The sequence below is a fragment of the Leptodactylus fuscus genome, chromosome 10 (assembly GCF_031893055.1).
Source record: "Leptodactylus fuscus isolate aLepFus1 chromosome 10, aLepFus1.hap2, whole genome shotgun sequence".
Classification (NCBI taxonomy): Eukaryota; Metazoa; Chordata; class Amphibia; order Anura; family Leptodactylidae; genus Leptodactylus; species Leptodactylus fuscus.
Window position 1 is genome coordinate 11282212 of NC_134274.1, and position 72089 is coordinate 11354300.

At 45.4% G+C, this 72089-nt stretch overlaps 2 protein-coding genes across 3 annotated transcripts; one reads left to right on the top strand and one right to left on the bottom strand.

Moving 5' to 3' along the window:
* The first annotated feature begins 22031 nt into the window (after positions 1-22031).
* Positions 22032-38755, top strand: CNNM1 (cyclin and CBS domain divalent metal cation transport mediator 1). Of its 2 annotated transcripts, XM_075288020.1 has the most exons (12): positions 22032-23462; positions 26047-26190; positions 26496-26636; positions 26872-27041; positions 27129-27228; positions 27425-27472; positions 31086-31148; positions 35264-35427; positions 35886-36069; positions 36532-36639; positions 37213-37329; positions 38348-38755. In XM_075288020.1, exons 1-12 carry the CDS (start codon positions 22076-22078, stop codon positions 38422-38424), a joined length of 2703 nt encoding a protein of 900 aa, XP_075144121.1. In that variant the 5' UTR covers positions 22032-22075; the 3' UTR covers positions 38425-38755. The 2 variants fall into 2 exon arrangements, with proteins under 2 accessions (XP_075144121.1, XP_075144122.1); XM_075288021.1 differs by lacking the exon at positions 31086-31148.
* A 6350-nt stretch (positions 38756-45105) lies between these two features.
* Positions 45106-52571, bottom strand: GOT1 (glutamic-oxaloacetic transaminase 1). The gene is made up of 9 exons (XM_075258035.1): positions 52378-52571; positions 50830-51011; positions 50284-50407; positions 48374-48486; positions 47858-47962; positions 47099-47249; positions 46542-46707; positions 46308-46450; positions 45106-45931 (listed from the first exon to the last, which is right to left on the bottom strand). The coding sequence occupies exons 1-9, from the start codon at positions 52490-52492 to the stop codon at positions 45792-45794; spliced, it is 1239 nt and encodes a 412-aa protein (XP_075114136.1). The 5' UTR covers positions 52493-52571; the 3' UTR covers positions 45106-45791.
* Between the last annotated feature and the right edge of the window lie 19518 nt (positions 52572-72089).

The following is a 72089-nucleotide window of genomic DNA, read 5'->3' on the forward strand; positions in this document are numbered from 1 at the left end:
CGGATAAGGACTCTATCACGCACTCCATCATACCCAACATTTCTACTCTCAAAAACTGCATTTTCTTTTGGCAGAAAAAAAAAAGATAATTTAGTAGGTGCCGTCCTCGGGATCTGCCAGACTGCTCTTAAAACTGATACGAGCTGAAACGGATAAAGACAGAGAAAATGGAGGCGATCCGGTCAGAGAGTCAAAACCAGAGAAGACTAGTACAAGATACAAAATGTGTTTATTGTTTTTCAGTAGGTTGGTAGAAAAGTCAGAGGTCAATGTTTATTGGCTAATGACGTGTAGTACGTACAAAGTGTCAAATCTTACTTGTGATACACATGATAGCTCTCCTCCAATAGGAAGAAAAAGTTCTCTTTAGTGCCCCCTATAGGCTGCTACAATGTAAGTCTTAATGGGGTATTTCCATCTTATAAAGTGATAGCCTATGTCAAGGATATGCCGCCACTTTATAATCCATGAAGGTCCTACCTCTGGGCCTGACAACAGATCCTGTAGACTTATGGTTTTTTGGTTGAATTTCTTGGCACATTGGGTGGCAGAAAACGATGGGGATGAAGTGCCAAACCATTGATGCATCCATTTTAATCCTTGTTTTTCACTGTATAAAGTATAAAGAATATACCTATTAATTTACATATAATGAAGACCCAGAGGCCGTGTTCACATCTGCATTCGGGCCATTCCGTTCCTGTATCTGCTTGAGTCCTGCAGGCAGCGCTTTTCTCTCCATATTTTTGATGTAGAAACCACATGGACCCCATTCTAGTCTATGGGTTCCGCCAGTTTCCTAAGGTAACCGCAGTTTTTTGCAGATCGGTTTCCATTTGGGAAGGTCCTCAAGCGGAAACCCGAATGCAGATGTGAACCAGGCCTGAGGACTATAAGGAAATGTATAGAGATCAATAAGCCATACAAAATAACAGGAACTTGGCTGAAAGGGGTTTTCAGGGAGAAACAAACTCCAAGTAGTTCTGCCTCTGCCCGCACCATTTTGAGAGATCCATTTTGATGTTGCTTTGAGGTCTATAGACTCCATTAAGTTCTTGGCTGATGCAAATGGTTTTATTTTAGCCTAAAGTAAAAAGTTTTGGCAATATAAAGTCGAAGTAAGGCGCAGCCACAGACCTGTCAGGATATCAAACTAAACCTGAACTCCAGAAATAATGACATTTTATGGCCGATAATCGGGAAATGATTTGCTATAGAAATCTCGTTGACGGCCGTACCTGTAATTTTCCATCGAAGAACAAATGGCCAAATATCCTGAATGAGAATTATTATGTTCTTTTGGAATAGCAACCTATTTGTACTGGCGTGTGTGCAGACTTGAAATGCCCAAATGCCTGGCAGGACGAGTACATTTGTATAGAGATTTAGTACGGTCATTAAAAGTAAGCTCGCTCTGTTATACGACATGCCGGGTTGGTTCTGAAAGAGATTACCGCTGCCATAGCAGTCTATAAAAGCACCAACTGAGACTCCGCAAACAGACCTTTTATTGTATGTCAGGTTCTACCAATAATAGTGGAAAAATATTGGAACACATTTATCAATGGAGTTCCAAAAATAGAAGTGACCTACATGAAGTACAACCTGCTTTGTATTTGCTGGCTGCCGTGCGGAGGACCTGACCCCTCTCCTGGAGTGTCTTATATTAGATCTACCAGATTCCTGATTTATTCCGTAGAAATAATTTGACACCTGGGTGTTACTATTATGAGGTTCACTTCACAAAATTACATTGTACTGAATTGGTGCTAACTAGGTATAAGCAATCTGTTCATCATGAGCTGGGATTATTACAAATTTTTCCAAAATTTTGGGCTCTAGTCCATATGCTGGCGACAATACATGTAAACAGGTGAAGAAATCCATTCCACCAGAGTCACTTAGTCCAATAAAAAGCAAGTTTGAGGTTTTTGTAGTAGCCCACAATGCGGCCATCTGACTCCTGAGAAGTAGCCAGCCTTCATATTACAATGCCACGATACCAAATAAATTCTTTGATTTATATTACTATCTAAGGAATCTCTTTGCTCTTCATCCATAACCTGTAACTCATACAAGGAGTGACATTCCCAGTCAGTTTCCTAAGTCATGGCCCCAGGAGCAGTCACTGATTCATTGGTCAGGAACAGCGCCAAGGATCGCCAGCAGGACAGTGGTCAGGACATGACTAAGGTTGAGCCAATCATGAGATTTCAGGATCGATTTTAAAATCCAATTTCCGATCATTTTCCAGCCAATCCCGATCGTAAAATTTGCTCAATTGCCGATCGTGATCCGATCTTTCCCGATCCTGATGGCTCAACCCTATTACTGATATATACATGAATAGGGTTGAGTCGATCTGAGATAACCTCTGACCTCAATCCTGCCAGAACAGATTGGGATCGGAATTCCGATCGTGATCATGAAATTGACTTATTGATCTTTTACGATCCCAATCGCTCAACCCTAGACATGACCTGCCAGAGGACCAGACGGGAGCATAGTCAGGTATTTGAGTCAAATGTCAGAGTCAAGACTAGAACAGGTACCATACCAATAATACAAGGGCAGGAGAAATATCCAGGAGCAAGGTCAGGGTCCGCCAGGTGTCAAGATCCGAATCACAACACAGAAAGGCCCCGTTCCCAGGGAGTAACGCACTGCTCATTTAGACAACACATGTCATAGCGAGGGACTTTAAAACAGCTCCCATTGACTTCAATGGGTGCCAGCTTATGCGCGCTATACATTGAAATCAATGGAAGGCTTTATAACCCATTGATTTCAATGTGTAGCGCGCATAAGCTGGCACCCATTGGAGTCAATGTGTTCTATTTTGAAGCGCCTCGCTCTGACACGTGTTTACGTGTCTAAATGAGCAGCGCGTTACTCCATGGGAATGGAGCCAAACAAGAGAAAGACAAAAGCAATACCTTACCAGGAGTCATTTTAAATAAGTGTACCTGCCACACATGGTTGTGGATCAGCAAGCAAGAGAGTCATGTCCAGAACACTGGAACCGCAGCTTGGAAGAAAGAGGCCATGGTTTTTGGGATGGTATTCAGCATTGTAGCAACTTGACATGGACAGCTTAAGACCCTAGCATAGGACTGAGGATAGGTCGGTGGATCCAAGGATCCGAGGAACCCGGTATAAGGGATCTCTGGAAGACGAACAATAAAAATAGATTAGTTGTAGGGTTCCCCATTTGGGTAAATTAGTCCATTATCGGTCCATATCTTGTATACAATAATAATCCCTACAACAAGAAACTGAGCTTAAAAGAACGTAGAAAACTAAACACGTCCTATTTTTGTTGGAACACAATATAATGTAGCGCTATTTTGGAGTTAATGCATCTGGAGCCGAGTCGAAGGTTTACACCGATGTCAGGACTTTGTAAAGCTCTGTTAAAAAGTCTCCTGTCAAGCTTAGTAATCAAACACTTATGTTTTATCTATGTTCTGTTCATCGGAATGGATAAGGCTGTAGTGTAAAGATCACAGAACTCGCTAGCCAAGAAAGAAAACAGAATATATTCCATGTGCTATTGGGGAGTGAGTGAACTCCAGAATATGACCCATGTGTGAAAATATAAAGCATCCGAGATGCATCTGCGAAATATTACAAGAGTTTAAAAAACATTATTAAAAGATCTGTTCATTAGTGAAAAGTATGTTGAACTCTAAGACAGAGCAGAAAGACCGAGGTGGTTTCCCGAAAGGCAGAAGGAAAAAAAGTGAAAGACATTAGTTAAGTAGAGAGCCGGTCATTGGTAACATTCTCCGCACCGTAATCCCAGCCAGAAAGAAAAGAACTTCTAAGTGCTGGCAAACAAATACAAGCGAGATTTAACTCCAGTACAAGCGTGGAAAAAGAGGTCAACGTGGCACGCTGGAAGCAAAGGATTCAATGTTCTTTTTCTCTATAATGTGGGGCAGGATTTTATCTTCGGTTTCACCTCTCCCCCCTGTGAAGGGGGCGCTATAGTCAGCACAGATCATTTCCATTTTGTGGTTTGGGGAAAATGGCGTAAATAAAAAAAAAATGGCACAAATTTGCAGGACCTTTTGTGTGGGCATAGTCACATGACTAAGGTTCTTACCAACTATAGTATTTATCCTTTACCCTGTATATACAGTGTATTTTGTATACCGAAGGGTCTGCTCTGATCACTGAGGGCGGGTTCACACCTGCGCCCGGTCACCGCTTTCAGGTTTCCGTCTTCTGCTCGAGAAACTGGACAGGAGACGGAAACTGGTAGTCAGTTTTCAAACCCATGGGTTTGCAAAGGGTCCGCCCATGAGCGTCTTCTGGTCTCCGCAGCAAAACCATTTTTTTTTTAACCAGACACAAAGTCAGACATGCAGAACTTTGTGTCCGGTAAAAAAAAAAAATTGTTTCGCTGCGGAGACCAGAAAATGCTCACGGGCGGACACTGGCCGCCGGGTTTCTGTCTCCTTTCCAGACTCTTGGGCAGAAGACTGAAACCTGAAAGCGGAGACCGGGCGCAGATGTGAACCCACCCTCACTTAGTTTTGGGTCTGATTATTATAGAGTACAATTGATATTATGCTATGTCAGGGATAGGCAACCTTTGGCACACCAGCTGTTGTAAAACTACAACTCCCAGCATGCATACTTGCTCTGTCGTTCATGGAACTCCAATAGAAGTGAATGGAGCATGTTGGGAGTTGTAGTTTCACAGAAACTGGAGTGCTGAAGGTTGCTGAGCCCTGTCCTATGTCATTTCCGTAGCTGTTTCGGCTATATTTATACTACATTTGCTGCATGCACTGAGGAAGATCCTGTTATATACATCAAACACACCCATAGGGCTTATTTACATGACTGTGCACTTGGTCATGAAAAAGTACACCCAAGTTTTTGTATATTTGTATTTCCGTGTTCTTCAATAAAGATTTTCAAAATTAAAAAAAAAAAAAAAAAGTACACCCAAGGTCAACCCATTTTCAAGGATCTCTTAGATATCTTATATACTGAGGAATCTGTGAAACGGCCTGGAAAATGGAATATTCCACTTTTTCCTGGATTGGTCAGTTATAACAATAGTTGTTATGTGAGTAGATTCTATATTTATATTTGGACCTGGCGGAGGAGGTCATCTATAGAGGTTAGGAGCTCCAATTCATAAAGGTTTCCTTTTACACGTATTAAAAAATGATCTTTTGAATATTTATCAAATTTATTTACCTGTTATTGGACGACCTGGTGTTCAAAGTGTAAAAGAATCGAACTTCTGAGCAAATTAGCACCATATTAGCATTCTCAATGTAAAGATCTTCTGTTTAGCGAACAGCGACACATACAAATAGCTTCTATGTTGCTTCTCAGGACTGGACTAGAACCTGTGAAGTAGCTTTGTATTATGGCAGGTTCTCATTAAAGAGAGGTCATTTTAGATTTATTGGCTCTGCAGCAGCTCGATTTAGGCACCAACGTTTTCCGGTGGCCATGTTGTTCCCTCTTGTCAGTTTTTAAGGACAGCTAAATAGAGATGAGCGAACACTAAAATGTTCGAGGTTCGAAATTCGATTCGAACAGCCGCTCACTGTTCGAGTGTTCGAATGGGTTTCGAACCCCATTATAGTCTATGGGGAACATAAACTCGTTAAGGGGGAAACCCAAATTCGTGTCTGGAGGGTCACCAAGTCCACTATGACACCCCAGGAAATGATACCAACACCCTGGAATGACACTGGGACAGCAGGGGAAGCATGTCTGGGGGCATAAAAGTCACTTTATTTCATGGAAATCCCTGTCAGTTTGCGATTTTCGCAAGCTAACTTTTCCCCATAGAAATGCATTGGCCAGTGCTGATTGGCCAGAGTACGGAACTCGACCAATCAGCGCTGGCTCTGCTGGAGGAGGCGGAGTCTAAGATAGCTCCACACCAGTCTCCATTCAGGTCCGACCTTAGACTCCGCCTCCTCCGGCAGAGCCAGCGCTGATTGGCCGAAGGCTGGCCAATGCATTCCTATGCGAATGCAGACTTAGCAGTGCTGAGTCAGTTTTGCTCAACTACACATCTGATGCACACTCGGCACTGCTACATCAGATGTAGCAATCTGATGTAGCAGAGCCGAGGGTGCACTAGAACCCCTGTGCAAACTCAGTTCACGCTAATAGAATGCATTGGCCAGCGCTGATTGGCCAATGCATTCTATTAGCCCGATGAAGTAGAGCTGAATGTGTGTGCTAAGCACACACATTCAGCACTGCTTCATCAAGCCAATACAATGCATTAGCCAGTGCTGATTGGCCAGAGTACGGAATTCGGCCAATCAGCGCTGGCTCTGCTGGAGGAGGCGGAGTCTAAGGTCGGACCTGAATGGAGACTGGTGTGGAGCGATCTTAGACTCCGCCTCCTCCAGCAGAGCCAGCGCTGATTGGCCGAATTCCGTACTCTGGCCAATCAGCACTGGCTAATGCATTGTATTGGCGTGATGAAGCAGTGCTGAATGTGTGTGCTTAGCACACACATTCAGCTCTACTTCATCGGGCTAATAGAATGCATTGGCCAGCGCTGATTGGCCGAATTCCGTACTCTGGCCAATCAGTGCTGGCCAATGCATTCTATTAGCTTGATGAAGCAGAGTGTGCACAAGGGTTCAAGCGCACCCTCGGCTCTGATGTAGCAGAGCCGAGGCTGCACAAGGGTTCAAGCGCACCCTCGGCTCTGATGTAGGAGAGCCGAGGGTGCACTTGAACCCTTGTGCAGCCTCGGCTCTGCTACATCAGAGCCGAGGGTGCGCTTGAACCCTTGTGCACACTCTGCTTCATCAAGCTAATAGAATGCATTGGCCAGCGCTGATTGGCCAATGTATTCTATTAGCCTGATGAAGTAGAGCTGAATGTGTGTGCTAAGCACACACATTCAGCTCTACTTCATCGGGCTAATAGAATGCATTGGCCAGCGCTGATTGGCCAGAGTACGGAACTCGACCAATCAGCGCTGGCTCTGCTGGAGGAGGCGGAGTCTAAGATCGCTCCACACCAGTCTCCATTCAGGTCCGACCTTAGACTCCGCCTCCTCCAGCAGAGCCAGCGCTGATTGGCCGAATTCCGTACTCTGGCCAATCAGCACTGGCTAATGCATTGTATTGGCGTGATGAAGCAGTGCTGAATGTGTGTGCTTAGCACACACATTCAGCTCTACTTCATCGGGCTAATAGAATGCATTGGCCAATCAGCGCTGGCCAATGCATTCTATTAGCGTGAACTGAGTTTGCACAGGGGTTCTAGTGCACCCTCGGCTCTGCTACATCAGATTGCTACATCTGATGTAGCAGTGCCGAGTGTGCATCAGATGTGTAGTTGAGCAAAACTGACTCAGCACTGCTAAGTCTCTGCATTCGCATAGGAATGCATTGGCCAGCCTTCGGCCAATCAGCGCTGGCTCTGCCGGAGGAGGCGGAGTCTAAGGTCGGACCTGAATGGAGACTGGTGTGGAGCGATCTTAGACTCCGCCTCCTCCAGCAGAGCCAGCGGTGATTGGTCGAGTTCCGTACTCTGGCCAATCAGCGCTGGCCAATGCATTCTATTAGCCCGATGAAGTAGAGCTGAATGTGTGTGCTTAGCACACACATTCAGCTCTACTTCATCAGGCTAATAGAATACATTGGCCAATCAGCGCTGGCCAATGCATTCTATTAGCTTGATGAAGCAGAGTGTGCACAAGGGTTCAAGCGCACCCTCGGCTCTGATGTAGCAGAGCTGAGGGTGCACAAGGGTTCAAGTGCACCCTCGGCTCTCCTACATCAGAGCCGAGGGTGCGCTTGAACCCTTGTGCAGCCTCGGCTCTGCTACATCAGAGCCGAGGGTGCGCTTGAACCCTTGTGCACACTCTGCTTCATCAAGCTAATAGAATGCATTGGCCAGCGCTGATTGGCCAGAGTACGGAATTCGGCCAATCAGCGCTGGCCAATGCATCCCTATGGGAAAAAGTTTATCTCACAAAAATCACAATTACACACCCGATAGAGCCCCAAAAAGTTATTTTTAATAACATTCCCCCCTAAATAAAGGTTATCCCTAGCTATCCCTGCCTGTACAGCTATCCCTGTCTCATAGTCACAAAGTTCACATTCTCATATGACCCGGATTTGAAATCCACTATTCGTCTAAAATGGAGGTCACCTGATTTCGGCAGCCAATGACTTTTTCCAATTTTTTTCAATGCCCCCGGTGTCGTAGTTCCTGTCCCACCTCCCCTGCGCTGTTATTGGTGCAAAAAAGGCGCCAGGGAAGGTGGGAGGGGAATCGAATTTTGGCGCACTTTACCACGTGGTGTTCGATTCGATTCGAACATGGCGAACACCCTGATATCCGATCGAACATGTGTTCGATAGAACACTGTTCGCTCATCTCTACAGCTAAAGCAATTCTCCATTGTGTGGCCCCTACAAAGAGAATCCCGGGTTTCTAAGTCCCAGACTATGCAAAGGTGCAAAGACTAAAACCAAAGCACTCTCCAATATAAACCAGATTATTCAGATCTGACATATACAGATCTTGCTGCTGCTTTCCAAATTTTTGTTAGAAACCAAATAATTGCTGAATTTGTCATGAAAATCAACATGTCCCATGAATGTCCTGACATGGGAGTAGTTAGGAGGGGAGGTTGGCAATAATCCTCTTTTCCTTGGCCTGAGTATTTAGATATATGGTTAGAGCAGTGAACTGCAACATAACCCGGGGTATAGGACAGCTTAGATACAATGGTAAGTACACAGATAAAGAGACAAGTTATATGATCATTTTCAATATCTTGTCTCAGACACAGAGTGAATTTACTAAATCTATCTGACATTTACACTGAGTTCACACTAGCGCTGCATTTCCATTGTTCAGGTATGTGGGGACTCCAAACAATGAAGATGTGGATCACTAACATGACGGTGACACGCGGAGGACTCCATTAACTATAATGAGGTCTGCAGGGTTTAAACTGAAACCAGTGGAAGAAAAAATCCTTCATCCAAGGACTTACTACTCCAACAATATTCACTGGAATCTGCAGCAGAGTTTGCAATGGAGACACAAATGTGAACGTAGTCATAGAAAGCAATTTTAGGAAGACAAAGATGCAGCAAAGCTAATGCAGAGGCTGTTACTGTATGGAGAATCTGGTGCAACTTTAGATTTATTGGATGACCTACTGTGTGGCAAAAGATTGGAAATTTTTTGGTACATCTTGGCACATTTTAGGCCCCCTTTCCACTAAGCCACACCCATTTACCATGAAGCTATACCATCTTAATGCACATAAATGTGGTGCAAGCTTCTTTTCATTTCCTATTCATCATACCCCTAGCCAAAGGGTTCCCATAGTACGTGCATCTCCTCTCCCGCAGCTACGACTCAACAGGATTTTCAATCACCGTCAGGATAACCGTGAGTGGGCTCTTGTGTGACTACTGTTGTCTAGGGCCATGACTGTGCTGTAAAGCAGAGCACTAAATGCTGTTAACAGAGCAAGATGGCCGCCCCCATAATCGTAAGGAAAATAGAATTTTTAAAAATCTACAAAATCTTCACTATTTGGTTTGATACATTAGAATGGTGACACATTCCTTAAAAAAAAACAGCATGAAAAAAAACTTGAAGTTCATGGATTTGTTTTATTTAAGCATGAAAATGGTGTGCGCCTATAGGGGCCCTTATTGGGCTTTTATAGGACGTTCTCCATCTTGACTTTTTACGGCTTCCTACTGTCAGGTACGCCGTACACCATCCCATACAGAGTAACTTGGAGTGACACGCATCCTCGGCACGTCTGTGAATTCTCATCTAACCAGTAACATGTCAATAAAAGGATGTATTCTGCAGTCAGCCATACCGGCCATGCTTTTTACTGGGGCATTTGCAGGGATTCATGTTATGAGGATGTTTTCATAATAAACAGAATTTTATTTTTTCTTAACAAGAAAAAAAGTTATGGAAACTTAAGCAGAGAAAAGCTGGTTTGACATCTAAACACAGATGTCTTTAAACGAAGTAAAAGGCAATGACAACACAACACACATTATGCTAATTAGAACAAGACGTAAATCGGGTCGGTTTTCAATTAAGCAGCGCCTTTCATTGGGAGCCAGCGTTGGACTTTTACTGTGTCAAAAGTAAAGACATTATCGTAGACGGTACATGAAACGGGCGAAATTACCAGACTTGTTCTGCTCCTATAATTGAATAATTATTTATCAGCTATTATACTAAATCTGTCGTCCTCTACCCTAACAGTATGTTCCTCCTCATTTCGGAATGATGTCCCATACAGTGATACATTGCTATAGCTATAAAGGGAATAGATCAGCTATATTGTTACACTAGTTACAAGCAGATACTGATCTATATTCTACGTACTAATCTAGTTTTAGTCTCTATTTGGAGATTTTTTATATTTATCTGTCTTCTCTGAAGTTAGGTTCACACTAGTGGTTGGGTTTCTATCCTTTGGGTCCGCTGGGAGACCTGAAAGATGGAAACAGCAAGAACCCGCAGACCCCATAGACTATAAATATAATATACAGTGCAGAGATGTGAGGGAATAATAATGAGACAGAGCTATATTACCAGGATTGGTTTTCATGATATATACAAGTCCTACAAAGTATCAGGTCATTGTACACGTGATCCTATGAAGATGTCTGCTCTCAGATTTTGCAGACAGAGCTACACCTATATGGCAGATACTTCCTATGGCCCACATAACACCTAATGGATTATCAAACGTTCAATAATCAGTGGAGTATATCGGATTAATAGATAAAACTCATTAAAGTCCAGAATAGATACTTAAGACAAAATATGCTACTATTACATTAAGAGATTACTTAAAGGGGTTGTCCAGGTTAGAAAACCCTTGTTCACACACCATATTAGGGGATTGTAAGATAATAAAGAGAGGTGCTCTGTTTTGGATCCTGATCCCTTGGCCAGGAGTGAAGAGAGGTTACAAATAGTATCTCTAGCTCTGAAGAGCCCGACCTGCCCTACGTCCACAATTACCCACAAATAAGAGGAGATTTCTGCAGGATTATGCCATTTGTATTCCATCCAGGGAGAGTGCACATGGAGACCACCCCCAAACAGAATACAACCACAATCGCTGTGCTGTAAAAGCACACAGACCCCTAGACTAAAATGGGGTCCGTGCGCTTGCTTGCACTGCCTGCACGAATCAGACAAGTGGGCAGTACGCAGCAAGCACACGGACCCCATTATAGTCTAGGGGTCTGTGTGCTTTTACAGCACAGCGCTTGCAATTGTGGTTTTATTCCGTTTGGGGACTCTCCCCGGACAGAACACAAACCCCTTACATGTTCTGATCTGCTGTTAGGCTAAAGCCCCACATTGCAAAAACTTAGCATTTTTGCTATAAGTTAAATAAGGGAAGAAAATCTGCTAAAAAACTGAGCAAAATCGAAATGAAAAATGGTGTGGACAGAAATACATCACTTTTTTTTACTAACATTTTAAGCTGAGTTTCCCTACATTGGGTTTTAGTGTTAAGGCCGGGGTCCCACATGGCGTAAGTGGAAAACATTGTGGTGTTTTACAGTCAGAGCAAAGTGAATGAGATTCTAGCAAATCCCGTGCCCACTTTGCAGTAAAAACCACGCTGCATACAAGCCGTGATTTCCAAAACTGGCACAGATTTGGAAATCACAGCATGTCAATTATACCTACAGAATCGGCAGCGGTTTCCCCATAGGAATAATTGAAACAGAAAGTCTGTCTCTGTCTAAAACGCTGCAGGAAGAATCGCAATGTGTTGGCGCCATGGTTTTTCTCGCAGATGCTTTATTGCTGCAGGACACCACGTGGGGCCTTAGCCTAAAGGAGCTTTCTTGTCCCCAGGTGGTCTTCATAGGAATGACCTATCCACAGGACAGTAGGTGATCAGTGGGGCTCCGACTGTAAACTGGCACAATTTTGGTGCTGAATGTTGTGTCTTAAGTCACGCTCCGGCTCTCCCTTTCCCATTAAACAGGTAAAAAAGTTGACAGTGAAAAAAGTGTCTAAAACACTTAATAAAGGTGTCTGATGTCCTGGAGCAAATTTTGACCAGCAAGTTTCACCCTATGAGTGTGTATAAAGCCTATAGTTAGTATATTCCAGTAATAATAATAGTGATGTATAATAAGTATACAGGCAACAGGAAGAAAATAGAAGAAACCATTGTCTACACTTACCGACTTCAAAAAGGTTTATCAAAGCCCTGACAACGCTCAATGTCTGAAGTGGGGTTTGGTTTCAGTCCTGTATACGACATTGAAATAAACCAGACTTGTATTCCCATCTTCCATGGGCTGGTTTTATACAATCGCCTTCTACGTGACATTAAGTAGTAATATATTCTACAACCCCTAGGACTGCAGTATTAGCACCTGATTTAGTTTTCTTACTTTTATTCTTACACCTAATTTCCACAGCAGAGATCTGCGCTGACACGTGGCTAATAATAAGCCCCTATACATGTTATCGGCGTGCTCTGTAAGCCTCCCATTGATGTCTGCATGGGATGTCTCATACTTACATTACGTCTGCTTTACATCAGTGATCACGCCAATCAAAAGATCTGCTGGAGATCACTGTAGCCCCATATAATTATAGTAGACACTCCAGATGACGTCTCATGGCAAAAATAATGTTTTAGGAATACAGTAGATATTTAATGGAGCTGACAGAATATTTACAATTAAATAATGTACAGAAACTTCCAGAAAAGCTGGGCATTATGGGCGCTGAAAGTAAAAAAGTATTACAGAAGGACCTAGAAAGGATGTCAATCACTCCAGAGGAGCTGACACTTGTGAGCCACATGGGCAATCTATAGACTGCAATGGACTGTGTGTAATACTCCAGTGCTCTAGTGGTGGGGCTGCAGGAAATACAAACACATCCCATTAATATATTTCATATCCATCTACCTATCTCATGTCTATCTCTCTATATCATATCTATCTTATCCAAAGGGTATGAGGTGTGACAACAACACAACCAGAAACCCTGGTTTGGCAATAACCAAAAGCAAGAAAGGTTGCAGCGATGGTTGTAGCCAAGATAAACTTGTGTATAACCAATGAAGTGCTGCAACCTGTCTTACATTTAGTTATCTATTTATCAATCTATCCATATATTACATATATCTCTATCTATGGCATATCTTTCTATCTCCAATCTATCATCTAACTATGGTATCTATCTATCAATCCCCCCCCCCCCATCTCTCTATCTAACCTATATCCATTACAAAAATTAAAAAACAGATTACAAATCATCCTTTTTCCCCAATTAAAAACACAAATATAAGCACACTGGGTATCCTGGCTTCTTAAAATGCCTGAACTACAAACATATAAAAGTATTTTTCCCATCCAGTGGACACCAGAGTAAAAAATAATTTTTAACAATTGCCGAACTGCAGCTTTATTACAGTTTTGTTACATCAGATATTCCCTAGAATGGTGTAAATAAAAACTACAACTGACCCTGTGAACTACTGACATGACACAGCCCCAAATATAAAACGTTACGTGTCAGAATATGGTAATCCCAAGAAACTGTTTATTTTTCTAAGTTTTGGATTTTACTTGAAGTGTTATAACAACAACAACAAAATCTCTAAATCTAGTAATAGCACCATCCCGCAGGTAACAAGTCATTGTGGCTGCACAATGAACAATAAATGCATAAATAAATAATAAATGCACATAAAATCAAAACCCATAAGAAAATGGCACAGATGCAATCTTGTTTTCTAAATCAATTTTTTTTGTGCGGTCTATTACCTGCTACCGCTATGACGAGTCTGTCCTGCATTAACCCCTTCCCCTCGCAGACATTTAGATTTTTGGTTTTTACTCCCCATCTTCCAAAACCCATAACATTTTCATTTTTCCCCATTCACAGAGCCATATGCCGGCTTCATTTTTGCGGGACAAATTGTACTTTGTAATGGCACCACTAATATTCCGTACAATGTAGTGAGAAGCTGGAAAAGAAATTCAGAATGAGGTGGAATTAGACAGTCTGCCTTTGTGCAACTTTCTTAGACTGTTTTTGTGGAGTTCCCTGTGCAGCCACAATGACGTCCCCTGTATTCTGTGGGTCACTACAACTACGGCAATACCACATTTATCATTTTTTAAGCGTTTTAACCCCTTTAAAAAAAAATCCAAAACTTTGAAAAAAATTCTTGGCGTCGACATATTCTGACACCTGTAAAAAAAAAATTTATACTTCCATGGTTTTTTTTTTTTTTTACAAAACCAGATGTACTTTTTATTTATGTCTATGGTTTTGATCACTTTTTACCCAAATTTGTAAGGGAAGTGAAACAGCAAAAAAAAAAACTACAGTTCAGGTCTTTATATTTTTTTTTTCGGACCACAGCGTTCACTGGTAATTTGAAAATCTAGTGTTTAATTTTTTAATGTTTTTAATGTCTTTTTATTGTTATTTTTAGACACCCAAGCAATATAATGACTAATATAAGGTAACTGCAATGCCAATGCTCTGTAGAATTGCTGTCCTTGCGTTACACGCGGCCTGTACTAGGATACATCGCATGATAAACCTGGGAGCCTTCAACATGTCATGTCTTTGGATCGCCAACCCTTGGGGGCTGGAAGACCAACCCGAAATACGGCCCCTGTCAGCTTTGACCAAGGCTTTGAGGGAGGGAGGGCAATGCCTGCAAACATTGTGGACACTGTTCATGGGCATTGCCACCGGGTCTCCTAAGTAGCCGTCATATTTCAATACCTGTACAGTGGATGTCTGCAATGGGTTAAACATGCTCTCATACGACTTGGTGAATGAAGAAATAAAAAAGTTACGGCTTTTGGAAGGCAAAGAGTAAAAGAATGAAAAATGGCGCAGCAGGAAAGGGGGTTACAGTAGTAAAACCGAAAACTACGGTACATGAAGTTAGTATCGTAATAACTAATAAAGACACGGAAATTACATAAAATGTAGAAAACAAAGCTCCCTTTTACAAATAATCCAATAATAAAAGTAAAGTTAATCAATAAGTTATATTGGATCAATGAAAAATACAATATACGAAGCAAAAACATGAGCGCTTCATAAAGCTACATTGATGGAAAAAATTAAATATTTTGATTTTATTGCAAAAAAACAATTTGTATGAAAATGGGATTAAATTTGATTTCCCAGCAGTGAGACTGCTCAGGTCTGTCCACTGTACATAGGGGCCCCGACAGCAGTATATCAGGGGTGTAGAAGCGCTTTGGTGCTGGCAGACTCCCCTAACATTTGGGGTTATTGTCTATATTACACGAAGAGCATCAACAATTGGGACAACTGGTAAAAGGAAATGAAAGCTAGTAAAGAGACCGATCAGGCCGGGAGGAACAATCCATTCCATGACATCAGCAGCACACGATGGACCCCACTGACTACAAGATGATAAAGCTGAGATCATTGGTCCGGGACTGTTGTCTGAATCCCAAAGACTCCTAAGGGAACGTCCACTACAGATGTGAACACGGCCTTACTATAATCTCTAGTTTGGGAATTATATCTGTGAATATCTTGTAGAAGTCTGCCATCTAGTGGTGAAAAGTAGTACTACAAATAACCAGGAGACTAGAACCAAGAACCTCACTTAGGAGGCAGACAACACATTTTGGTAAGAAACTGCAATTTATTTAGGAGATTTAGGCCATTTTTAACCACTTCCCCCTTCCCCTCATTACTTTTTCTGTTGGCATAGCTTTAGGAGGGTTTGCCTTTTGTAGGATGGTTTGTATTTTTCAATGGCAACACTTGGAGGAAAATAAATTCACTATTACCGTATTTTACGGACTATAAGGCGCACTGGACTATAAGCCGCATTGCCCATGAGCGCCTTATAGTCCGTCTCGGTTCATATATAAGGCGCACCGGACTATAAGCCGCAGTCCGGTGCGCATTATATCTTATTGAAAGCGGCGGCAGGCAGACTTTGCCAGCGGCCGCTTAACCCCCGCGTGCCAGCCGCTTCTATTGGAAGCGCTCGGCAGGCGAGGAGGGGCTCTATCAGCAAAATCATGCTGATAGAGCCCAACCGTAAACGTTAGGTTAAACTACCCCCCCCCCCCCCCCCCCCGTTTTAAAATAAAAGCCTGAAACAGAATGTCAAACTTACCGAGCGGTGTAGGGTGGGCGGGCATTCAGGCCTCCTCTTCCTCCGATGTTCCGTCCTCCTCCGGCGCTCGCAAGCTGATAATGGCCAGGGCACATGCGCAGTAGAAGCATTATGATATTGCGCATGCGCCCCGGCCATTATCAGCGAGCGCCGGAGGAGAAGGACGGAACATCGGAGGCAGAGGAGGCCTGAATGCCCGCCCGCCCTGCACCGCTGGGTAAGTTTCACGTTCTGTTTCAGGCTGGCGTGACAGCAGGGCTGCCAGACACTTCCTATTCATTTCTATGGGAGCCGACATGCGAGCGCTCCCCATAGAAATGAATGGACTGCTTTTTTCCATTCATTTCTATAGGGAGCGCTCGCATGCCGGCTCCCATAGAAATGAATAGGAAGTGTCCGGCAGCCCTGCTGTAACGCCGGCGTGTACGACTGTGATACACGCCGGCGTTCCGTAGTGTGAATGTATGTATGGAAGTGGCACGCAGTCTTTGCCGCCGCTTCCATCCATATATAAGCCGCACCGGACTATAAGCCGCACTTACGATTTCTGAGGAAATCGTAGGTTTTTGTGTGCGGCTTATAGTCTGGAAAATACGGTATTTTTGGAGAGAGGTTTATTAGAACAAAAACATTAAAGGGGCTCTATCAGCAAAATCATGCTGATAGAGCCCCCACATATGTGTGAATAGCCTTTAAAAAGGCTATTCAGGCACCGTAAATGTTATATTAAACTACAGCTCTGGGACTGGTAAAATAAAAAAAAAAAGTTATGGGGTCTGCAAGGTGGGGAGTCAAAAATGAAAATCAGAAGGGGTTAAAGGGACGTGCGGCTATAGACACTTATCCCAGATTGTGCAGAGGTAAAAGGTTTAGTTTTAGGTGTCCATGTGATGTCCTCTCTGTAACCTTAGTGGCAGTGCAGGAGCTCCCAGGTCTGGTAATATCTCTGTGTGACTGTTCTGTTCCTGCTTCTTAGGCCGGCCACCTAATCCTCTACTTACTATTTCTTGTCTTACAATTCAGGAACAATGTACCAACACTAAGGAACTGTTCCCAATAATCATAGCTTTATAAAGGGTTTTCTGTATTCTTACCTGCAGTAGTGGAGCTGCACTGGGGTGTGTCTGCCCTGATCTTATATAAGGCAAGTCTGCAGCAACTCCAGGGATTTATAGAGAAAACTGCAGAGGATTATGGGAAATGTCTAGAGGTATAAAAGGATCCCATTAGACAGCTGGGTGTTGATGGCGGTCACATGGTGAATAGTTGGTGAGACTACAGCAGCCTGAAGTGTGAGGTTTTTATTGTATACACTATGGAGATTTTCTAAAGAATTATTTATTTTGTCAAATAAAATTGGATTTTCTAAAATAAACTTTGGATTCTTTTTATCAAGCAAGGTCTGATTGTTTTATGAAAAATCCCATATCTCCCACATATCCACAGGACAGGAGATAATGCCCAATTTCCAGGTCCCCCCCACTCATTGTGTGGACAGGAGACTGAAAGTTCACACAGAATTTGGTCAGAAAACTGACTCCCGTTCCTCCTCCTAAATATAGGACTGTATGGTGAGGCATTTTTTGGAGGAGGAATGTGAGTCAGTTTCCTGACCAAAAAACTTTGTGTGAACACAGCCTGCTAGTTCACATGGGGGCAAAGAGGCTGATTTTGACAGCGGATTTTGCTTCAAAATCAGCCCCTTGCAATGGAGCCCTATGTGAACAGCTAGCTTTTTTTTTCTGCTAACTTTTTTTTCGGCTAGCAGAAAAAAGAAGCGACATGACCTTGCTTCAGGTGTTTTCTGCCTGAAGAAAGCAATAGAATTGAATGGGAGGCGAAAACAGCTAGCATTTTCTTCCACGCGTTTTTTTTTTTGCCAAAATAAGCGACACTTTTTTTTGCAAAAAAATGCACGGGAAAAAATGCTAGCTGTTTTTTCAGCCCATTCACTTTATGGGAGGTGAAAACAGCCTGGCTTTTTTTGGAAGCTGTTTTTACAAAAAAAAAAGCTCTAAAAAATTTACATGGAGGCTGATTTTGACAACTGATTTCGCTTCAAAATCAGCCCCTTAAGGGCTCGTTCACACGTGGGCAAAGGGGAGGTTTTTGACAGCGGATTTCGCGTCAAAAACCACCCCTTTACAATGGTGGTCTATGTAGACCGCCAGGCTTCTTTTTTCCGCTTGCGGCGGGCTGCTGCTAGCGGAGAAAAGAAGCGACATGTCCTTTCTTCAGGCGGAAGCCGCGCAGGGTTGAGCCGCGCAGCTTCCGCCCCCGGCAGCTCCCTCCTATGTCGGCTCATTCATTTGAGCCGGCTATGGAGGGGAAAGCCGCGATGGTCGCGGCAGGCAGGTTTTGACCAGAGAGAGACGCTAAAATGGCGCCTAGAGGCAAAAAGGGGTGGGTTTTGGCCATGCCCAGTGGGCTGGCTAGTTAAAAAAATGGGCTGGTTAAAAAAAAAACCTTCAAAAAATCAGTAACTAAAACAGTGTAAAAAAAAAGCGTCAAAAACAGCGTCCAATGCAAAAAACAGCACAAACAAAAAAGCAACACTGAATTTTCAGTGCCAAAATAAGTGAGGCTTTTTTTTTTTTTCCGGTGCCAAAATAAGCCACACGTTATTTACGTGTGAACTAACCCAAGGTAGGTTCACACAGAGATTTTTGGTCAGGATTTTGAGGCCTCAAAATCCTGACCAAAACGACAGCTCAAGTCAATGGGAGATGCTCAGGTTTTTTTTACTGGGAGCCAGTACTTCTGGCTCATGGAAAAAAGAAGCGAGGTGCTCATTCTTCAGGCCAAGTCGCCTAGCGATTCAGCCTGAAGACACTCCCTCTTCTGGACTCGGCCCATTCATTGAGCCTAATCCGGAGGAGGGTGAGTGGCTGGAGGCTGGTGCCGTGCACTGGCTTTGAGTTCTGCGACACGCTTTATGGATCGGGGTCTGAGGCCGCCTCAGGTTCCAATCCAGAAAACTCAGTGTGAACTAAGCCTAAGGCCTCCTTGTGAATGGATCATCAGTGCACTTATGTGACCGGCGCTCCATTCACTGCTATGGGGCTCCCAGGGCTATAATTTCCAACAGTGGATAGAAGTGAATGGATCGCCGCTCACATAAGTGCACTGATGATCAAGGAAGCCTTAGGAGGACTCAGTCCCCTATTCTCCCGATCCCTGGAGGACTCAGTCCCCTATTCTCCCCATCCCTGGAGGACTCAGTCCCCTATTCTCCCCATCCCTGGAGGACTCAGTCCCCTGTTCTCCCGATCCCTGGAGGACTCAGTCCCCTGTTCTCCCGATCCCTGGAGGATTCAGTCCCCTATTCTCCCGATCCCTGGAGGACTCAGTCCCCTATTCTCCCCATCCCTGGAGGACTCAGTCCCCTGTTCTCCCGATCCCTGGAGGACTCAGTCCCCTGTTCTCCCGATCCCTGGAGGACTCAGTCCCCTATTCTCCCCATCCCTGGAGGACTCAGTCCCCTATTCTCCCCATCCCTGGAGGACTCAGTCCCCTATTCTCCCCATCCCTGGAGGACTCAGTCCCCTATTCTCCCGATCCCTGGAGGACTCAGTCCCCTATTCTCCCCATCCCTGGAGGACTCAGTCCCCTATTCTCCCGATCCCTGGAGGATTCAGTCCCCTATTCTCCCGATCCCTGGAGGACTCAGTCCCCTATTCTCCCCATCCCTGGAGGACTCAGTCCCCTATTCTCCCCATCCCTGGAGGACTCAGTCCCCTATTCTCCCGATCCCTGGAGGACTCAGTCCCCTATTCTCCCCATCCCTGGAGGACTCAGTCCCCTATTCTCCCCATCCCTGGAGTACTCAGTCCCCTATTCTCCCGATCCCTGGAGGATTCAGTCCCCTATTCTCCCGATCCCTGGAGGACTCAGTCCCCTGTTCTCCCGATCCCTGGAGGACTCAGTCCCCTATTCTCCCCATCCCTGGAGGACTCAGTCCCCTGTTCTCCCGATCCCTGGAGGACTCAGTCCCCTGTTCTCCCGATCCCTGGAGGACTCAGTCCCCTGTTCTCCCGATCCCTGGAGGACTCAGTCCCCTATTCTCCCCATCCCTGGAGGACTCAGTCCCCTATTCTCCCCATCCCTGGAGGACTCAGTCCCCTATTCTCCCCATCCCTGGAGGACTCAGTCCCCTATTCTCCCCATCCCTGGAGGACTCAGTGCCCTATTCTCCCCATCCCTGGAGGACTCAGTCCCCTATTCTCCCCATCCCTGGAGGACTCAGTCCCCTATTCTCTCGATCCCTGGAGGACTCAGTCCCCTATTCTCCCCATCCCTGGAGGACTCAGTCCCCTATTCTCCCGATCCCTGGAGGACTCAGTGCCCTATTCTCCCCATCCCTGGAGGACTCAGTCCCCTATTCTCCCGATCCCTGGAGGACTCAGTCCCCTGTTCTCCCGATCCCTGGAGGACTCAGTCCCCTATTCTCCCGATCCCTGGAGGACTCAGTGCCCTATTCTCCCGATCCCTGGAGGACTCAGTCCCCTATTCTCCCCATCCCTGGAGGACTCAGTCCCCTATTCTCCCGATCTCTGGAGGACTCAGTCCCCTATTCTCCCCATCCCTGGAGGACTCAGTCCCCTATTCTCCCCATCCCTGGAGGACTCAGTCCCCTATTCTCCCGATCCCTGGAGGACTCAGTCCCCTGTTCTCCCGATCCCTGGAGGACTCAGTCCCCTATTCTCCCCATCCCTGGAGGACTCAGCACTTGGGCCCCCAGTGACCGTACCCTTATCCCTGTCCTGTAGATAGTGGATAAGTATCCATAGTGGGACAACCCCAATAAATTCTGGGCATTTTTTTAGGCGTTTTTATAAGGAGGCAGATTCAAGACAGAATTTGGCAATAATTTTGAGTATTCGCCTCAAAATCAGTGCTGAGGTGGGTTTTTTGCCTCAATGAAGTTTATTTTCTAACTAGTTGAAAAAAAGTAGATCAAGATGGCCGACTCGCATTGAAATCAATGGGAGAATTTTTAGGCGTTTATGAAGCTGCTTTTGGAGCTGTTTTTGAGTGTGAACTCACCCCTAACAATGTTAATAAATCCCACCCTTTATTTCCCAATACATCCTCCTTATTGTGCGGTTTTATGTTATTTCTAGAACTTTCACATAAAATGATATAAAAATGACTTATAGGGTCACTTCCTTGTCACTGAGCAAAATGGCCGCAGGTACCAAGGCCTGTCTAACAACCAATGAGGAGGCAGCTTTCACTTTACCACACCAGTGTGAGACATATAAGCTGTGCTCTGAGGTGGTTGCTATTGGTAACCCTAAATGTGCTGCAGCTTGTCATGACAGGGATTTATTAATTTTTTTTAGTCAAAACCAGGTCAATTAACTAAAAAATGAATTATAATAATAATAATAATAATAAGATACAAAGAACTGATGAGTTTTATTAGATAAATTCAACACCCCCTTCTAGCTGTGTGACATTATCTCACCAGAAGACATTTCCCGCTCTTCTTATCCTTCATCTCCTCCCGCGGTATTTGCGCAGCACTAATCACGTGTCAGGCTTTCGTCCAATCAGAAGGCAGGAAGGGAGTCGCCTGTATTTGCAGTGAGCTAGCGCCTCATCGTGGGACACTGATCACGTGTCACTCGTCCGCCCAATCATCATGGGCGCAGTGAGTCACGTGACTTGTCCTCGCTCGCCCTCGCGCACTCCGCTGCCTGTTTACTCCTGTCATTTATTCTCTTCCAGCTTTCACTCCACACGCTGTGACGTCTCTAATAGGTGTCAATAGTCACGTGCTCCTCCTCCGACCAATCCCAGGGAGTGCTGAGAATCATGTGACTGGCAGCCGCTTCCCCGCGCAGTCAGCGCCGCCTTCTCCTGTCAGAGCGGTGAGGAGGGCTCAGGATGGCGGAGGCGGCTGCTCCCGGTGCCGTCCTCCTCCTCCTCATCTCCCTGTCTCCGCGTCCCGCGTCTTCCTGGCTGCTCGGTCTCCGCCCGGAGGACACGGTGGGCGGCCGGGTGTCCCTAGAGGGCGGCACTCTGAGGGCGGCGGAGGGGACCCGCTTTACGCTGCGCCTCTACTTCCAGCCCCCGCTATCGGCCCAGCAGCAGCTGCAGCACCAGCCGTCGAGCTCCGCGGGTAACGGCTCCGGCCCTCCCCCCAGACTGGTGTTCATCGAGGAGCCCAGGGGAGGCGGTGACCCGTGCCTGGATGAAGGGGCCTGGGCTTCGGACGTGGAGGTGCTCGGCCCTTTGCAGCCCTCCCCTCACGGAGGCTCGGCCCTGGTGGAGGTCAGAGTCCGAGAGCTGCGGAAGGGGGAGCGGGGCAAGCTCTTCTCTCTGTGCGCCTTTGACGGCCGGCACTGGGAGCACCATGGCGGCGAGCACTTCGTGCTGGAGGTCCGGGAAGCTGCCGAGGATATGCCGGCCTGGCTGCGGGCGCTGGTGGCGCTGCTGCTGCTCGCCATGTCCGCGCTCTTCAGCGGCCTCCGCCTCAGCCTGCTTTCCCTGGACCCGGTGGAGCTCCGGGTGCTGCAGAACAGCGGCTCCCCCGCGGAGAGGGAACATGCCCGGAGGGTGCAGTCCGTGCGGGCCCGGGGCTCCTACCTGCTGTGCACCCTGCTGCTGGGCAATGCGCTGGCTAACGCCTCCCTGGCCGGCTGGCTGTGCTCGTCCCTCCCCGCGGAGCCCTGGCTGGCCGTGCTGCTGTGCACGGGCTGTGTCTTTCTGTGCGGGGATGTGGCGCCCTACTCGGTGTGTTCCCGGCACGGCCTGGCCATCGCCTCCCGCAGTCTGTGGCTCACCCGCCTGCTCATGGCCGTTACCTTCCCGGTGTCTTACCCACTGAGCCGCCTGCTGGACTGGGCCCTGCGCCAGGAGATCAGCACCTTCTACACCCGGGAGAAGCTGCTGGAGATGCTGCGGGCGGCCGATCCCTACAACGACCTGGTGAAGGAGGAGCTGAACATCATCCAGGGCGCCCTGGAGCTCCGCACCAAGGTGGTGGAGGACGTGCTCACCCCGCTCGGGGACTGCTTCATGCTCCGAGCCGACGCCGTGCTGGACTTCAGCACCGTGTCCGAGATCCTGCGCAGCGGATACACCCGCATCCCGGTCTACGAGGGCGACGACAGGGCCAACATTGTGGATATATTGTTCGTCAAGGACCTGGCCTTCGTGGACCCCGACGACTGCACTCCCCTGCAGACCGTCACCCGCTTCTACCACCGGCCCCTGCACTGTGTATTCAATGATACCCGGCTGGACGCGGTGCTGGAGGAATTCAAGAAAGGTGAGGGCAAAGCCGGCCTGCAATCCTCTATATATACTGCTATATACACAGCATGGAGCATCATCATCATCCAGCATCACCAGGCTTATATCCCTCTCACTACTGTCATCAGCAGCTGCTGCTACATATCTAGTGTCCTCCATCCCTGGGGCTGCATCACACATGTCATGGCTAGTGTCCACTCTCCATGGCCTGGGTCCTCTCTGCTATCATCTCCAGCTCCTGCATCCTACTACATGTCATGTGTAATAACCTCCATCCCTGGGGCTGTGTCCTTCATGTCTAGTCTCCATGGCCTGGATCCTCTCCTGCATCCTACTACATGTCATGTCTGGTGTCCCTGGTCCATGGCCTGCCTTCTTCCTCCTGCTGTCATCACCACCTCCTGCATCCTACTACATGTCATGTCTGGTGTCCGCTCTCCATGGCCTGGATCCTCTCCTCCTGCATCCTATTACATGTCATGTCTGGTGTCCCTGGTCCATGGCCTGGATCCTCTCCTCCTGCATCCTACTACATGTCATGTCTGGCGTCCCCTGTCCATGGCCTGGATCCTCTCCTCCTGCATCCTACTACATGTCATGTCTGGTGTCCCTGGTCCATGGCCTGCCTTCTTCCCCCTGCTGTCATCACCACCTCCTGCATCCTACTACATGTCATGTCTGGTGTCCGCTCTCCATGGCCTGGATCCTCTCTGCCTCTCTTCATCACCACCTCCTGCATCCTACTACATGTCATGTCTAGTATCCTCCATCCCTGGTCTGTATCTTTCCCTTTACTGTCATCCCTGCCTCCTATTACATGCCTGGTATCCCCCATCCCCAGCTTGTATTCTTCTTCCTTCTGTCATTAGCAGTTTTTGCCTCCTACATGTCATATTCAGTACTGTATTCCATATCAGCAGCTGCAGTGCAATCCCTGATCCGGGTATATTCCTAGATTGGGCAGCTGTCATGGGGTCTCCCTGTCTGCAGCTTCCTCCTCTTCCACCATCTATAATCTCAGCCAGCTCCTGTAACCTTCTACATAACATGTTTAGTGTTCCCCATTGCTGGCTTGTATCCTTCTCCCTGCTGTCATCAGCAGCTCCTCCATCCTACTCCATACCCTGCCTCCCCCATCACTAGTTTGCAGCATCCCTGCTTCATCATCCATCATCTATAATCCCCCTATCCCTGGTCCGCATCCTGCCCCCTGCTGTCAGCGGCAGCTCCTGCATCCTAATACATGACATAGCTAGTGTCCCTTATCACCAGCTGCCGCACAAGCCCCAATCCCTGTGTATTCCTAGATTGTACGGTTGGTGTGGAGCCTCATACAGCTTTAGCTTCCTCCTGTCCCAGCATCACACAGCAAGTATATACGTCATTCCATTATATACTCTGGCACCCTACTATATTATATATCTAGTATCTCCCACCCATGGCCTGTATCCTCTTCACTATTATGAGCTCTGCACTTATCTACAGTATAATCCGCTATGCCTGTCAGCTGCACCCAGTCCCTAGTATCCTCCATATCCTCATCACTATAGTCCCCGCAGCTTTCAGCCTTCCATACCTGGTATCCCCCTCACTACCGTTATTAACCTCTCCAGCTCCTACTATATTACCTAATAATTACATAGTATCCCCTCCTGGCTATAGTCAGTCTCAGCGGCTCCTGCATTCTCCTACATCACATGTATTATCATCCATCCCTGCATGCAAAAATAGTGATTCACGTACTGGACAACAAAATCTAATGGTTCCTGCGGTGGAAATTCACAGTGACTAATCCGGCCTCCACTAAGCCCATAACGCAAGTCCCAAAATAGAAAAAAATCCATGCGGAAATGTGCAGAGCATTAATACAATAATAATTCTTTATGGATCAGGAGCAAGGACGATGTAATCCTCAATGTCTGCGTCACCCATTGCTACGTCTGGCCCGATACTTACTGACCAGCTATCTCCTATCTCTAGGACAAGTGACTGATCCGGTCTGCCTCGCTGTTATTTAATGTCGGCATCTTAAAGTGAGTCTGTCAGGTCCAAAATACTTACTAAGACCTCATGTACTCATGTATTGTGTGCCTGATCCGTGTGCTAGCCATGTTTTTCACGCCTAGCACACTGACCCATTTCTTTGTTAGTATCAGTATGTCTTTGGTGTATGGGAAGAAACCCATACAAACTCCTTGCAGATGTTGTCCTTGGCGGGATTCAAACCCAGGACTCCAAGTCTGCAGTGCAAACCACTGAGCTACCGTGTTGACCCATTTATCTCTATGGCCACTTACACACGACTGTGTAGTTTCATGGTCCGGTGTGTACAAAACTCAGGACTGCTTCTATTCCTGTCCGTTTTGGAGATGGTGATTATGAATGGGGCTGCAGAAGCACAGGAGGTACACATATGGCATCCGTGTGCCCGTCATGGCTCAGCGACATGCATAAGGTTGGGAACGGAATAGGCAAACGTGGAATTGCGTGTAAACTTAGCCTAACTGGGTAAAGAAAAGCTGAATTACTATCGTATTGTATTGTTATTATCGTATAACAAATAGTTGCCTGACTACAGTTTTTCTTTTGGGTTGTAACAGGTAAATCTCACCTGGCCATAGTACAGCGGGTCAATAATGAAGGAGAGGGGGATCCATTCTATGAAGTGATGGGAATTGTTACCTTAGAGGACATCATAGAAGAAATCATAAAGTCTGAGATCCTGGATGAGACCGATCTGTACAGTGAGTATTACATATATAGTATGGCACACAGGTGTGTATATATACAGTGTGTATATATATATATATATATATATATATACAAACCTATGTATCTGTGCTAAAATGCCATTATAGCGAATACTTGTGTCCTTTCTGATACAACTCATATAGGAATTATATTGGGAATTGTCTCTCACTATTTAGACAACTCCCCGGCCGCTGAAATAAAATATCCTGGACAATCCCTTTAAGCTTGTCTATTATTTATGACATGAGAATCCTATATTAGATGTTTGTTCTAATCAGATATTCTGTATTTTATATAGCTGACAACAGAAAGAAGGAGCGAGTGCCGCACCGGGAGAGGAAACAACACGACTTCTCCTTATTCAAGCTGTCAGACAGTGAGATGAAGGTTAAGATCTCTCCTCAGCTTCTGCTGGCTACACATCGCTTCATGGCCACAGGTTTGTACCTAGGTTGTCCCAGTAATGCCATTGACCACATATACACAGTGTTTATATATATATATATATATATATATATATATATATATATATACACACATGTGAGCCGCTCTGTGTCAGTCAGTCCCACTAATATTGAATATCTTTGTGTTTCTTTTTTTTACTTCTACAGAATCTTATTTTCCCATTATTTCTTCTGTAAATGACAAATGTAACTTGTAAATGTCCTTTGCAGAGATTGAGCCTTTCAAGGCGCCGTACTTGTCAGAAAAGATTTTGCTGCGGCTGCTGAAGCATCCCAATGTGATCCAAGAACTGAAGTTTGATGAGAAGAATAAAAGGTCTTCAGAACATTATCTATACCAGCGGAATAAACCCGTGGACTACTTCATATTAATCCTTCAGGTACGTCTCTATCATGTCTAGCCGTATCCGCCCAGGTCGCCATTACCTGCAGACAACCAGCTCCAACATCTTTCTTGTACTTCTAAGGGTAAAGTGGAAGTGGAAGTCGGGAAAGAGGGATTGCGATTTGAGAATGGAGCCTTCACCTATTATGGCGTGCCGGCTATACTGACCAATGTGTCCTCTGGTAGGGATTTACATTCTGATACATAGAATAGTTATACGTTACATTGTAATATATATAATACATACAGTCTATAATTTCCATGTAGTCCTTTTCAATAGTATATACAACAGCTCTTAATGAATAACGTGTATTTGATATAATCTACAGCGTAGCGCTGCACTGTCGCTAACCAGCCTGTCTTTTTTCCCTTTTGTAGACAATGATGTGAGAAAAGTTGGAAGTTTAGCTGGATCCTCTTTCCTCTGTAAGTATATCTACTTGTGGGTAATGTGAGGTTTTCGGCTGGTATCTCAGATGTAATACATGATCAAATGTGACATTATTATTTTAGATTTCTTTTGCCCTGTTGTGGCACTGCAGCAAAAATTAAGCATTAAAGGGGCTACCTGGGTTCTGTGATTGATGGCCTATCAGTATATTGATAGGTCATCCATATTGGATCTGTGGGAGTCTGACACCCCGCACCCCTGCAGATCACCAGCACCGAAGCTGCTCACCCACCGTACAATGATTGTAAGTACGGAAGCGCTGTCCCATAGACTTCAGTATGTATGGTGTGTGAGCAGCGCAGGAAAGCCTCGGTACTAGTGATCGGTGGGGGTCCCAGTTTTCAGATGCTCATAGATATGATACAGATGTTCTATCCTAAGGCTAGGCCATCAATCTTAGAAACATGATAACCCTTTTAATTATTGCCCTCTAAAATTAATAGGATTTTGCCTAAACAATGCTGATCCTGACCGATTACAATGTCAGATATACTCTTAGGGGGAGTTCACACAGAGTTACGTGCTGCGTGATGTGGCACGTAGACGCCGGGGGACCCTTTGCGGGCCGTACACGCTCCCATTGATTTCACTAGTTTGCGGCCATGCATTTATTCACGGCCGCAAACTAGCGCGGCGCATACGATCCCCGCTCCCATTGAAATCAATGGGAGCGTGTACGGCCCGCAAAGGGTCCCGCGGCGTCTACGTGCCACATCACGCGGCATGTAACTCCGTGTGAACTTCCCCTACGGGTTAGTTCACACGTTGTGAGTCCCGCACGGGTTTTGACAGAGAGGGAGACGTGGCTCTCTTTGGTCAAAACCCGCCTGCCGCGACCATCGTGGTCGCGGCTTTCCCCTCCGTAGCCGTCTCAAATGAATGAGCCGACAGGAGGGTGCTGCCACTAGGTGGAAGCCGCGGTCCAGGGCGCCGCGGCTTCCGCCTGAAGAAAGGGCATGTCGCTTCTTTTCTCCGCTAGCAGAAAAAAGAAGCCCGGCGGTCTGCATAGACCACCATTGTAAAGGGGTGGATTTTGAAGCGAAATCTGCTGTCAAAATCCGCCCCTTTGTTCACGTGTGAACGAGCCCACAGTACTAGCCCTATTTCATCCATGTCAGTGGGGGTCTGATTCCTGGCCCCTGCTCCATTCTGCACCCCCCATTATATAGTAGGCACACATTTGGTATTGGCTTCATTACTTCTGTCCCCCTCAAGTGAATGTTATGAACAATAGTTGTGTCTTCTAAATAATACAGAAGATGCAGCTCTTGCTTGAGCGACAGCCCCTTCAATAGGCTGAACCTAAAGGGTGGTCAGAGTCAGACCCCACTGGTCTAATGTTCATGACCTATCCTAAGTATAGTATAATAATAATAGTCACATAACAAAGACAACATACAGTCTTGTTCACCTTCTAAGGTCTTTTGTGCAGGGAGTCTATCTGTCTAGCCTGAAAAACGACCCATAGAGTAGGCCTGAAAATACTATTGTTATATATATATATAATGTGTGGCTGTGTGTGACCTTAGATAGATGACCAGGCCATATAAAATGATAAGAGGGATAATGTAGCAGAGCCCGTGGAAAGTAACGTAGAGGACTCGCTAAGAACAATCACCAGGGTTGCTGCTTTTACTCTCTGATGTGCGCTTGTACATGAAGCCTATCTGACCGGTCACTGCTTTTACGTTTTCCATGACATTTATTGTGGTAAATCTCTGCATTGACTTTGTAAGTAGGTTTTCCTCCAGGTGCTGGCTGTATATATATATATATATATATATATATATATATATATATATATATATATATATATATATATATATATATATATATAAAATATAATAGATAGATATACACACATACAACCCATTTTCAAGCTTCTGTAACCCATTAACGTTTCCCTTTAATCTTTCCTGCTCCACCCCGTAATATATTGTCTTTGGTGCTGGCCGCACTGAGGATGTCCTTACAATATATCCTATTAATATTATAAATGTGAAAGTTTGTGGGTTTGTGAGTTTGTGTGTGTTTGGATGTTCGGATGTTTGTTCCTCAATCACGCAAAAACCGCTCTACCGATTTGGCTGAAATTTTCCACAAACATAGTTAATACACCCGATTAAACAATAGGCTACTTTTCGTCACAATAGCGCACATACGTTTGTGCCAGGAACCCCACAAAACCCAAACTCACACCACCATCTCTGCAATCTCACACACTTTGGACCATAGCAAGCCACAAAATTCATATTGCCCTCTACAGCCGAGGTCAGCAACCCCACACAATCTCATATACATATACTTTACCACTTTGCCCCTCACCTTAACGATACTCCAGGAGGCGCTCTTTAACGCTCTGGAGCAGCCATGTTTGCCGACCCCCACCGCTCTGACAATCCGCGACACCGCCCACCCATGTCAATACCCCTAGGAAGTCTAATAAATGCAAAAAAAAAGTTTAAAAAAAAGTAAAAAAAATAACAAATAAAAAGGATTAAAAATTCAAATCACCCCCCTTTCCCTAGAACACATCCCCACGTCCGAAATCGTCCGCTCTACAAATCTATACAAATATTTTTCCTGTTCGGTAAACGCCGTAGCGGGAAAAATGGTCAAAAGTGCCAAACCGCTGTTTTTTCACTGTTTTGATTCTGATAAAAATTTGAATAAAAAGTGATCAAAGCAATAACATTTCCCGAAAATGGTAGAACTACAAAGTACACCCGGTCCCGCAAAAAAAACGCCCTATGCATCCCCGTACACGGACGTATAAAAATGTTACGCCTGTCAGAATATGGCGACTTTTCAAAAAAAAAAAATTTTTAACATAGTTTTGGATTTTTTAATGGGGTCAAAATGTAAATAAAACCATATAAATTTGGTATCTCCGGAATCGTAACGAAACACAGAATACAGGGGACATGTCAATTTGGTTGCACAGTGAACGCCGTAAAACCAAAGCCCGTAAGAAAGTCGCAGAAATGCATTTTTTCTTCAAATCCACCCCATTCTGAATTTTTTCCCTGCTTCCCAGTACATTATATAGAATAAATAATGGTGGCATCATGAAGAAAAATTTGTCCCAGAAAAATTAAGACCTCATATGACTCTGGGAGCGGAGAAATAAAAAAGTTATGGGGTTTAGAAGGAGGAGAGTCAAAAACGAAAAACCAAAATCAAAAAATGCCATTGGCGGGAAAGGGTTAACTTCAAATACCTCTGTCCCAAAGTCACTATGTAAAGTTTCTCACAACACCGTATATATAGCAGCTCTAATACAAAGTAACTGCAACACAAAAGTCTCACGTATTCTCTGAATTAAAGCAAAAACAAGATACAAAGTTACATTTCATATCCCAGACCTTATACACAGTACGAAAACCTTACCTGCGCCTGTATATACCCACTACTACAATCACCGCAGACGAAGTCGCGGGTACCAGCTAGTATATAATATTGGTGGTATTAGCAGACATTTCACCCTCGTACATGACTTGTTCTTTCCGCTGTGTGTATTGTAAGTACATGTATCATCCCTGTCACCCTCAACCTCTTCTTATTCCCAATTTTGCTTTGCCCTCTTAGTACCTGTGTCCGTCTCTCGTACCTTCGCTTTCAGCAGAGGGGAATCCTTGGCTGGCTCCCCAGGTAAACCTGCATGGCCATCTTCTAAGATCAGATGAAAATGGGTTGAATCATACATGTAAATGGATCTAGCATGTAGGAAATTCTAGATGTAGCTATTGCTGGTTATATTTTTGTGTGGATATAAAAAAATTCTACATGGATAAATGGGAAGAATATGCAAATCTGCCTTCCATGATGTAATTAGGAAGACAGTTGCTGCCTCAGTGTTGCAAACCAATAGAGGGCGCTCACTGGAATGTGCAAGCCTGTCTTAAGACAGGATTCCAGTGAAATAACCCAATAATGGCTGCTCCCTTTAGCCTTATGCCCGACCTTCCAAGAGGCCTTTGTTTAGCAATGACGCTGGGAATATTACCAGGTATAGTCTCTCAATCGAGGACAGCTGTTTCTACCAGGTTATAGTCCTCTCTACATCGGGCTGAAGAGATCCAACCAGATTGAAACAGCTGTCCTCGATTGAGAGACTATACCTGGTAATAATCCCAGCGTCATTGCTAAACAAAGGCCTCTTGGAAGGTCGGGCATGAGGCTAAAGGGAGCAGCCATTATTGGGTTATTTCACTGGAATCCTGTCTTAAGACAGGCTTGCACATTCCAGTGAGCGCCCTCTATTGGTTTGCAACACTGAGGCAGCAACTGTCTTCCTAATTACATCATGGAAGGCAGATTTGCATATTCTTCCCATAGTTCCTTGCAAAGTGGAGTGCTAAAGGCTTAACAAGTCTCCACACATCTACATGGATAAAGTAAGTCTCCTAGAAATGACTTTTTTGCATGTTATACTTTGCACTCCAAACCTGTTTCAGTTTCTCAGCATTTTGTAGATCTCTACTAGCGGTCAGTATATCAGAGCATACACCCAGAGGATGGACGCAATATACAAAGAGTTCTGGTTTTGGGGTTTGGTTGCATTTGTGACTTTTTTATTTTTCACACCACAGCATGCCCCGGATAGGATGTTTTTCACGCATGTAGTCTTCACAATAAGACTTTAAATCACCTGAGAAAATGCATGTATAAAATGTTAAGATTAAAAAAACACCACTAAAAAGTGTAAAAAATTATAGCAAAACTCATGTTTTGTACAAGCGTTTAAAACAAAAAACCCTGAAACCAATAGCAGGTGTAACGTAGACCTTAGACTGGTATCACTTGCACTTTCTCGTGTAGTTTTTGGTGGTTTTTGATGGTAGACATGGATTAATAAGGAAGGAGGAGTTTGTCTTTCCTTTGTATTTGACCTTCCTTTATGTGTACTGCTGTGTATTGGTGACAGAAGTTTTTTCTTGATGCACGGTTCTCCTTTATCCCTAAACGTTCAGTTCAAAAACTGTACAATGTGATAAATGATATCCAGTGCTTGGGTGGGAATTCAGTCTAGTGTACAGGCTGCTCTACAATACATCGCGGTGTACAGGAGGCGCCGGGTGATGCTGGTTAGCTCTGTTACCTTGTAGCACTGCGGTCCTGGAATTTCATTCCCTATTTGTGTTTCTCTCTACATAAATGCTCATGAGTTAAAGGGATCCTATCATTAAAATGACATTTTTTGTCCCTAACACATGGGAATAGCCTTAAGAAAGGTTATTCTTCGCCTAGCCTCAGATGTCTTCTATGCCCCGCCATTCCATAGAAATTCGGGTTTTCTTCTGTATGCAGATGAGTTCTCTTGCAGCACTGGGGGCGTCCCCACTGTTGCTCGAGAACAGCTCCGCCGCGTGATCTCCGCCGCGCCGTTCCTTAGAAATACCGTTTTTACCGGTATGCAAATTAGTTCTCTTGCAGCGATGGGGGCGGGCCCCAGCGCTAGAAATGCGATGGGGGCGTCCCCACTGCTGCTCGAGAACAGGCTCCAGCGACGCCTTTATCTTCGGCTGGATCCTCCTCTTCTTTCGTCATCTTTCTTCGGTGTCACCTCCGACGCCTGCGCAGTTGGCTCTGCCAGTGAGACACTAGTAGAGCCAACTGCGCATGCCAGCCGGCGGCCATAGTTCCAAGGCCACAATTGCGCACATGTGCAGTCGGCTCTACACTAGTGTCTCACTGGCAGAGCCAACTGCGCAGGCGTCGGAGGTGACGCCGAAGAAAGAAGAGGAGGATCCAGCCGAAGATAAAGGCGTCGCTAGAGCCTGTTCTCGAGCAGCAGTGGGGGCGCCCCCATCGCTGCAAGATAACTAATTTGCATACTGGTAAAAACGGTATTTCTAAGGAACGGCGCGACGGAGATCACATCTGAAGGTAAGAGACAAATAGCCTTTCTAAAGACTATTCCAACGTCTTATCCACAAAAAAAAGGGTTTTAATGGTAGAATCTAGAGATGAGCGAGTACTGTTCGGATCAGCCGATCTGAACAGCACGCACCATAGAAATGAATGGATGCACCTGGTACTTCCGCTTTGACGCCGGCCGCTTAACCCCCCGCGTGTCGGCTACGTCCATTCATTTCTATGCGAGCGTGCTGTTTGGATCGGCTGATCCGAACAGTACTCACTCATCTCTAGTAGAATCCCTTTAATGAACACCTGTGTATAGTATAGTACATAGTAAGGTGCCATCTGGTGGTCACAGTCTATAGCAGTGACGCACATGCTCAGTTACTCTCGCTACATCCTGGTCTCTCTCTAGTGATCCTCTGACCACTGTACAGTCACCAGTAGAAATAGTTTTTTGCCCGGCTTGTTAGGAAGGAGCATCTGCAGTACATGGCAGTGCAGCTGAGAAGTCAACACACTGTAAGGACGTTTGGGCGTGCAGAAAGCACACGGACCCCATTATAGTCTATACTTTCACTGCTCACCACTTGCCAATGCGTTCAGTAGTCCATTCGGGGGGAGTCCCCATGCGGTTTCCCCAAACGGATTACCAACGCAGATGTCAACGAAGTCTTAGCCGTATGTTAGGCTTTTGAATAACCCCATTCCTCATGCTCTTCCCCTTAAGGCCGGGACCCCACGGGATGTAAACGCTGCGATTTGCCCACGGTGAAAACACTGCAGGAAAAATCATGGCGTTTTACAGTGCAAGCAAGGGGGATGGAATTCATACAAATCCCATCCCCACTTTGCGGAAACAAAACGCAGTGCGGACACGCTGCGATTTTCAAAACCGTTGAGGTTAAAAACACCGGTGTCTTTCCCATAGATATAATTGTAACAGAAAGTCCGCAGAGGAAAACTCTGCAAACTTTCTGTTGAAAGTGCTGCGGAAAGAACCTCAATGTGATCACGCCGCTGTTCTTTCCGCAGCACTTTAGCGCTGCGATTACGGCCTGTGGGGCCTCAGCCTAAAGGGGTTTTCTGGGTGAATGATATTAATGACCTCTCCTTACAATAAGGGAGCGTTCACACTACCGTCTGTGTCCGACAGGTAGTGTCCGCTCAAAATCTGGCATGGACATTAGGATCGGACACTCGCTGTGTCCGTGACACTTGTCATTCACTTAAATGGCGATCGGGTGTGTTCTTTTGCACTCCATGCCCTTCCTTCACTGTCAGCATGTAAAACTGTCCAACTTTTCAAGCGGACAGAAAAACCTGACGTGTAGGTTCCGCTCCTGATGTCCGTGCCAGATTTTGAGCGGACACTACCTGTCGGACACAGACGGTAGTGTGAACGCCCCCTAAGCCTTCAGTATGAGATCAGGAGAGGTTTTACCCCCGGGCCCGCAGCCACTATCCAGCTCTGTTACTGCAGCTCCGCTCCTACACCAGGGACCAGCAGTTACATTGCAGTCAGGGGGAAGTTCACATGGATTTTTTTGCAGGCAGAATCTGACTCAATAAATCGCCTCCCAAATTTCCAATTCACTTTAATGGGATTCAGGCAGATTCTTTTCCTCCAGCTGATTTCCTTACATATAGGTCCTCAATATCAATTGCCCAGAAACCCCTTTAACTTAGAGTCTTGAAATTTCAGCAATTCTACTTCTTGTTACATCTCTCAGCCCCACAGAACAGCCTGGGCTTAGTAAGTGAATCTGTGTAAGTTCACTCTCACGGACAGACTGCACTTAGTCGTCTTCTCTTAGAGTAAACCTCCTTTCTTGCTGTCTTCCTTATTCTATTTTCTGTCCAATTTTTCTGCTTTCTTTTCCTCCCTTCCTCGCTCTCCATAGTAAACAGATCCCCTTCTCGCTGCAGTGGTTTGAACCGTTCTGAATCCCCTAACAGAGAACGCAACGACTACGGGGGCAGCAACAACCAGCTCAGCAACAGCAACAACAACCTGTACATCCCGGACTACTCCGTGCACATCCTGTGCGACGTCCAGTTCATCAAGGTCATCCTTATCTATTATGGAGGTTTTTCAATATTTTATGCAATTTTCTATTTGTATACAAACAGCCTAAAAACTTCTGATGTCTAACAGTTTACACATATCTTAGGCCTGCGTCGCATCTGCATTCGGGTTTCTGTTTGGGGATCCCCCAAATGGAAACCTATATGCATTAAAAAATGGAAACCCACAGACCCTATAGACTATAATGTGGTCTGTGTGGTTTCCGCACGAAACGTGGAGAGAAAAGACTTGCAAGCAGCACCCTGTGATCCGTACAACAGTAGGTGTACTCTATCTGCACATACTGGTTATCTCACTCCGGCTTTGTGGTTTCATTTTGCAAAAATTCCTCTAAATTAGAACAAAATAACAAATTATATATATATATATATATATATATATATATATATATATATATATACGTATACAGTAACACTACTTTGTGTTTCTCCCAATAGATTACAAGGCAGCAGTATCAGAACGCATTGGCAGCCAGTCGTATGGACAGTTCTCCGCAGTCCCCAGAAATCGAAGTCTTCAGTGATGGGGATTCCACAAAAGTCACAAAGTATCACCGAGTGTCCGAATCTCCAAAAGATGACACAGTGAGCACATTAGTCAGTGACCGAAACTGCAACCTAGGTAATGTCCTTTATATTACACAGATTTAGCTTCCTTTGTTTCGTTATAGGAGGGTTTTAATCAATATTAAAATGTGGTCAGAGCTTATAGACTACAAGGCTGAGCAGCTATAAGTTATGGGGACATGTAAGAGATTGTGTGCGGCCGGGGTCATGCAGGATGGAGCTGCGGACATGGACATCAATGGGATGAGTAGTGATGTGGCTGCACGTAACACTCAAAGTCCCATAGCGAGTGCACAGTGGGGTGTCCTGCTTATAGCAACTGGATTTAGTTCAACTTTCACTATCAGGGACAGGGGACGGTTCGGCTTAGGACTCACTGTCTTGTCGTTCCCTCCCTCCCATGTAAGTAGCAGGATCTGTATAAATCTTCATCTTGTAAATGACCGCACCAAGGAGTGACCAGTAGGGATCTCTTATATCATTCCTGTGTACAATATAACCGGTCTTATCTCCACAGCCGGGAGCAGATCAGATGTTCTGAAAAGCCCAAATGACTCCGTGTTCTTACATATGGACGACATCCCCCAAATAAGAGAGGAGCTGGCGGACATTTACAACTGCACAAGTACGTGTATAGACCACACTGAAGGTACAATACATTATAGTCTGTAGAGACTCAGAAGGTACAATGGAGAGATTTCTACATCTTCTGGGTTTTGGACTCACATCTGGTTTTTCTTTACAAAATATAAAACTTTCTTAAGAGCCATCACTAGACACACGATTGGGAATAAGTTTGCCGCAGTCTTTTCTGCAGTGTTTTAGCTGCGGCCTGCCACGTGGGGCCTTAGTGTCCCATTCACCTAAATGGGGGTTAGTTAAAACCTCTTTCACTTGCAGAGTAAAAAATCTGCGACTTGTCCTATCTGTTGCTATTTTTGGCTGTGATACGTAACCTAGGATCACACCTACTTGAAAAAGTCTAACTCTTGTTTTGTCATGGTCACAGCTGACCGTAGTGAATAACTTCCCCTGTATTGCACTTTCTCCCCCCCCCCCCCAGCGAATGAAAGCAAAAGCCATGTCACAAAAATTTAGCTCTAAACTCCTCACTTATTTAGCAAATTGTTAGTTTGAGAAGGGCTGATCTTTTCAGCAAACATAGAAATAAAACAAAAAACTTTGTGTTTTGTAACAGAAACCGTTTCGGGCAGCACCAATGTGGACCTGGAGCACCCCGGCGGCGAGGTGATACACAGCCCTGCAGTCAGCAGTGCAGAGGAGACACTCGGCAAGAAGCTACTGAGGACGCTGAGTAGGTTTTATTCACTATGTGACTGATGATCGACAGCAGAAGATAAGACAAATGCTCTGTCCTGCTTGGCCCATTCATTAGCCCATGTAAGGAAGCCTTCACACGATGTAACACTGCGCTCATTCGAATCGTAAAAAGATGTTCAGAATGAGCGCGTAAAAAGCAGCTCCCATTGACTTGAATGGGTGCCGGCATACGTGCGCTCCCCATTGAAATCAATGGGAGGCTTTTTTCCCTATGCTTTCAGTGTATTACACGCGTCTCACATTGAAAGCAATAGGGAAAAAAGCTTCCCATTGATTTCAATGGGGAGCGCACGTATTCCGGCACCCATTCAAGTCAATGGGAGCTGCTTTTTACGATCAGAATGAGCGCAGTGTTACATTGTGTGAAGGCTCCCTAATAAGACCTTTACGCTTCTTGCAGATTTTGCTGCGTTTTTGTGAGCCAAAGCCAAGAATGGCTGCAGTAGGGATGGCAGATATCCGGGGAGTTCTTATACTTCTAGCTTTTGCTCAATCCACTCCTGGCTTTGGATAAAAAAAGAAAAAGCAGCAAAATCTGCAACTAAAAAATCTGCAGGGTCTCAGACTAAATGGGTTTTCTTGATTTTTGAGCTGGCGTTGTTTAGATATTGATGATTTCTCCTTAGAATAGGTGATCAATATCAGATCATGGGGTTCTCACCCCCCTGCACCCCCGCTGTTCAGCTACACGTGGCAGCCTCTGGTACTAGCACTAGACTCCAGTTTGCAGCAGCCGTGTAGATTTCTGCTAGGCCTGTCCAGATGAGCAACCTACATACAGAAATGTCCACAATACGTCTCCTGTGTGACGTCTGAACACAGAGTGATCTCCATAGTGTCTCCCAATAATGTGCAAGAACCTACAGATCAGTGGGGACTGGAGCCGACAGTTTCCAGAGAGGAAAGTGACTCCAGCAATGGAACTAGTAAGGCATTCGGGTTATTATATGCTTTACAAAGCCATGAACACAATACTCTATTTTTTTTTTCAGGTGGCAAAACGAGAAAAAAATCCCGAGATGCGGATAAAAGTCCTGAAGAAAGTTCCGTTTTGCACCTCATCACATGAAGGCAAATCTGAGATAAGACAGACGTGCCAGCGGGATTATTGGCGGGAGCGTCACTAGTTCCTCTCCTCTTCTCCTTCTTTGCCATGCCTATGCACTTTTATTTTTGTGAACATGCCTTTTCTACACGTACTGTACAGCCACCGAAGAAGTATGGAAGACAAAACGTAGGACGAATGTTATATGGGATGGCGGTATGGGAAATGGAGGATTCATTACCTAGAGACGTCACATTGTATGATGTCCTCTGTTATACTAATAGTCTATAGTGGTCTTTGGGGAGGATGGGGAGCATTGCCCAATCTTTCTCATGTCCACAAAGAGTTGACCAAACACATTGGATGAGTATCGGCCTAACCCTCTGACTTTGGCGGGACCGTCCGACCATCTTATGTGTATGGAGGCCTATTGAGTCTCCCCAATGGCAAATGTCGGGGAAGATGAGGATAGAGCAGTGGATTTGCTCGAGTATACAGATCACATCCCCCCATAGACCAACCCAAAACAGAAAAGATTTTTTATAAGCTCTGCACATTCCTGCACCATTACCGTATGTCATAGGGGAGAGAAGGACGAGTGACTTTTCAGTAGTCTCGGGTGCCAAATACAGATGGGTATATAGAAAGTCCTCATCGTTTCCTAGTTAGACTTAGTATGTGCTTCGGGATATTTATTACAGTCTGTAGAGGACCCACAGCGACATGGCCGGGGACCTAAAGTGGGTCCAGTCTCCTCCATAGGCTGTAATAACGTCGCCGAATACTCTACCAAAAATGACACATATATAGCAAATGTCGTCCTTCATAGTCCATGTTGTTGTGGTGATTAATTCCATAATCTGTCACTATTAAGGTTTCTGATACAGAGCTCCAAAACCTCTACATAGATAAAGTGCCTGCAGTCACCACTAGAGGCAGCACTGGAGCTTACTATAACAGCCATGCAAGTTTTTGGCTTCGATGTGGTGCATAATCCTTTTTTGTGCCAAAGAGGCGTCACTTTCATCTTTCTGATGCCTCAACCTGTAAGATTTACTATAACTCATGCTAAAAGACTAACCTGAGCCATAACTCACATCGGTGCCAGTCCTGGACTTGCATAGAGCTCAGTTCTGGCATACAGGACATCCCTAGGAGCACCAGAATTATTAAATAGTGGGGAAATGGAGTAAGATTGGGATACAAACTTCCCCCTACTGTGTTAATAATGTATAAACATTATATAGTATTGTTAATATGTAGTGCTCCCCCTAGTGGTGGCTGCTGTCAGCCAGAATTTTCTCATTGATCTTGGTCTAGATCAGGGGTAGGGAACGTACAGCTCTCCAGCTGTTGCAAAACTACAACTCCCAGCATGCATACTTGCTCTGCTGTTCTTGGAACTCCCATTGAAGTGAATGGAGCATGCTGGGAGTTGTAGTTTCACAGCAGCTGGAGAGCCGAAGGTTCCCTACCCCTGGTCTAGATGGTGGATTTGGAGCTTTCACATTGGGGACAACATGTGCACAAACCCATTTAAAATCCTAAGAAAAAATTTTTTTTATATATTTTCATAAAAAATGCTTTGTCCTAGCCAGAAACGCAACGGGTAAGTAATATAATGTTAGCGCTATAGAGAAAGTGAAGGCTTATGGACATCGTAGAGAATATTTTTATAATTTGACGGTGATGATGTCATTGATTCAGCTTTATTTTAGAGATAATATAGGATATAGTGGCGAAGTGTCGTCCTGTAGGGTTATGGAGACGTCACATTCCTAACACAGAAGCCATCGGCTCGCGCGCGCTATACGGGCCCAGAGGTTTTATAACAAGTCAGTGCCAGGGATCTTATTGAATATTCTGCAGCTTTCCCTTGGTTAATAGGTTTGGCTATTGAGTGACTTAGTCCATTGCTGGGGTTTTATCACTTTGCATGGCGTGTTATAGGCAGATTGATACAGATGTAGTAGATCTAGGCGTTTAGGAGTCCAGTGGGTGGTCTTACTACTGACTCACAGCCTATGACTGTGTATACAGATATAGGACCGCCCACTGGACTCCTAAGCACAGAAAGATCAGGAATTGCAATGATAAACACAAGTTATACTGAATCGGATTTATATATTGTTATGAATGTTACCATAACCCATATATGGATCTTCTCAGTCCCTCCTGCTCTATAACATGCCACCGCCTGATCAGGTTACAGTTTCAGTGTGATAGTCTCCCCTCCTCCATATGCGGAGTTATATACAACTGCAGTTGTACGGTCTAGTGATGACGCTAAACTGCGAGGCCTGCCCCTGACAGTGGTTAAATATTGGCGCCGTTATATATATATGCCGAGCACCGGGGTGTATACCAGGAAAGCCAGCGGTGCGCTGAATTTAGTGCACGGTCTGCTTTCTAGCGGTATATAATACTGCACATCCATAAGAACATGAAAGGTGCACACCATTATATTCCAAATAAGTTCAAAATTCTGCGCCAATTCATCTCTCAATATGTCTTTATAGTGGTCAAAGCTCCAATTCCCCGGCCTGCTCTTAGCAAACATCCTCTGTGCCCAGAGCCAAATCTAGGGGGCGCTCAGGAGCCTTCTGTATACTATGTATATACCCTGACTATACATTGTGCAGGATACTCCTGGGCCTCATCACAGGCAGAGACAATGTTATGTTGGTCACTTGCTGATGAAATTGTAGAAATGCAATACACTTGATATGTAATATCTCATTCCCTATCGTAGGACACCCTGTACACAGTGGACACGGCGGCTGTAGCTCCCAGGGTGGTGGCGGTCACATAATTCGCTTCTGTCACCACTTCTGCTTCATCCAGGCACTGACACGTTTAGCGCATGCACAGATACAGGCGGCACAATCTCCTGTATTTGCAAACGTGCTAAATACTTTCTTACCATAGCCAGAAGACTAGTCCCATGGGTGAGGGGTAAGTCACAGTCTTATTGGAAGATTTGGCAGCATACCGGGTGCACAGGCAGCAGGGGCTTTGCTGCGGGAAGGAATTAAGCATTATAGTGTTTGATATATTATTACACAGCAGTTCATTGCATTGCTGAGAATCCATCAGAGGCGACAGCCCTGCGGAGGGTTCGGGGCTCTGACCTCTATCTAGGCAGCAGTATGTAGTTGTGGATATACATGGTATGGTGTTACACTGAAATACCAGGATAAAGAGAGAAATAGCGCCACACTTGTGTCATGGATTGTATCTGGTATGGCATCTTTGTTCTATCAAAGTGAATGGAGCAGAGCGGCCATAGCAGACACAACCTACGGACGCGTCTAGGAGAAAGCAGACACGTTCTAGTTATCCTAGTACAAAGCCTTGACGTCAGCGGGTTCAGATCCGCCTGCATGCCCCCTCCCCCGGTCCTGTCTGATGGCACAATTACCAGAGCCAATCCTTTATTTTCAGATCTCTAAGTCGGATGTTCTTACTTTATGATGGGAAATAGAAACTTCTATATTTTGGATAGGAAGACACAAAAGAAGCAGAAACCTGTTGTATTCTATAGATGATACTTTTATAGTGCGCGCTCCTCCACGGCTCGCTCGTAACGCATGCACATTATTAGACATTAAGGAACGTTTAGCCAAAGTTTATTTTTATCCGTTCTTAAGATTTCCAATACAGCGAACGTTTTATTAGACATCATGTTGAGACTCAACATGAGAGAAATGACCTCAAGACAGAATCAGCCATATTATGTAACGTATAGCTTATGTGAGACCTAACGCGAGGAATACATGCGGGTTATACGTGCTTCATGGACATTGGCTTCTAGCAGGAGCGCCCCCTTGTGGGGACGCTGCAATGTGCGTAATGTCAGAGTCCTGCTATGATTTAGGGCCAGTCTCAGGGTCAGCCATACCTTGTAGATTGAATGGGGAGAAACGTACAAGGAATACACCGACTTTTTCACACGGCTCACATACTGCACACCAGAAGCCATACCTGCTGCATGTACTTAGCTGATCTTATTCCCTGTGGAAAACCGCACAAGTAAGCTACCGTAAAGAAGGAGATACTTAGGCCACGTCGTATTGGTGCCAGAATCCGCAGATATGGATTTTGCTGTGGATTTTACCCTATACGTTGCACGCTGCTGCTCTCACATCCACTGCATGGCAATTTTTCTGTATTGTGCGGTTGAGATTTTCTCATCCATTTTGCTGCTACTGTAATACACTGCTGATTTATTGTCTTGTAGATTTGGACAGAACATAAGCAGCCTGCCACATGTGAGCATACAAGAAAGACAAACCTCAGTCTTACGCCTGGTTCACATCTGTTTGGAGGAGTCCGCATGGGGACCCCCCTGAAAGGACGACCGAAGGCATTGGCAAGCCCCCATAGACTATAATGGGGATCCGTGTGATTTCATTGCTCACCTCTTGTCAATGCGTTCGGTAGTCCATTCAGGAGCCCCAAGCAGACTCCCCGAACACAGGCCTGACCCCGGCTATATGAAGGGGTCGGTGGTTTGGCCTACAACGCCTCAGTCCTGCCATAAAGACTGATGGAAGAATCGCCAGTCTTATACATTCTCCCCGAAGTGTCAGCACATGGAGACAGCCATGAAACCAAAAGCTAAATGTTTTTGCTGCTATTTTTTCTTATAGATGTTTTACTATGCAGAGGAAGTAATAGTGTCCTGAAGAGCCCGGTATATGTGTCCCATAGTGACAGTGACCACAGTAAGTGTTATAGAAGACAAGGCGTTTAACTCTTAAGATGTTAGATACAATTCCACAGACCTGCATTGTACAGAAGTGCCATTTATCAGTTCTTCTATCATCTTAAGTACAGCCATAACATAGAAGCTTGTAGTAGTAGTAGGACTTACTGATGTAGGGAAGCTTTCTCAGCTGGGGCCGCTCACATTTCCCTCCGCAGGTTTCGGCAGCATGGACCTCTGCAAGCCGCGGGGGCAAAAATCATCTGCAATCACAATTCTTTACCTCCAGGAATTGCTGTGGGCTCTCCCTCGGCTTTCAGCATTTGCATTACAAAGGTAGAATCAGGTGTAACCAGCCGCTATAATTGACTCACAGTGGGATTAGCACCCCTAGTGTATGTCACTGAGTACTGCAGGTTATAGACACAGCACATGGTGGAGATTTGTATAACCTAAGGCTGGATTCACATCACCCTCGGAGTACGTTATAGGAAATAGAGGGGTTGTCACTGGGACACAAGGAAGGTTTGTGATGTGACAGAAGATATTGCACAGGACTAGAGAGGAGCGAACACTGTTTGGATCAGCCGATCCGAACAGCACGCTCCCATAGAAATGAATGGAAGCACCTGTGACGCCAGACGCCGGCAAAGTCAGCGTCACAGGGGCTTCCATTCATTTCTATGGGAGCGTGCTGTGATCCGAACAGTGTTCACTCATCTCTACACAGGACCTTACTGCGCCTCCATATACTAAGATTATATTTCTGGTATGTCCGTCACACTCTGTGTATATGGAGGACAATGAGGCCTTGGTAATCTAAAGCCTGGTCTGGCTGCTGCTTGAATAGTCTCTTCAATCTCGGTCATTACTCCACCTGTCCGTATACCCACCACGTATAGCAGAGGCTTACTAGATGGATGTAGTCACACGGAGCACAGAATATCCTCAGTAAGTGTATTCTTCTGTATTACTACACATTTATGTTGCTGTTCCAAAAAAAACTAAATGACAATTTCCTAATTTGTGAAGTTAATATTTTTAAATAAACAAGTGAAAAAATATTTTTCCGATTTGTCTTTCTGGGATCATTGGCTTGTGAGATCGCGTGTGTAATATTACAAGTAGGGGTGAGTGTCCATGTATGTAGAGGACACTCCTTGAAGCCGCCATTGGTACGTCAGCGAGGTATAGAACAAATTGTATGTGGAAGCGCCCCGTCATCTGTAGTGACATGACAACCTTCAGGTAAGGACAGTCCTGGCCGGAGGTGACGTCACCATTTACTCAACACTCAGAGCCCTGGTCTATGGCTCCATGTTACTCTACTACTACTCATGGAGACATCGGCTTCTAGTTATTGGAACAGTCTACTTGCACCATCCTGAAACAAGTGTAAGATGACTGGTATATAGCATTACTGTATGAGTGGTGTAGGGGTTGTCTGACCTCTGGGAAGCCCCTGTGTCTAGGATAACGGGGGCCAGGCCTATTTCAGCAATGTGTCCCCTTTATCCTACACATTCAGTGACATTCCAGGTTTCCATTCTTCGAGTCTGCTTGGCGACCCAAAAAATGGAAACCCTATCCCCTTATAGTCACCCACAGATCCCATAGGCTATAATGGGGTCTGCCAGGTTTCCACCCAAAAGCAGAATAGGGGACAGAGCCCCTGAATACTGGTGAAAAGCTGAAGGGGATACAATGGCGTCACTTTACAGAGACATGCCATCACGTTACAATGCCATGCAGGTGGTGCCAGCCGCTCTATCCTATACCATCCGGTGAGTGTCAGTTCATGAGACCTTTAGGATCTATGGCCAGTCAGAACAAGTGACGGGACATTGTCATAGAGCTTACACCAAATTTACAATGCAGATGTATAGTGAATAACCCCCAATGCTGAGCACAGAATACATGGCCCTAATATAGGTCACCTTGCACAGTCTTGTCCATGTCCCTTCTAGAATACAGTGTTACATAAAGAAGACATCGTCCACCATAGACTGGGATTTATTGCACCAGTTCAGACATTACAGTATGTCACCCTATTTCGGTATCAGATTGTGACTCTTGTGTTGCACAGTATTACAGGCTGGGTAATGCACGAGATCCCGGATGTAGAGAGAGGACTAGTGAATTATGGCAAGATGGCGGGAAGGTAAGAGACCTTTATTTGCACTGGTGTGTGAGGAGGGCGGGGGTGAGGTTAAGGCTCTTTGGACTGGCTTCAGGATCATTGTCAACATGGCTTAGTACTACACATGAGGGACACCCCCACCTATATACTACAGATGATCTATTGTTAGGATACGGCGTGGATATTGTTAGGCCAGTACTGATGATATAGAAGTTACACAATGACAGTGCGCACCATAGACTGGTATTATACTACATCTCCCAGCATGCACAGCAGGATATACAATCTACCATACAAACCCACCGTGAAGATTTACTAAGTGCCTTGTGTTTGGTAGGAACAATACCTGACTCAAGTATAGGATCCCTGGCCGCTCTGCTCAGACAGACATCACATTGCATATATGGAACAAGATTCTCCCTGCAATTCCTTGTTCAAATTAAAGCCATGGGAAAACATAAAAACCACAAACACACACATAAGGTCCGGACGTCACACACGAGAATGCTAATGACACCAATGGCTGCAGTTTTGGGGTTCTGCCTACTGAATCTTAGTGACGGCTTCATATATAGACTGGGCCACGTAGTCCAGGTTCTTCGTGGTCAGCCCGCACATGTTGATGCGCCCGCTCGCCATCAGGTAAATGTGCTTCTCTTTAATGAGGTATTCAACTTGCTTTGCTGCAAAAAGGTAAAAAAAAAGTGAGGTCAGTCCCGGTGTAGTCACAGATCACAGCTCTAACCCTATACACCCCAGTTGAAAACGGGCAAGGATCGAGATCAAACAATTAAGAGCAGGTTATGATCCCCTGCAGGTAGTGACCGGTGGATTTCTTTTTCCTATGAGCATCTTTATGTCGCCATATACACAACCACGATGTTCATGGACCTATATGGGGACCAAGAGGCCAGGCGACACAAGCTCAGTTTTGCAGTCCAGCCACATTGACCAAAGTGTATAGGCCCATGGAGGACACAGATGGGATTCGTGCACCATCCGCTCCCGTGTACCCTGACACGACATCCCCGAGCTCACGACTGCAGTCACGTTACTTACGATTGAGGCCGGTAAAGCTGAACATCCCGATCTGCTCCACAATGTGTTTCCAGGTTCCAGGGGTTTTAAGAGCCTCGAGTCTGGATTTCAGCTCAGCTCTCATGCAGAGGACTCGGTCCGCCATAGTCTTAACATTGTCCCTCCTAAGACACAAAGATTAGACATAAAATACTATACATTTCACAGGGGCTGAGAAGACCCCTTTAATCTCTTTAGCTTTGGATTTCTTCTTACCATTCATCAAAAAGTTCAGGGGTGGTCAAAGTGGTGGCGACGATGCGAGCCCCTTGTGAAGGAGGATTTGACCAGGTTGTGCGCACAATCTTTTCCATCTGAGATAGGACACGGCTGACATTGTCGCTGTCTTTGCCCACAATGGTCAAGTTTCCAACCCTCTCATCTACGAAGGGGAAACAAAAAGGGTTGTGTCAGGTTAAATTATTAGGCAAGTATTAGGTTAAAAGGAGTGTTTTAGACAGGTCATAGTCCAGTGTGCAGAGTCCAAGCCTGTGCAGATGGCAGTGCCAACCTGTCTGTGGGGTGCCCATAGGTAAAGATGCTACATACTTGTCAAGTGGAGGGTGAGGTAGACGGAGGGGGTCCATTGTTGTCAATATCCAAGCCACTGAAACCCCACCAATCCTTGTAATGACAAGGTTATAGTCCTGCCCAGTGACGGCACTCGGACAAACAAGGACTGAGTGAACCCATCCCCCCCCCCCCCCCCCCCCTCAGGATTAGTAGGGACCCCACAGTTCTGTGACTATATAACAGGCAGCTCCAATACTCACTGTATAGACCAAAGTTCTTGGAGAACGACTGAGCACAGAACAGCTCAAAACCCTGAGCAACAAAGTAGCGCACCGCCCAGGCGTCCTTGTCTAGATTTCCAGAGGCAAATCCTTGATAGGCAGAGTCGAAGAATGCAAAGAGGAGACGTCTCTAAAAGAAGATAGGAAGATGCAGAAGATGAGAGAGCGCCATCAGCGTCAGTCCTAGGACAGCAGCTGGAGCAAATATTGGCATTCCCCATAGAAACACTCCACACTCTTCTGTAGCATTTCTTTAAATTGTTCCTCTGTTACTCCTCTTGGAAACATGGATGAAATGTCTCCTTGTGACAGGCCCTTACCCCATGACACTTCCCAACCAGAGCTGACAGTATGGAGTCTATAGGGACACAACACTATGGAAATGACAATACCTAGTTATCCAATTCATGTATGGTAATGAAGAAGAGAGAAATGGTGCAACGGTGGAGTCAGGATTTAAGTTTTCTTGTTTTTCCTCTTTTTCCCAAATTCCGAGGAAAAATCTGCCCTCACTTTAGTTCTGCTTTTCTGTAGTGTTTTCTGTCTCCAGTTGCTCTATACGGACAGGTACAGGACCGGCTCCATATTTTGCGGATCTTCAATTCGGCCCATTGAAATGTATGTATAAAATTACAGTTGTGTGCATGAGACCCTATACAGTATATCAGAGATGTATAAGAGATGTGACATGACAGATCCCACAGTCCTCCACATACATGTAGCGGACCCCGGACGTACCTTCATGACATCAGCAATCTGCTTCCACTCGTCCTGGGTGGGGTCTGTTCCAGTAGGATTGTGTGCACAGGCATGCAGAACAAAGATGGAGTGCTCCGGAGCGTTCTGGAGAGAAAATACATCACACATAAAGCTATGGCCAGACTGTACACATTCATATACACAGTACTGCTTTCTGTCATTTCTATAGTCGTGCCATCCCGGTCAGATACCAGTATACATGTGAGCTGAGCCAAGTCATACAAGTGAAGGGCTTGTGTTCTTATGGATAAAGTAAGCTGATCCCAGGATGTCCCATAAGTGGCAGATTACGTGTCATATAGATGACTATGATGGAGATGACTATGATGGAGATGACTATGATGGAGATGACTATGATGGAGATGACTATGATGGAGATGACTATGTGGTCAGTCTTATAACCTGGAGCATATAAGACGTGCAGGGACATCACAACTCCAGACAGTACATTAGTAAGTAATCTCCATATTCTTCACGAAAAAGCCCCACACTAACCTCTAAATCTTCCAGGAATCCCTTCAGGTCCAGTCCTCGCTTCGCAGCATCCCAGTAACGGTAACTTCTGATGTCCTTAAAGCCGGCGTCTATAAATACTGCGTTGTGGTTCTCTGTACCCAGAAATGAAATGGACAAGGTTTATAGCAAAGAGAATCCTCAGTGATCATTAAAGAGGGACTATCAGGCTCTCTGGTATCAGCGATACTATATTCTTTGTCAGTATGTGCCCCGGTGTCAGATATAGCAGTGCCGGTCATTTCAACACCAAAATGCCTTGACTATCAGAAGGGCGGCCTCACTGCTCAGTGTAATGGGTGAGCAGTAAGGACCATCGCCCCTGACCGTACAAGGCTCAGCATGACGCTAGGCTGTAAACCCTGTCCTTCTCACAACAGAGAGACATTGGTGCTGAAAGGGAGATCTCTGGCACCATGCTGCATATCGGCAAAGCTGATCTCTCTAGTGCTACAGTATATAATGCTATATAATCTCACCAGTGCCAGGGGACATGAAAAGTAAAATAAGCCTGACTTACCTGTCAAACCCCCTGCTGATCCAGAGCTCCCCTCTAGTACTTGTTACCTGCCTGCAGCAATGACATCACACTGACAATAGGCGACCGCTGCAGCAATGACATCACACTGACAATAGGCGACCGCTGCAGCAATGACATCACACTGACAATAGGCGACCGCTGCAGCAATGACATCACACTGACAATAGGCGACCGCTGCAGCAATGACATCACACTGACAACAGGCGACCGCTGCAGCAATGACATCACACTGACAATAGGCGACCGCTGCAGCAATGACATCACACTGACAACAGGCGACCGCTGCAGCAATGACATCACACTGACAACAGGCGACCGCTGCAGCAATGACATCACACTGACAACAGGCGACCGCTGCAGCAATGACATCACACTGACAACAGGCGACCGCTGCAGCAATGACATCACACTGACAACAGGCGACCGCTGCAGCAATGACATCACACTGACAACAGGCGACCGCTGCAGCAATGACATCACACTGACAACAGGCGACCGCTGCAGCAATGACATCACACTGACAACAGGCGACCGCTGCAGCAATGACATCACACTGACAACAGGCGACCACTGCAGCAATGACATCACACTGACAACAGGCGACCGCTGCAGCAATGACATCACACTGACAATAGGCGACCGCTGCAGCAATGACATCACACTGACAATAGGTGACCACTGCAGCAATGACATCACACTGACAATAGGCGACCGCTGCAGCAATGACATCACACTGACAATAGGTGACCACTGCAGCAAATCACATAACAGTGGTCACATATTAATGTGACGTCATCGCTGCTGCCAGGTGAACACTGGTGGGGAGTCCTGGAGCGGCGGTGGGTTTGACAAGACAGGTACGAAATGTTTGTGATTTTATACCACATCCTTCCTTTGCCCCAACTTTTTTTTCTTCAGACCATCCCTTTAAGAAATCACTAGACCAGTTTCAGAGAAAAAGCTTCAGTACAGTTGCAATTTAACATTAGTATTACAATAAGATGTGTGTATATATATATATACATATATACATATATATATATATATATATATATATATATATATATATATATATATATATATATATATATGAGATGAGATGTGTGTGTCTGACTACGACTACCACCACCGCCAAGAACAGGCCTAGTGGAGAAAAGCAGCATGACAGGTGTCGGGGTAACACCCTAACTATTGCTGTAGCCATTCAATGTGTCATATGGAAGCCGTAGCATTAGCGATAATTTTATAGACATTGTTTACACAGATTGATACAAATCTGAAAAGGAGGATGGAACAATGCAGGTGTGAACGCAGTCTTAGCGATATATAGAAAAATACAACATGGCCTCACCCCAAGAAGGAGCAGAGATGTAGATGGGGGTCGCTGTGTTATTGGTTCCGTTGTACCAGCGCCTTAAAAACTCTGCTCCAATGCGGAGCGCCCCGGTACCGCCGAGTGACTGGACACCTCCTACCTTAATAAAAAACAATACAAAGAGGGGCAGACATTAGAAACAACGGATATGGACAGATATCTACAAGTCAGAGGGTCCTTGTGTCAGAAAGCACACATCCATGTAATAGGCCAAGTCTACCCAAATTCCCAAAAATCTGCGCACCTTGGTCGACCATTGAAAGGGGACAGAATGATGAGGAATGGGAGTATATGAGAAAGGAATGGATGCCCTGCACTGGTGATATATATGCATGTCACCCACCACCCCAATTCTTAATTTGTGCAGCAGGGGGCAATAGTCTCTATGCTCGGCCTCTTCTGCCAGCGTACTGGTTGTGTAATGTCGCCATCACACAGAGCGGGGGCAGTCATGTGACCTGAAGCTATCTATGTGCCATTATGCTGTATAGTAGTAACAAGTATTAAACTAAATCTAGATACCCGCTCCTCTTTAAAGGCTGGACTGTCGTCACCCAGGGCAATCCTAGAGGCGTTGGCACGGAACTCCGGCAGCCCGAGGATGGGCAGGTACTCATGATTTAGTGAGTGGTCGTTGGCGATCTTCTGCTCCACCTTCTTCACCACTGGCAGGACCCAGGGCTGGGAGTCATCGGTGCGGTAGGCTGCAGAGGTAAAGACATCACACAGTTACAGTATATATGTATATTCTAATACTATACAACTAGGACCTCACCAAAAAAACAAGTTACCCAGTGTCCCAATGATCAAAGATCAGATCTATGACCGGCCTGATCCAAAGTACACAAAGTGTGACCGCACAGCCTTGGATGAGATTACACAACTCGTACCCAGGCAAAAACATCATAACCCCAGGTATACAGGCTATAAGAGGGGCGGTGGCGGCGTGTCTGCTACTACCATGGTGTGCGCAGGCGCTAGGATCACTAGTCCTTATTCTGCAAAGTGTACGTGCCAGCTGCTTCTATTCATTTCTATGGGTGCGTGCTGTTCAGACCGGCTGATCCGAACAGTGTTCGCTCATCTCTATTCCTGACCAATGTGTACAAGCGCCTCAGAGGTCCACAACAGCATTACGGAGAGATTAGGGGGTGCAGATGTAGCCATCACTCCTGCCCTGAGCTCTGAACATAAAACCCATCAGCCTATGCCAGGTCTCAAGGAGAACAAAGGACATCTAAGGGGTTAAAGCCAAGATCAGATTTGTTTTCCTCTTATCCAAGTCTTTACAGTATGGCCGGCAGTGTCTCTGTGCAGATGTGCAGCGCGAGGTCACAGGGACTATCTGCAAAGTTACTCCAGCTCTGCACATCTACCTAACAGGCCTACAGATGGGTGATCGGTGCTCTTACTCACTGCACCGTGTGCTGTAAAGCCTGGATTGTGTCTGGATCAGAGGGCATTAGCCATCTTTGATCTCGAGTCCTGACATGGTGGACAGGATGTACAGCAGTATTTCGTGCTGAGGCCGGACTGTCCCATCCGGGCGGCTGCTGGCTCAGCACATACTACACACGTGATCATCGCCCCAGACACACACACAGATTTAAAGGAACAAACCAGGCAGTAAAAAGAAGATCAGCAGGGGGGGGGGGGGGCATTGGAACACTACCCAAACCACAGACTGGGGGATGGGACGGTCACTGCTCTTATTATCTTACCCCACTCCTAGACCCCAGAGAATTTTTCAATTATCCCCAAATACTCGTTTAATGTACTGCAGCTCCAGGATACACACGTGACGGACACAGGAACATTCACTTATTGTAAGCAAAGGGTTAAGTGCAATCCCTCTGTCACCCCTCAGAGGGGCAGCGGTCACCCCACCCCCGGCCAGAACTGGGGGCAGCAGCTGCTGGGAAAATGGACACCCCCTTTAAATGACCTCCACATCCCCTTTAAGGCTGCAGTATTGCATGCTGAGGACAGGACTAGATCTGAGCACTTGCAGTGACTGTAGAACTACATATCCCAGCATGCCTTGTCCGCCATCCCCCTCCCCCCACTCACCTCCCACTCCCAGGTTGACCTTGCGAGAGTCGCTGTCTGCACGGAAGTCAGCCGTGAGCTTAAAGACGGCGACGGGAGGAGCCTGAGGAACCGAGGAGAAGATGGAGGAAGCCATGGCGACAAGCGGGTCCGGTCAGCAGAGCCCAGCACTGAGCGATCACCTTCACCTTCACCGGCTTACCAGGAGGGGGCGGGGACATGGGCAGCCAATCAGAGCGCTACAAGATGACAACGCCTATCACATTGCAGCTCTGTGCGCCACGCCCCCCTGTGATGGGGCAAAAGCGACCAATCACAGAGCGGGATATGGCCAGGAGTGTGCTGAGTCGCTATTGGCTGGTTAGACTGGGACTGATTTCTAACAGAGCTGCCTATTGGACGCAGAAGCTCTGGTATCCCATAGCAACGTACGGAAGTGTGTGAGGGCCCCTAGTACAGAGAGGAGCGGGGGGCGGGGCCTGTAAGAGCTGCAGTCACTGAATGGGAGGGGTCAGGTCACTAACCAATCAGATCACAAGGAAGGGACCTATTAACCCCTTCAGTTACTGGATGTGCAGTACAGCCCGATGTCCCGACTACGACTCCTTCCTAAATCTCCTGTAACTCCTGGACGAGTCAGTGATGGATCCTGTGAGAGTTCTGTCACTTCTGACTATAAATTCTTCCATTGGTTTTAGCAATGACTCCTATAAAAGTGGAAGCCGCCCAAATGGTTTTTTGTTAAGAAAATAAATTGTCTTCACCGCTGAGATATTCATCATTTAATGAACACGCAAAGGTTAGATTTTGGCAAGACAAAAGTTTGGCCGCCCACATGAAGTCTATGGAAAAGCAAAGCAATAATCCAGGTCAAATACAAAGATGTTTCCTAACATTGGTGAATGAGGTTGTGCTGCTATTAGAGCCTGATATAATATATTGTGCGACTTCCATGAGCCTCAAGGACGGCAGCGGCCATGCGTTTCAGCAATGATTCATACAATTTATTGGTGAAGTCATCAGTAATAGCACAGAATGGCGTCTTACAGCCTCCCTGATGTCTGCCAAGCCTCCTCTTTCATCCACAAACATTCTCAATGATGGTCATGTCTGGTGCCTGCGCTGGCCAGTGCTGGAGCACCTTCTCCTTCATGTAGAGATGGATGGATGTGATGGAGCACCAGCCTACTGCAAAATGTGACCCCTTTTATGATTGGGAATGTAATATTAATATTTTAGGCTATTGATATCACCTTCCACCTTGCCAATGTTTTGCACACCCCCATACTGAATGTAACTCCAGACCACGATCTTACACCCAGAAAACAGTTAAGTTTGGTGGTGGAATCTTGCATCTATACGGGCTCCAGTAGGTCTCCTGCAGTATTTGCGGCAGCTGTGGTGTAATTCAACTGAAGATTCATCTGAGAAATCCAGCTTCTGCCACTTTTCCATCGTCCATCCGTTTAGCAGGCTGTGGGCTTTGCCTTTTGTTTAGTGATGGCTTCCAGGCACTGATTCCACCATGGAGGACATTTCGAGGCAGAATCCTACAAACTGTTCTAGTTGACACAAGGACATGCGGTGACCAACAAACATTCCTCCTGAGCCATTGTCTTGCGGGGTCTGCCGGACCTGGGCTTGTCAAAATCATCTCCAGTCTGGTCAAATCTTTTTTTTTAATTCTTTGTACTTGACGCTGAGACACATTAAAGGTGCAGCCGCCTCTGCAGTGGATCTAGTCTTCAGCCTCTTGATAATCAAGGCTTTAGTCGCAGGGATGATTTTTGGCATGTTGTCAGAGGTGTAGTTGAAGTGAAGGTCTGGGATGCTGGAGTTCTTCTGATACACACCCACTAATTAACCGATCAATTAGTGAGCACGGGCGAGGCTGTGCGCTAGGATTGGGGGCATTATATGACAAGGCCACAAAACTTTTGTCTTGCCAATAACTGACCTTTCTGTGTTCATTAATAGAGATGAGCGAACAGCCGTTCCGAACAGCACGCTCCCATAGAAATGAATGGACGTAGCCAGCACGCGGGGGGTTAAGCAACTGGCCGCCGGCAAAGTGTACGTGCCAGCTGCTTCCATTCATTTCTATGGGAGTGTGCTGTTTGGAACGGCTGATCCGATCAGTGTTCGCTCATCTCTATTCATTAAATGATTAATATTTCAGCGGTGAAGCCAATTTATTTTCTTAATAACAAACACATTTGTGAGGTTTCCGCTTTCATAGGAGTCATCTCTTAAACCAATAGATGAATTTAAAGTCAGGTTATAAGTTTTTGATTCCACAACATGGAGAAGCGACAGAACTTTTGTCGGGGACTGTAGGCGCTGCTGTGAATAAGGGCGTTCCTGACTGACTGTGAGAATAACCCCTCTGGACACTGAAGAGCTACGTTACCGGTACCGGGGGGCACCGAATGGGAAAGCTGATAGTAAGCTGAATTCAGTGCACTGTCGGCTTTCTAGTGGTATATAAAACCAGATGTGCCCCAGCTGATGAGAGGTCCTCTTTAAGGACAACCTTAGCAAAAAGTTGTCCTGGGCACTTTACCATAAATCCAAGGGTAAATGAAGGAGTGTGCAACCCCTCCTGCCCAAAAATACACTTTACATTTATTTTGATATAAATTGACTGTTATCTATTCATTTACTAGATAATCTCCAGAATCCAAAAGCAGAGGAGACGACATAGAGGAATCGGACTTAGGTATAGGGTCTTCTGAATATCGGGGTGTGGAATAAAGGTGCTAGATATCTGATATCAATGTTACAACCGATTCTTTCCTGCCATACTGGAGACACCGAAAATGTTAAAAAATAAATGTATATTCCCACCCCGTCCATTGCACGCCACACCCAGATAGACTGCACCTTGTCAAAGTACAAAAAGTTCATATTTGGCAACTCTGCGGAGTCGGGGCTCGCCCACAGTAATGACTTGGTTTATGGGATCTTCTCGTAGTGTAAATTAGTAGAGGATTAAGCCATCACTTACAGTAATCCCAAACAGGAGAAATGACAGAATAACTGCAAGTTCTAGAGATGAAGGACTGACATCTTATCTACCAGTGTTACAGAAGATGAGGAGGAAGGAAGGTCCTGCTGGATCCAGTAACCGGAACTACAAGTCCCACAATGACTTACAAATAAAGGACTCTGTGCACACTAGCTCAGGCAGCACGTTACATGTATAAATGACATATATCAGCCTACTGAGTGTGACAGTACAGTCTGTTACCGAAAAACGGAATTGGGATTGTTTCTGAAGACATCACTAGACCTGCCGGGCCTCCATGATGGCTCTGCTCAGTCTAGGTCACTTCTAGTGGTTTTGTGTTATTTGTGTATTACTCTGCTCTCTGTGGATTTATAGTAACTTGTTGTTTTACCATTGTAACTTTGTATGTTTATTGTATCATTAAAGTTGTTTGTATTGAAGGGGACGGGGTTCAGGTGAATGCTATGACCTTGACAAAGCGTGGGAGCACATGACCGCGTTCCTCCTCCTAATAAACCAAGATCCCAGCTATTGGCGCGCGGCGGGATTTCTCTCTGCTTAAACTTGTTCACCTCCAGTTGTGTAATAAATATTTCCAGTAATTACTGAAGAGTTTTATTAAACCTGTTTCCAGATACGACACAAGTCCCGAAGAGGAAACCGTACGTGATCACGGACAACCCTCAGACTGGTTCTATGGAGGTTACTGCTGTTAGTCATCTAGTTGTCATAGTCTTAAAGAGGACCAGCCCCCAGGCCTGAAAAGCCCAATGGCCTCCATTATCTGATCGGCGCCATCACCCTGAGCATTCTGGTGTTTTATTGATCCAAATCTGTTCAGCCGTTCCAGCCCTATTCGTGTTGGTGCTCATCTGGGTGTAATAGTCAAGTGGGCGGTAACATTGTGGATTCTCTGGGGTCGGGTCTCTGTGTGCTGTATATCATTCAGTGTTACGTCCACTTGGTTAGCAGAACCTAATTGACAACATTTATCATCTCGTGTATGTCATTGGGCTTTTCAGACCTGGTGACCAGTCCTCTTTAAAGGGGATGTCTTATGAAGACACCCCCTATTAGGTCCTGATCTGGCAGACTCCAGCTATCCATGTATGACATAGACAACTATTCACCCTAATGGTTGTCATGTAAAATGTGTCTGACTGGCCTTAACTTGTAAAACTGTCTGTTTCCAAGCGGTGCCGCGTCAGACCCATGGCCTACATCAGCCCCAGTTAGAGGGGAAATGGAGTTGAAGAAACACTCCAGTAAAAAATGGTTTATTCTGCTTGTTTAATATGATCCTGTGCGTAGTGTAATCTTATTGAATAACTTACAGCTTTATTGTGGAGTTATATGCTCTCCTCTGGAGCACGGGCCACTTTTCTGCTTACAATGGGGGAATTTATTAAGAATGGTGTATTATCCATTGGTCGTATTATTGTGTGCGCTGGTGACAGAGGAGGCTTTGGCCTATTACTAACTGGTGCACCGCAGGAAGTCCCGTGCACCAGAATTTAACTCTACGTCAGTCAGGAATTGGTGCAGGAGTCATAATAAATCTGTTGGGCCACAGGTTCTCCACCCTGCCCTCTCACTGGACAGGTCTGAAAATGAGCACAGGGCCAATTCTTTGGTACAACCGGGTAACTTGAGTGACCAGATTAGTAAATGCACCCTCCCCCTGTATGAACGGGATGGATTGGTGTAAAATAAAATTAAAATATTGTTACCCCTTCCTACCAGCAGGGCCGCGCTCCTCTACATTTGTGGGCACTAGGGGTAGTTGGTCAGACTTGAGCAATAATATAACCAACTAGCACATGTGACTACGGAGCCCAGTGGTCGTGTATAGCGCCACATGGGGGTGATCAGTGATGTCATCGTTCAATTACTGGAACCAGAGAGGACCTGGAGAAGGAGAGGTGAGTAAGGCCTTATTCACATGAATGCCGAACATCTGGAAGAAGCCGACGGTTTCATCTGTTTCTCACAACTACTCATTCATGTGAATATAGCCGAGCTTTTTTTTATTATTTTCCACTATTTCCTGCTTTTGGCAATTTTTTGCCCTGAAAACCTATCAAATGTTAACAAGGGTCTGACCCTAATGTATTTGTATGGGATTACCAAATGGAAGTTCACCCAAATGTCTGCGCCCGAAATCACTGCGGAGTCCTGGGATGACTTGTGTGTGATGTAAGCGGCGACCTTGTCAGGAGCAGATACCGGAGAGGCCAATGGCTAAATTTATCCTGACATAACCTTCTCATCACTGCGGATGGGCTCAGCAGGAGACGCAGGTCTGAGCCGGGACACCAGGGGGCGTGAGCGTGCTGCCTGTAATACTAAGGCCAATGTCATGAAGACATTTCAGAAACTAACTGCTGGGTTTTGTGTTTTACTAATTTTATACCAAATATAAACTTTATTTCTGTGTCCCCTTCTAAAAGTCATGACTGTTTTTTCCATTGACAGAGTTGTTTGACCTAAAGGGCTTATCCAAGTTTTACTAAATATCTCCGAATACATCCACAGCAGTGCCAAGTCCTCACTCTTCCCTGTGCTTGGCTTTATATTACTTGCTGCTCCTTATATCCCTGTTATTGACATGCAGTGAATCTGTGAACAAACTACATTTCCCAGGATCCATCTGCCTCCCTTCCCCCTCCCTTCACCACCATCCCTGGTATTGCATGTTCACTACCTGTGTGCAGAATCCCTCCCTGGGGTCTGTGTTTTGTCAGATTCCTTCTTCAGTCCTCATATAGGACCAGCTAATAAATCACTTCTACACCCGAGTCAGTATGAGTGGCTTCAAGCAGAGAGGTGGTCATATTCCAGGCTTGTTTTTTGTGGGATGGTCCATAACTTTCTTCTATTGACAGAGTTGGTCGAGGGCTTGTTTTTTGTGGGATGAGATGTAAACAACCCCTTAGATGCAGTGCTATTGACTGAGGGATCTAAGGGGGTTAAAAGGAATTTCTGGGCTTATTAATTAATGACCTCCCCTTGGCATTGATCAGATGACATGTCTGCCGGAAGCTGTATACATGGTACATGGCTGGGAACAATTCTGCTCCTGTTTATGTGCATGAGAACGGAGTTGCAGTTCCCCAGTACAGCTACTACAGTGTACGGCACCGAGTAACTGCATTCACTTCAATAGGACCAGAGCTGCTCCCGGCTATATACCATGGATACAGCGTCCAGCAGCCTAGTCAGCTGATCAGCGTGGGGTCCTGGTGTTCAATCCTGACCGATCAGTTACTGACAACCTACCCTGATGACCTATGCTTGGACAAAACCGCAACAGAAACCCAAAAGACCTCCATTACAAGACAAAGGTCAGTTGTCATGACTTACACAGCCTTACAGTGTCGTCTACTGTACATACTATATGTATACATACCATACAAGACTATACCTCCAGTGAGTGGCGCCAGCGAGCTACATATTCCAAAGCTCAGTCTAATCAAACTGTTCTCATTGTGATCTTCGTAGGAAGAGAGGTTGGATTGTGTCTTCTCCTGGCCCCATAGAAGGTCACCCCATGACTCGGCCCTCCACATTACTTATCATTGGGTTTTTCTTGGGAAATCCAAGTTTTCCCATTTGAAACATTCAGTTTACATAAATTACGTTCCTGCCGTTCAGACTTGATTTGTGGATTGTTTAATCATCCGTGTGAACAATTCCAATATTTAAAGGGCGTCTGCCCCCGCCAAAATCACACATTAACCCCTTATATGCCGGGACAGTGGACAGACCTTTCTGGGGTCAAAGTGCAAGCTTACTGCCCTGACAATGAGACTAGTAAAACCTGCCCAGTTATCCAGTTGGTTCCAGTTCTTACCAGCAGGTGTCACTAGTGATCCATTGGCAGGTTGCAGCCTATATACTGTATACATAGTCCTCTACATACTGTATATACTTATTGTTTGTACATATTATGTATATTATATAACTTGGAAGAAAGACCAACAAAATGAGCGCGGTTCTTGGATTCCTTGCATTCTTTGTAAACAATGACACAGATGGTTTAGCAGGAAAATGCTCTCAATGAGGCGTAGATGCGAGAAATATAATGCGAAAGTTATATCTGCAAACAAGTAGAACGACTTCTTACCCCGCTCCGTAACAAAACAGAAAGAGGCCTGAAAGTGATCAGCTCTTCATAGTGTCGTATCCTCGCTGGTAGGTCTCAGATATCTATTGTGTTCTGAGACGGAGGCGAAAAGTCCACATGGAGAAGTGCAAAATATAATAAAAGGTAGAAAGTAATAAATGTTATAATGAATAAGAATTTCATTATTAATAGAAATATATCCAATTATTAATATATTATGTCAGTGCTGTATATACCATAGAACCATAGCAATGTCTTAGTATTTACCTGCACCTGCCACTAGGGGAGCTCGCTGCGTACAGATTGATATTGCACTCATTAACTTCAGTACAAGCTGTATACAGTGAGCTCCCCCTAGTGGTGGCTGCATGCACACTCAATTATATCAGTTATCAAGGCAGAAGACTGCCCAAACTTCCCATTAAATCTTCCTGCTGGTGGATTTTGCATGCCAGATCCTGCAGAAAACTCCACCGTGTGACCGTAGCCTTGTAAAGAATATGCAAATCTGTCTTCCATGATGTAAATAGGAAGACAGTGCCTCAGTCATGCTACCCACTAGGGGGAGCTCCCTTTAACATCATGCCTGACCTTCCCAGAGGCCTTTGCTGCAGTGATGTGGGATTTTACCAAGCGCAGTCTCTCAGCCGAGGACAGCTGTTTCGATCTATTTGGCTCTCTTCAGCCCGGCGCAGAGAAGACTGACTTGGCAGAGGTGAGAGAATTCTAGACAGGGTTCTAGGCTTGTAGTAATGTTATGGAAGAAGTGCAGTACTGCCTGTAACCACTGTAGGGCACTGCGCCACATAAGGGTTCATCCAGGATCATAAAGGAGAGGTGAGAAGTGTCTGATTACTTGGGGTCCCCACCAGTCACAAGAACAATGGTCCTGTCTGCCCACCTCGGGACTGAAGGAGATAGCCGAGTACAGCATGGCCGCCGGTCTATTCACCAGCGAGCCCAGGACCCCCATAAACAGTCAAAGTGTCAAGATCCTGTGGATAGGCAATAAGTTATGATTCTGGGAAAACCACTAAATCTCCACTCGTCTGATCTCTATTTGCTGTGAAGTGGAAAGCAATCTATTGTTCTCTGTTATCAGTCACTTCAGGCTGACTGCAATGTACCTTGATGTTAGGACTGACGGGAAGTCCATAAAAACCCCAGCCCCCATAATCTCCAGACATCGTCCGCTCTTACTATAAGCTGTAGACTGTCCCTGTATACGGCCATTGTATAGTCCCCTATACCATCTGATGGACAGTCGTGTGCCAGCTCCGGTCACTATAGTCAGATTCGGAGTATCCCTTTAGGAGTCTACTGTAAATACTGTACGTGCAGAGAGCCCGACCATTGCGGATACACGGACAATTTTCAACTTGCAGGAAGTTTCCGAAGGAAACAATGGAGTTTGGCGATCGGTTTAGGAAACAGATTCCTACATGGCTTCATGATTTATGTAAATATAGATTTTCTCATGTGACGGACACTGGAGAAGACTGGGAAAGATTTAACCTTTTGGTTTACTTTAAGATTTCCTCCTTAACCTCTTCTGTCATGTTATTATAAGTTGTACCTTTGTATGGGATTGTTGTGTGACAACCAATATGGCTGACTCTATAGCTACGACATTGATTCCTTAAACACAAATGATCCCGTGTTCCTGCTCGTTCCTAAAAACAACCTTTATGATGTAAATGGTGAGGATGGAACTTCTGTATATTTGTGCACTGACAGGGAGGGCACTAGAGAAGAAGCCTGACACGGACAACTCTGCTGTGTAGACCCCAAAAAATGTGAAGAAGGTCTCCCTCTGCCCAAAAAATGAGCATATTATTTAGTGGGAACTGGGTACTATCTTGAGAGGAGCTTATGTCCGGTGTCCTGGAACGGAACGGAAAGGAAAGGAAGACCTGAGTCGAAGAGGGGGATGCCAAAGTCAAGTTCCCAATGGAGGACGTGGGAAGTCCAAGAGAATTCCCAATACACAAGAGATGGGGAAGGTCTGAGAGCAAAGAGATCTGTAACGGGAGACTTGGATAGCCCAGAAGGACAGAGGTGGTTGGAATCCCGCACAGACCCCATCGAGAGTCTTATGTTAAGGTACCTTCCAATATTAGGACATCTTGGGGAATTCAGTTTTCCTTCTGCTTCAGTGCAGCCTCTGAGAATTTCCACTTGGCTTCCTCTGGATTTCCTTGCCCAGTTCTTCGGATGCGTCTCCAATAATAGAAGATTACTTCGGTGATTTTTCCATCTTAGACATTTATCTCCACAGGATGTGTCATAAATGTCTTACCAGGGTGAATACATGAGAACATTTGACATGTGACCCCCCAGATCCCCCATCCCCCAACAACACCCTTCTCCCAGGGGAGGATACAAACATAAAAAGCACTGTTACTTACCTCTCCTGGCTACGGTGCACTCAGCGCTACTATCGGGCCATCTTCAATGTTGGACCAGACATAACGTGAGCCAGGCCTGTGCCGCAATGTATAATGATGCTGGCCTGCACCCACGTGACGTCACCAAACAGGTCCACAGACTGCCAGAGCAAAGGAGAGGTAAGTAACAGTGTATTTCATGTTTCCTCACCTCCCCTGGCTCTCCTACCCTTATACTCTGGGGTATATACTCTGAAAAGACCCCAGAGTATAATAATAGCAATGTTTGTGGGGTTCGCTGGCCCGCGGCCTGACTTACCGATCCCCACTCACAGCCACCTCCACAGGAGGGTAAGCGCACGCAGCCATGAGCAGGAGCGGAGATCGATAAGTAAACGGGGCCCATTACCTGCTGGGGTTACTCCAGAAGGTAAACAGTCTATTAAAAACAAACACATCAGGGGCCTGCCGGGCCCCCTAATGTCCAGGGCCCTGTGGCAGCCGCTACCTCGGTGGTTACGTCCCTGCCACCAACTCCAACTCTTTGCTTCACCCAATAGGTGGCGCTCCACTGCTTTGGCACAGTTGGAATTTTCACTGTAGCCCCCACCATTCCTGAGCAATCAGAACTATTATTTTCTGCATCCAATATGCTAATTAGGCTCTCTGCTGTGAGGTGGGCGGTCCTTGGCTAGAGCAGATAGTCAGGTGGGCAGTCCCAGACTATCAGTGCTATTATTTTCTGCATCCAATATGCTAATTAGACTCTCTGCTGTGAGGTGGGCGGTCCTTGGCTAGAGCAGATAGTCAGGTGGGCAGTCCCAGACTATCAGTGCTATTATTTTCTGCATCCAATATGCTAATTAGACCCTCTGCTGTGAGGTGGGCGGTCCTTGGCTAGAGCAGATAGTCTGGGACTGCCCACCTGACAGTAGAAAGCCTAAATACGATATTGGGAATGGTGAGGTCAGTGCCAGAATCAGTGGAGCGGCGCCTAATAAAGGATGGGAAGAGTTGGGGTTGGTGGAGGTGGTGAAAGCTCCCCTTTAAGGCATTGCTGTATCTGTAATTCTCTAATGTACAGGATTAGAGTCTCCTATTCTTCTCAAAGGTGAACCGAAGCTTTACTCGCAGCTTACTGACATTTATTTCATTGTGTGATACTTTTAGATGCACAAACAGAGCGCCATGTTTGTCAGTGACCGCACATCACTTTATCATTTTGGAAGCTCTCAGCCCCCCATTGTCTCCCGGTATCTCCCAGCTTATGGCCACATTAGCATTATCTTCTGGGTGCCAAACACCTGCTTGGAAAGGAGAGGAATGAAACCCTCAGTGTTTGTTCCACAAACACTATGACTGTTACCTACTCTTACCTCTCTTAAGCTTCTCCAAATTGTAATTGTTTCCAATCTTTATAGCTTCTGCAAAAATGAAAAGTGAGCCAAGTTGCTGGGAGAGTAATACAATGCAGGAATCTCCCTGCGGGCGATCTGTTCTACCCTGTCTGTTAGCAGGATGTATCCATCCAGTGGCTGTCATGCCAAAAACCTGAGCGCTGCATTCCTCTGTCACTCAATCATCGTGAATTATACCGCACTCCCAAAGAGATGGCTACACACGGTAACACAGCGCGCTTCATGTCAGGCCCGGGGAGCCACGACTGGTAACAAAATGACATGCAATTGTTTACTCTGCGCAGATGGGATGGTCTCTTCTATACCCGGCTTGTAGCAAATCTTTTATGGAACAGCCAAACCCTTTCCAGCAAATGAGATGAACACTTGGAGGTGTAACCCCATTCTGTCAGCACAGATTAAGGTGCCACTAAGTCTACATTTACCTGATTTGGGTTTATATAATAACTCGCGGTGGGAGAGAAGTCATTGAAGCTTTGTAGCAATGGGAACAAAGACATTCGATTTAGGAAAACTTCTGTGAGAGTCGATAGGATCCCAAAATCCCATTCCTACAATGTTTACAGTCTTGGGCGCCATGCATAGGACTGTGTGCATTGTTTTTCATGGCTGGGACATTGGAATGGTCCTATATACATGCCCGTGTAGTATTATAGGCCATGACCTTGGGGAAAACTCAGAACAGGTTCAGTTTACAGTCTGGGCTCACTGAAGAAAGTGAACGGGCTTGTGGATCCATGTGCCGTCCATGGACTATCTAAGGATATAATGGAGCTCAGCATAATGTCCCCTGCCGCCGGTTTCCTGGTGACATGCTCCCTTTAACCCAATATATATTAAAGTACAATATGGCAGTATTATTCAGTCACAGTATGGCGGCCTTTACATCAGTCCTGTTTTGTTGGCATCAGACAATATAATAAAAATTTCATGCTAGATACATAATTCATAGATAAGGGTTAGGCCAGGGCCCTCCTTGTTCACCTTGTAGTTTGTGAGATAAAAGTGAGAGTACTTTATTGACCGGCACTGGTGGCACATAGAGCGGTTAGACACCTGGATGCCGCCACTTCACAATCGGGTGCCATATAGTGCGCCAGGACTAGCTAAGGAATGGTTTATAGTAACATCCCTGGTGTCTAAGGCAGTGATGTGGTTAATGGCTGCAACTCTAGTAGTCTATATTAGTGAAGGGGTCAATAAGAGGATCTCTGGCGTTCAGGGCAAATAAGGAGTCATATATAGTGCCCAGGGGGTTACTCGCACCTCCAAATTCCCATGTGGTCCCAAAAAGTGTAACATTAGAAAAATAGCTCCTATGTCCACCTCTCTTACAGACTGCTCTCCAGTGCCCATCCTCATACAGACTTCTTCTCATGCCCCCTCACAAACTGTTCTCAATTATCCCTATCCTCACAGATGTACCCTGTTCACACCCCCTTTAAACAGAGTGTTGTACCCACTTCATACAGGTAGGGGGTAAAGCAATAAGCTGAACACTCATTGTACACCTTCCTATTTTTTTCCTGCACTGAATATATAGATGGTTGCAAAGAAGGGTAGAGAGAACTGTGCAGCTACTGTATGGCTGCACAGTTCTCTCTATGAGTGAATAAGAAGGGCTTTTCTCATTCATTAAGCAGAGAGCTAAGGAAGTCTGTCTGTCCAGAGGTGCATGGCCATGCTGCAGTACTCAATGCACACTGTGTTTTGGTAGTCAGAGACACTACGCTACCCATGTTCTTTGAGAAGGGAAGACTGCGTCCAGTAAGGCAAAGTATTGAGCACCCCGAAACAATGCCGTAGGTTACATAACCAAACTATGAATCACGTATTCCGGGAAGATGATGTATATTTAATTTGTGGTATCTTCATCATACTTTATATATTTAGTTTTCACACACAGTAATACACCCCAGCCCAAGAGCTTACAATCTAACGCCTTTCATTCCAAATAAAGGGCTATTTTCCGATATTTGCCTCCAAGTCCTTTGGCATTGAACTGGCTAAGTGGAGTCGGTAAATTGTTATAATTGCTTTTGAGGTTGGGCTGTACCGCCGCATACATCTACGTAATGGTAAACAACCCGCCAGGACTGGCATTATATCATGGGTACGGAACGGAGGATTAACAGATCTATTCATGACATATTGAAACCCGTTGGCATCATGGAAGCTTAACATCCTTCTATACGCATCAGTAAGAATCATAAATGTCCATACAGCAGCGCCCAATCCCTCTGCTAGATGACGCCCTCGGAGCAGCATGCTTCATTGGATACGAAAGACCATGAATTAAGAACAAGAAAGATGTTACACTCTGTATGGTCACAGACAAAAATACTATCAAAAAGTTCTACATTTTAAAGGGAATCAGAACAATTGCCATTCACTAGGTGTATTTACTAGGCAAACGTCTATTGTAACATATGTTCTATCTGCACCAGCTTTGATACAATGTTATTATTTCTTATGTATTACATCACTTTTATATCACTTTGCACCCTTTTGTGGGCTTTGGCTACGGTTTGTGTCTATTTCACGCCACTCACCAAAGGCGGACCCTCGTGTTGTTTAGGACCTTCAGAGAGGGGTCAATCCTGACTGTTCTCCTTCACCTGATGTGAACCCTCAGAAGTGTCTTCTATCCCCAAGGATGGTATAAATGGAGAGAAGATGTAATCCAAGGGTCAGGGCCCACAGGGTGTAAAAGGAAAGGTGCAGAGGCAATAGGTCAACTTGTGGCAGTATGGTGACAGCAACCACCACTTGGAGGGACATTTTGGTTTATTTGGCCATAAAAATGTTGACGGCCTGAGATTTTTCGATCAGTTCCCCATAAAAGTAGAAAGAAAACTGGTTGGCAACCTAAACACCATACCTGTCCATGAGTTGTGGCTGGCGTTGCAGTTCTACTCCGTTAAAGTGAATAGAGTTGATCCAATCCATATACCACGTGGACGGGGCCGTGCTGTTTTTGAAAGAAAGTGGCCATATATTTCTAATCTTGAAGAAACCCATCAAATCTAATGATGTGTCCAATGTATGAAAGTGTAACAATATAACATATATATAGGCTGGAGAAACTGGTGGAAGGGATCCAAACAAGGTCTGTGACCAAATCAAGACCCATAAATGACCAGGCTGAAGCTTTATGATAAGCTTCTGCTCCCCTTCCCAGACATAGGCATGCTTGGCCCGGCCGAATGGTCAGGTGTAGTCCGTAGGGCACGGGGAATGCTTCATTTCCAGATACCTCTGGCATCAGCTCTTGACATCCTTCTCTCCACCAACATTTGCCACCAGGGGAAAACTGGGACGGCCCCTTACTTAGCCCTTAGACGCTTGTCCGATCCTGTCAAACTGCAAGTATGGACAGAAATCATACATGTCTTTGAGATGTCTGAAGACCCAAAAAGAAGATGGGACATTCTGCAGGAGGAATTCGGATTGACGTGACATCATCTAGTTGGTGGATCCAAAACTCTGGATTGGATCTTCTAAGAACTTCATTGGTTTGACCAACTTTAGTCTTACAGACCAAAGAACATGGCCACCAACTGTTGTGAAGATAAGTAGTGACAGGTTGAGAAGAAGGAGGCTGCGCACATTACTACGCACGATGTCAGGACAGATTGTGACCAGTTACCGCCATGAGTCCATTATAGAAAGAAAAGTAACAATGGGGTCAAGTTTTTGGCTGGAATGTGCCTGCTAAGCATCCAAAAATTCTTCTTTCATAGGTGTACTGTCAGTGACATCTCTAGTTCATTGACTATTTGACATTGTTGGGTCACCTTGGGCTTGAGGTCATAATTAGGGGTCACATCACTAGTGGCTACATCAGCCGAGGCCTGCTAAATACTGGCCTGGGGGGAATCGCCGGATGGATGTTTGACACTTACCTCATTGACTTTCTGTAGACTAAGCCATAGTGGTTTAGGTCCATTCCATTTTACTTATAAGTGAAATTTGGAGTAGTCAAAATATACATAAAAATTCCAAATACCTAAAGGGGGTTTCAGGCTTAATGATCGTAAATTGAGGATCGGTGGGGGTTAGCCGGGGCCCCACCAATCAGCTGACACCTCTGCTTCACGGACCATGTGACGTGACGTTCATCAGTCACATGGCCTCAGTTCTAATCTATAGGGCAACTTGACACTAAGTGCTCAGTTTTCCTACAGCACCCCCACAGGAAAAATAAAGAATTACACAATTCCTTTTATAAAAAAAAAAAAAAAAAAAAAAAAATTGTGGCTACTGAGAATAAAAGAAACGGGTCATTTTTACCACTGAGTAAATTTCTTAGAAAATTCCAATCCCCCATTAGTAATTTTTTTCACCTTCCCAGCACATATGATATAGTAAATGGCGCCATTAGAAAATACAACTTACCCTACAATACACAAGCCCTCGTAATTCTATGTGAACAGAAAAATAAAAATAAGTTATGGCTTTTGGAATACAAGGAGTTAAAAAAAAAAAAAAAAACACACACACAAAAATAATTAAAAAAAATGGCCACAACAGGAAAAGATTACAAGATTTCTACAAATAAGACCTTAAAGGGCCAGCGCACTAATTCATTGAGTTTCTATATAGAGAACATATTTTTCCGAGAACTAGTCGTATATCCTGACTGTGCGGCCCTCTCTTGGCTTCTTCTCAGAAGAATTGGGGGAGGGGGTTGGGTTATTTATGGTTTGTGTCCTTATAAAATCAGATGTTCTGTTTTATCCGGCGCTCATCGTACCCAGGAAGGCTGGTTTCTATCTACAGGTTAAACATGGTGGAGCAGACACATATTTGTAGCAGCGTTACGGATTCTGTGCATTGTTTCTACATTCCATGGCGGAAAATGTCCATAACGAAATCTCTCATCTGCTGCCGGCTGCGCAGTGTCAGGGGTGCTGGCTCTAGGACTGAGTGGCATGTATGTGGGGGAAGGGACTGCAACCCCAACATGGCAACACACAGAAGACAAAGAAGTCGGGACACCAGTACTACCCCATATACAGCGCAGACACATATAGACACATAACCCACTGTGTAAAGCTCAGCAACAGCCTCCATATACAGTGTCTGACACATGCCCTCATGACTTGTAACCACCCGACATCCATACAAAGTGGCTGTCATACACTCCTCAGACTTGTAAGCCACATGCCCCATAGATACAGTGCAGCCACATGCCCTTTATATACAGTGCAGCCACATACCCTTTATATACAGTGCAGCCACATGCCCCATAGATACAGTGCAGCCACATACCCTTTATATACAGTGCAGCCACATGCCCCATAGATACAATGCAGCCACATGCCCATTATATACAGTGCAGCCACATGCTCCACATATACAATGCAGCCATGTCCCACTTAGGGTAAACAGGGGGAGGAGATAGGGCATGTCACATTTTTTTCCCACTAGTTGAAAAAAAAATCGCTAGCGGAGAGAAACTGTGAATGAGTCCCATTGAATTGAATGGGAGGCTTTTTTGCAGGCAGATTTTGAGACAGATTCCACCTTAAAATCCGCCTGCAAAAAACTCTGTGCGAACAAACCCTTACAAAGTGCAGCCACAAACTCCACATACAGACTTTATCTATGCTGTATGTGCATTCATATAGAAGAGTCCACCCTTTGCAACGCACGGAGGGAAGTTCATAGTAAATGGCGTACATCTTGCAACAAATTTCATGGCGAACCTGCAGCAGATTGTTTGGGTTGTTCGGTTCCCATGTGTATTTTCCTGCATCTTATGTCCTCTGTGCTGAGCCCAGTATAAGCAGCCTTCACATTACTGGACAGAAGACAGATGTTACTGAGCTAGTGATGGGGATGGAGAAGCCGCTGTACTCGGCCTGGATACTCAGTGTTTTCATTCCAAGCAGCGAGGTCAGGTCACAGTTTGTCTAAATGACTTTTGTTGTTGTAATTATCAGATTAAGTGATCTCTGGGGGCATGTTATGGAACTGTCCTATTACCCGGCCAATGCCACCCAGATAACCGGCTAAGACCATGCGCTGTACAGGATGACAACGCTCAAGTAGAAAAACACAGCAAGAAATCAGAAGACAGATAATAATCCATAGGACAGCTAAAAAAAATCTGACAGTAGGAAGCCAAAAACTTGTTTAAAAAGCCTATTATGGTTCCAAACCTTCATGAAGCCTTGATAGGATGATAGAGAGGGGAGGAAATGGGATGGTGATCAATTATTTTTGGGTGCACGGAATGTGTCCTGGAAAATGTATTATTCCTTAAACTAAATTTTTTATGTGAAATATATTTTTAAAGAATTTTTGATAATTTTATTATCTCTCTATATACATATTATATTATATTATTATTATATTATTATCATCATTTTATTTTATTTATTAATTGTAAATTCTATATCCTGTAATTTTCACTTGGCCACTAAGCCTAATAGTAGACTGACAGTTGCCAACTCTGTACGGATTTTCTTTCCAGTAGCTCATGGCTCATTATTTTTAACAAAATATTTATTTTTAAATATTTTTTTATTGTTTTATTTTTCATTTTCTTTCTATGTTACAAAAATAATACTACATCCTGCAATGTTACACTCTGTCCACTAAGCCTAATTAGTAGACCGACAGTTGCCAAACCTGTAGGGATTTTCTTTGCAGCAGTCACCTAAATTACATCGCAGACAGGATTACATTAGATGATAACACCTCTATAGATAACACCAGTGTCTTGTTATTGTATTCACTACTGACAGTTGATGATGTCACCGCTTATCTCCTCCCCCTCCCCCCTCAGTGAGTCAGCTACAGATTGTTACTACCTATGGCCATGACTGTGCTGTAAAGCATGTCACTAAATGCTGTTTACATAGAAGTTCGGGCAAGATGGCCGCCCCCATAACCAAAGAGAAAATACAGATTAGAAAAAGAGATAGATATTAATAGGGCGTTAATAAATAAATGACACATAACTTATAAGCCCGACCCTCTTTCAATATAGCACCGTATACTAGTACATTCCCTACATAGGTAAAGCTTTATTACTACTATACACCCTGGGCCCCTGAAGCCCCACTTATAACCTATTGAGAGGGCTGCGGGGGAGGCCACAACTCTCATCTTCTACCTCCACTGCAGCCGCACCGACTATCTGTGACATCACTGACTAAACTCTACATGGTCCATTGAGTAGATTGGAGGGGAGGTAGAGGAACAAGAGGTTTGGCCTCCCCAGCTGCCTTCCAGATGGGGAATGGGATGTATATTAGTAATAAGGCTTACTTTCCGGAACATCCCTTTAAAACACCTTGAAATAGCCAAACCAGAGTCTCCCACCCTCAGACAGCAGTTTTGGACTTCTTGCTCCTTGTCCGTACAGGGCTGGTTTCAATGCCAGGTATTGACTTACAGGGCAGCTACCTCTAGGTGGCACCAGAGATCCAGTTCTGTACTGGAGGAGGAGAGCTAATTTGCATACCTTTTCCCAGGGAGCATTGCTTACAACAGCTGGATCTCCTCAAGGAAAACAATTCCCCTGCCTAAATATAGAATTACTGAGTCTAATGTGAACTGGGGCATGTCCTGCAGGTGGCAGACTAAGGAAATGTTCTTGTATACAGTATAACAGTTCCTTCGCCCTGGATGGTGGGAAAATAGTGGCTTAGATTGTACAAGTCTTGACCCTTTCCTTGCCAGGGCCATAGTGTATGACTTGTATGGAAGTCGTGAACAAGCCTACAAGACATGACCCAACCAGGAGTCTGTCAGATGTCAGCAGAGTAAATGAATTCTTCCTATTGTGTCATGGCCGTACAGGGGGAAGGAGCTGGGAGGTTTGCACTTCTGTCTGCCCCTGGAGTGATTTGTTCCTGTGTGTACTGATAAGGGGGCTGCTGGAGATTGACTCAGGAAACCTTACAAGATCCTCCATGATAAACCCTGACTACTACAAGTAAACAGCTGAGTGTGTGTCTGCGGCCTGCCTGGGATTCTCATGTAGTGTCCAGCGTATATGTCCTACTTACTGTATACACCACTTCCATAAGGACTAGGTCTATGATGTAACATTATATCCTATGGAACCTTTAGTCCTTCCATTGTTATAATAACTGAGCCGGAACAAGAAAGGAGCTGCCTTGGGCTCCGCAATGTCAAAGGAGCAAGTCCCATCATGTTCCTATTACATGGAGCAGCAGCTTCCCTATCAGGTCCGCCATCTGCAGGGGACAATGCCTGACATGTGTAGTGGGATAGACAGGATAATATACAGACAGCGTATAGACGATAAGGCCCATACTAGACTTAGGCCTACTGCAGGTAAATACAGGGTATATATACCTAGGCAAGCAAGCTTTAGATGTAACAATGGAAAAAATTATTATTAGTCTTGATTTAGAATATTGCATCATTTGGTGTATACAGTTATTATACAGACCTATGTGTTTCCATAATAACAGACTACAAAGAAGCCCTTTGTGTAGTCTGACCCTATAGGTGATGCCTCATCAGTTTTCACTCTGTCTAGGATTCACTTGAATGGGACTGAGATGAAACAGACGAGGCAATGGCGCTGCTTCTGGAAACAGAAAAAAGTCAAGAAGACTTTAGGAGGACGTCTGAAGAATCTGCTCACCCTCCATATTTATATGAATGATCAAAGCCTACTGGTAAACCGGGAAGGACGACCCTTACACCAAGCTCCGGCCGCTGAGGACCTCCTCAATAGGACGCCATCCGGAGGTGGCTACAACAACTCAAAGTGGGCAACAGACACCAAGAAGCCATGGCCAGAC

Excerpts from the sequence above, each read along its gene's own strand:
- GOT1 (XM_075258035.1), bottom strand. The coding sequence starts at position 52,492 with ATGGCTTCCTCCATCTTCTCCTCGGTTCCTCAGGCTCCTCCCGTCGCC. Across the intron at positions 50,408-50,829 it reads CAGCCTTTAAAGAGGAGCGG|GTAGGAGGTGTCCAGTCACT; the intron begins GTATCTAGATTT and ends TTTTTTATTAAG. Across the intron at positions 47,250-47,857 it reads AGATTGCTGATGTCATGAAG|AGACGTCTCCTCTTTGCATT; the intron begins GTACGTCCGGGG and ends ATCTTCTTTTAG.
- CNNM1 (XM_075288020.1), top strand. The coding sequence starts at position 22,076 with ATGGCGGAGGCGGCTGCTCCCGGTGCCGTCCTCCTCCTCCTCATCTCC. Across the intron at positions 26,191-26,495 it reads GGATGAGACCGATCTGTACA|CTGACAACAGAAAGAAGGAG; the intron begins GTGAGTATTACA and ends TATTTTATATAG. Across the intron at positions 36,070-36,531 it reads TGACCGAAACTGCAACCTAG|CCGGGAGCAGATCAGATGTT; the intron begins GTAATGTCCTTT and ends TTATCTCCACAG.